This window comes from Silene latifolia, chromosome 11 (assembly GCF_048544455.1).
Source record: "Silene latifolia isolate original U9 population chromosome 11, ASM4854445v1, whole genome shotgun sequence".
Classification (NCBI taxonomy): Eukaryota; Viridiplantae; Streptophyta; class Magnoliopsida; order Caryophyllales; family Caryophyllaceae; genus Silene; species Silene latifolia.
The window spans coordinates 166,360,923-166,433,011 of NC_133536.1; the positions used below are offsets into that span (position 1 = coordinate 166,360,923).

The 72,089-nt window shown below is 36.7% G+C and overlaps 2 protein-coding genes and 1 non-coding gene across 3 annotated transcripts; 2 read left to right on the forward strand and 1 right to left on the reverse strand.

Moving 5' to 3' along the window:
- The first annotated feature begins 16,626 nt into the window (after window positions 1–16,626).
- On the forward strand, window positions 16,627–29,622 carry LOC141612051 (uncharacterized). The gene is made up of 13 exons (XM_074430752.1): window positions 16,627–16,949; window positions 17,058–17,142; window positions 19,707–19,803; window positions 21,007–21,131; window positions 21,231–21,358; window positions 21,831–22,001; window positions 22,129–22,329; window positions 22,526–22,573; window positions 22,672–22,712; window positions 24,499–24,589; window positions 24,712–24,904; window positions 27,472–27,600; window positions 28,299–29,622. The coding sequence occupies exons 1-13, from the start codon at window positions 16,781–16,783 to the stop codon at window positions 28,909–28,911; spliced, it is 2,091 nt and encodes a 696-aa protein (XP_074286853.1). The 5' UTR covers window positions 16,627–16,780; the 3' UTR covers window positions 28,912–29,622.
- A 5,711-nt stretch (window positions 29,623–35,333) lies between these two features.
- LOC141612052 (NAD(P)H-quinone oxidoreductase subunit U, chloroplastic) lies at window positions 35,334–39,217 on the reverse strand. Its single transcript, XM_074430754.1, has 5 exons — window positions 38,792–39,217; window positions 37,884–37,945; window positions 37,354–37,443; window positions 36,052–36,195; window positions 35,334–35,668 (listed from the first exon to the last, which is right to left on the reverse strand). Exons 1-5 carry the CDS (start codon window positions 39,075–39,077, stop codon window positions 35,570–35,572), a joined length of 681 nt encoding a protein of 226 aa, XP_074286855.1. The 5' UTR covers window positions 39,078–39,217; the 3' UTR covers window positions 35,334–35,569.
- An 8,533-nt stretch (window positions 39,218–47,750) lies between these two features.
- LOC141615606 (small nucleolar RNA R71) lies at window positions 47,751–47,856 on the forward strand. Its single transcript, XR_012530018.1, has one exon. It is a non-coding gene; the product is annotated as a small nucleolar RNA R71 (small nucleolar RNA).
- The last annotated feature ends 24,233 nt before the right edge of the window (window positions 47,857–72,089 follow it).

Sequence of the window (72,089 nt, forward strand, 5' to 3'; positions counted from 1 at the left end):
TAATCTGCTCGTATTTTCTAACCTAATTATTTTCCTTTCTTTTCTCAAATTATCCGTCTTAAATATATTTTTGACGTAAATCATTAAATCATTGTAATTATTGTAATTTGTTTATTTATTGTACCTTATTATTTTGTATCGTTTATTTGCTTGTTTTTCACATGTAATTAATCTTAAACCCTACTTCGACCTAATTGTTTGCTAATTATATGTTCACCGACTTAGTTAATTCTCACATGCTAGGATCAAAACATTGTTTGTTACATTGCATGTATATAATCGACAACATATCGAGTACAAATGACTTCCCTAATCATTAGTAGAGGCCGCTATCGAGGCGGGCGGGATTAGGTGTTCGATCAAAAGAGCTTCCTAATACGTACCCTCACTCCTTACTCCAGATCTCTGTGAACATCCGTGTTCATTGGCATCCACGAGAGTCATTCTAGACATAGAATGCTAAGGGTAACGAGTTCTTAGTGTCTATGTCATTACTTTGTGTCTTGACATGACGCGAAGTATTCGAACGGTTTCCAATTTTCCACAATAAATTGGTGGCGACTCCACAAATGCAAACGCTTGTTTCCCAAGCGCCCTTGTGGGCCCCCCGTGTCCACAGATCGTCTTATTAGTAAGACTAACACAATAATAATAATGATAAGCAAAAACATATATACTCGTGTATTACTAATACTAAATTTCGTTTTTGACAACTTAACATTTTACAACGATGACTAACATGTTTAAATAGGTGGGTCATCATTATAAAATTGTGAGTTGTCAAAATAAAGTTGAATTGTGTTAAATACCATTGCCAAATTACTTACTGCCCTGGACTTCTCCCTGACTTTTACAATTCATAAAAAATATAACAAATTAATTCACCATATTACAACTTTATAAAATTAATAACAAAAACCAAACAAAAAATATTAACATTATCAACAATAAAAAAAATAGAAAGCTAAATATGGAGTATAATTTTTTTACTAATTCTAGTTATGAAAAAGTACACGAATCAAAGTAAAATGTCGACGATTTGACAATTGGGATAATAAAGTTAAACCAGTTTTGTGACCCGTGAAATTCACGGGATGTTTTGTTTTTAGTGTGATGTTTTTAGTGTTTCTAAAAATTGTAATTTTGTAAAATATCTAACCACATAGTAAAATCGCCTCATGAATAATTGATGATAGATCGTGTACTTAAATAACGGGCATTGACATGTTAACGTAAAGATCAAAATCGATAAATTAAATAAGTCAAGTAGGTGAAGAGTGCTATTTTTCAAAGGTAAAATGAAAAAAAAAACCAACAAATAACAAAATAAATCATACATTTGAAAAAAAAATTATTAGTCATTCACGTTGATGTAGTCAATCTTGTAGTTAGTCTCCAATATATATTTGTTTAATCAATCCTATTATTTCACTTCTACATATCGTCTTCGTTCTCAAATGAATCGTCCCTATGAAAAAAAATAACTCGGTAATTAGTACGAATTACGCAACAAAATAATTATGTTTTATTAGTATTTTGATGTTTAATTTTAAACGTAAAATTGAACACCAATGTTTAACTTTGAGTATATATATGTGTAACAAATTCTTGAACAAATTACGATATATAGTATAATACAATTACGTCTTTTTTAAAAAAATATAAATAATTTGAATTACGAAGACAAATATTTAAATTGTTTGTATCAATTACGAAAACAAATATGAGACTATGAAATAAATTATCATTATTTGAACAAAATTGATATCCAAAATTTATTCCATAAACTTTCGAACCCATTGACATTTGACATAAAATATGTGCTCTTTTATTTGAAATTATCTACTAATAAACAATACATTCATAACTTATGAGTTTATACCTTACATTTTCTTTACCTTTGATTTTACCTCATTTTTGTGCCTTTTGTATTTCTTCCCTCTTCAAATTACTCACATGATGTTTTGCTTATCTTCAGTCACATACATTTCATGATACTTTAAAGTTTATATAATAAAAATAAATGACATTGACCAAAGGGTAAAACAGTAACATGGCCACAACTTGGCAAACGAATAATAACATTGTCACAAGTAAATCATGTAAAAACCAAATGAAAAACATGAATTCAGATATAAAGTAAATAATTCACAAAAACCAAAAACATAAAAATTAAAATATACTTTGTAGGACTACACCACCACCACCACTACAACAACAACAACAACAACAACAACAACAACAACAACAACAACAACAACAACAACAACAACAACAACAACAATATACAAATATATGTTCTCATCATAATCAAATAAATAAATTAAACCATAAAATATATAGCCCACAACTTAGAAATTGATGGGTAAATGGAAAATAGGTATTAAATAAATAAATAAAGTGAATATAAACTATTATAGGTATTATTATTATTACTTTTATAGCCATTACACAACCATAGATTCCAATATTTAAATTTTATTTTAAATTTATTTTGTGTTATTGTTGAATTATATAATTGAATGCCGAGAAACTCAAGAAGTGAATTAAATAAGAAAAATGTTAATGAAAATGGTGGGGTTAAGCAATATGAAGAGTTTTAATCAATTTATTAACATATTTTATTATAAATATTAATTAAATAGGAAAAAGTATTAATTAATTTGGTGGGTATTAAGTATTGGGAAGAGTTTTAATCAATTTATTAACATGTTTTATTAAAAAAAATTAAATAGGAAAAAACACTTAATAAAAATGACGGATGTTAAATAATATGAAAAGTTTTAATTAGTCTATTAATATGTTTTATTACAAAATTCAATTTTAATTATAAATTATGAAACATTGATGTAAATTTGTAAGGGCTACATAAATTTTGGAAAATAATATATTTAAATTAATGTCAAGTAATAAAAACTTGATAATTCATGTCATATTTATTCGCCATGTCACATTAAAATTTGTCATGTCATGTGCAGTAAGTGACGTGACTTTTTGTTAATGCTAGGTGACATTGTATATGTGGCATTTTAAATTCTCCTCTCAATAATATTGTATAGATGTTCTACAGGGGCGGATCTAGAGGTCCGCTATATGGGCTATAGCCCGAGTTGTTCCGTCAAATAAAAATTAGTACGCAAATATTTTAGGTATAGGCATGGAGTCCAGTGGTTAAGAAGCTACCTATTTATTGATAGGTCTTGGGTTCAATTCTCAATAGGTCTTCTTTTTTAATCACTTATTACTATGTCTGCACTTCTGTTAGAGTATCGGGCCTTTACCTTCTCCCTTATTTTTTCGTTGGCCCATTTGATTTAGATAACTATGTAAACTACCAAAGCCACAAGAAGTCTAGAACTTTGTACTTATTAGTTTACCTGTCAAAATTTGTTACAAATTATATGACTCATCTAATAAAGTTAATACAAATTCTTATTTGTGGGCCGATATCCGTCACAAGCTTGTGACGGGTCAAGTAAAATTCACATGGTAATAAGACAAATCAGAAGTGATTTTCTAGGCATATTAATTTTTGTTTTATCTAGCCATGTGGGTGATACTTAACTCGTCACAAGCTTGTGACGGATATACCCGTTACAAAAGAGACTCATTGTAAAGTTAATACCTAAAATTGAAAGAAATTTGATTTTTGCGTTTGTTTTATAAATGTAAGAATTGAATCATAAATAATTTAATCAAATAAGTAAAATGAAGTAAGAAATTATAATTGCATTTTTGTTAGAGTACATCATTTACATATGTACATTTTGATGGTGTTATAATGGTCAAATGTTTGAATATAAAAAAGGTATTGCGGCTCAAAATGATTTTTAGTCAATGTCGCTAAAATTACCTTTAAATAATTTAGCCCTAGATACTTTTGATTTCTGGTTCCGCCCCTGATGTTCTATCTACAAGTATTATGATTATGATTTATTGCTTCAGCTTTTATTAGATTGGTGTACTATAAAATAGCAGCTACTCTCCTATAAGACCGTCTTATAGCATAGGATAGGCCCAATAGGAGTATTAGCCCATTTAAATGGTTTTTTGGGAAAACAATCGCATAGTTTATTTAATTAAAAAAAATTGCTGAAATTAAAACATTTACCTTCCCCACTTTTTGAGCAGTAAACATGGGAGAGGGATGAAGAAACGTTTTTCCCCAAAATTTGTTCAACAAATGAATTATTCCACAATCCAATTTCTAGATCAAAAATCTTTAAAAGAAAGAGTAATCATATGTGTATATAAACTATCAAGATGGATGAGAGGATTGGTGTGATTGAGGAACAACAAGTATAAATGTTGATCAAGCAATAGCGATGAAGGATGTTGAAAACGAATATGAGGATGATGCATGGGGGTCTCAAACAATAGGTGAAGGTAACAATATTCTTTTTCGTCCATGTTGTTTATTTTGGTTTTTTTATAACAACACTAGTTCTAAACCCCGTGAAATTCACGGGTCTGTGCAAAATATTTCGTACCCAAATACACTCATAATATTTTCACTAGGGCAAAAGATGGGAAAAAAAAGATGGTTTATTCATTCATCTTCTAATTTACAGTACTCTTAAAATATTTTTTAATTACATTTCATATTCTTTTTTAAAGCATAATTATGATTTTTTTTATGGTGATTATGCTAACAATGTCTATTTCGCACTACAACATCATTTGCGTAGATCACCCGCACATTCACAACACCTCTATTCAACTTGACCACAATGTTTCATCTCAATTTGGGAACGTTTCATCTCAATTTAATTAGATACTTGTGTGATTGTGTCCATAAAATAACAATGTTAGTGTGAATGAAGCTTTGCTCAATAGTAAGTAATTGATGTTGAATACATTGCAAACATAAACTACAATACTCCATATTAATTAGTAATTGACTTGCCCTTTATAAAGTACAGTAAATGAGAGACCTTATATTTTCTCCTAGTTTCTTTTTTTCACTGGTATGTAAAAATCTCATTTGACGGAAATGAAGGCTAATTGGAGGCTCTGACGCTAAGTTGTTGCTCTTGATGTTGGTTATAAAAATGCCTAGATTAAGGGCATATGTAACATCACAATAACCCATTGCAAGCTACTGTTCAGGGTGTATATTAGGGATCACCTTAGTGGACCTGTAGGTTGTTTTTAATTCTAGACATATCCCAACCCTCCTTCAAAAAGCAAATGAATGAAGACATGCGGAAAGTTTTATTACATCGGGTGTGCAACACTTAAATCCAATAAGAGCAATAGCAATAGAAGAACTTTATATTAAGTTCTTCTACTTATGGCATATAATATTTTATTAGTTCCAATCTTTAAGAACTTTTGTCCACAATAGATGACATTTGTATAAAGTTCTTAAATAAAAAATATAAAATAAGTAATTGGTCTTCCACATTTTTTAAAGTATGTTTATTGGTTCTTAAATTCTCATGTATGCCAGAATTTTATTTTCGAACTCAATTCTTAAAATTAAAAACAACCTTTTACTTATTGATGGGGCATATTCTGCACCCGCTGACCGAGTCAACATATTGAGCAAGGTCAAAGATATCCACAAGCAAGTCAACGACTTAGACAAATTTAACCGACGCAAATTGTCGGCTTGTCGGCTGTCTCTTGGGTCCCGGCCGGGCAACTAGCTGCCCGGGCACACATCCGCGAACTCATATCCAAGACCCCTCGGCGGCGAGTCAACAGGGCCCGCCGGCCTGCCATGGGTCCCTCGGCCGAGGGTAGATCAGTCTTTCCACTTGGCCACTACGTGACAAAAGGTGAAAGTCTACAAATACTCCTCAACTCTCATTGAGGAAAGGATCCACAATTTAACCTAAGAATCACTATTCATCTGGTAATATCTTCCTTATCTCTCTACAAAATATACTTCGCCAAGTAACAACAACTTATCTCTTTAAGTCCACTAACTTGAGCGTCGGAGTGAGTACGCTCGGCCAAAGCCGAGCCCTCAGTTTGTTCATTGTTTCAGGAGACCAAAAGGAGGGTTCAATCAAGGACGTCATTCTACAAGCACGGGTGGTAACAAGTAACTGCTCTGGAATTACACCCGGAACACTTATAATAGAAGAACTTTTTATTTTGGGTTCTTAGTGATCACCCATTGACTAAGAACCACTATTGTTATTGCTCTAAGTATTATGTAGTATTAGTGGTAATTAAGAGCCAAACTACAAAATTACTCATTAACTCTTAAACCATGAGGGAAACATTTATTTACTTGGCACAAAATTAGAGCATTCTTCAATGAATTTCATATCATCAAAAGTATGTGGAAAAATTTACATGGTCATTAACCCAAAGTGAAGAAGTGCAAATAATCAACTTTCCAAAAATGAATTTTTATCCCGAGTAAGCGACTATTGCACTTATAATTAATTGTGATTGTAAAGCAAAGGTTTAGTTACCCCTCAATACAAAACATTATCAAGGTTGAAGAGTGGGTTGTTATCCACCAAGTTCCTGTAGAGATGAAAGTGTGAAACATAAGCAGACGACAATTAAAGACGAAACAATACCTACTTTTGCTGCCAAGTAAATACTACTCGGTATATTTAGGGAGTTTGTAGTATCTTACGATTTTACGCGACGATTCTGCCGATTCGACCCTACCCATCTCGTCGATCCAAAGTAGAATTACGATCCTAACCAAACATTGGTTCTTACCGTAAATCGGTATCAATAAGTATAAGACTTATATGTCCTTGTTCATTACTCTGTACAAATGTATACTAACGAAATGCTTAGTATGAACGAAATTGTCCACATCAAATTACGACCAAAAAATAAAAATTACAAACCTTGTAGTTTTGTACCTATACTCACTTCGATACTTGTAGTATAACTCATTGAGGCCCATAATATCAGTGTATCTCCATTTGTTTGAAGAATTACTTTAACCACATAGCATTGTCACGTACATAGTTGATGAATATAGTATTCTTAAGCTTCACTTAAGAAATCCCCAATCAAAGCATTATTGAGTACACATTTTATCACAGCGTTGTTCAAAAATAAGAAGGCATACATAAGTAAGGCGTCAAATTAAGTGAAAATCCCAAAGCTAATGATCCACCGAGAATTAATTTTAAAAAAAAAATACCAATGTAAAATAAAAACCTTTAGCTGCTTGAGTTCCTGGATAGAGAAGCCAAGTTAATCAAAATGAGATCCTTCACTGCAATTTGCAACTGTTAAGTAACTTGGTACGTATAAATTTCAAGAAGAAATTGAAAAATGAACTCCATAATGTTAGGATTTGGGGCTGGTAAGTTTTAGTAGGGAAAATTGTAGGCTTAGGTGCTTACGATGATTATACGGGAACAATTTCTATACTGCGAAACGTACTATTGAAGCAATCAAACCCGAACCTGCCAAAATCGGATTAAATCATAACTCAGAATATACAGCAACAAATTGGAGATATTATTAGCCTCGTCCAAACACAAACAAACTGCAGAGTATATACTAACTTAAAATGTATACATTCCGGCAACCTAGAGGCCATAAGCAACAAAAAAGTACATAAAAACGCAGGTTTGAAGGTACAAGATGAAGATACCGGCAAAGTAGATCAGTGAAGCAGCAATCCGAGTTAAATACGGAAATTGTAACAAAGGATTCATAAACATTGATTGCCATTGATGGTATTTCGGGGAGAAACGTATGAAGATCAAGAGGCAAGTAATAATGAGCTAGTCAATAAATTGATATACTTATTGAGGTGCATTGATTTGCGTCATTGAATTATAATTTGTCATTGAATTTCGTGAAGAAATGTTTTTTTGCTTGGGGAAGATGGGGAGACAATGAATAAGTTAGGCCAAAAATTGATGGTTTGTCTTTTTAATCCATTTTTGGCGAATACTCTACAAAGAGTGTTTTTTTTTTATTGTTTAAAGGACATTTAGCTATGCCACGTGAGCATGTTTAATCACCCCTCAACTAACCTTTTTATATTATTGTATAGATCACCCCTCAACTAACCTTTTTATATTATTGTATAGATATGTTGAAAACAACTTTATTTAGTTTAGAAACTTGACATTCTATCTAGCCTCTAAATTGTAGGTTAAATACATAACAATTAAAGTTGACAACTTGGTTATGTGAGAAGCCAACGTTTTAGGTAAAAAAAACTCGACATTATACATTAAATCAATTGTACAGTTGGTGAAATATTTTTAGTTTAAAAACTTCAACTTTTATTTACGAAACTTGACATTCTATGTATCTGTTTGATTTAATGGTGTCCGCGTAATATCTGTTAGTTTTATGTACAAAACGGATGTTTGTAAGTCCTTATGTCCAAGTCAATTCACTTGTTATGATACTATTAATTATAGGGTGAATACAGAATAATTAAAGTTGAGAACATTGTCATTTTTTATAGACTAGTTTTAAATTGTGAGAACTAGAAACCTGGTGTTTTATGTTTAAAACATGATAATATTTGTAAATTTTGTATTTTCTGGTTTGTTTTGGAAAAGGAACCTTTTAGTTATAAAACTTCAACTTTTACTTTTGAAACTAACAGTTTTAAGTATGTTCTTAATTTAATGCTGGACTCTTAACATAGCTTATTATTTGTTAGTTTTATCTACAAAACTGACATTTGTAAGTTCTTAGCTGAATAATATATTACGTCATTTATAGAGTATGAGGAATAGTGATACTTTGAAAACCTACACATTTAATTTAAAAACATGTTATAATTATTCTCTAAATGTTATTTTTGACAGCGAACATAGCGGTTTTTACTAGTTTTAAGTAGAAAACTAACCTTTTTAAGTTATATTCTCTAAGTCAACTTATGTGTTATGATACTCGTAAATATAGGGAAAATACAGAACAATTAGAGTTGAGAACATTGTCAATTTTTTTACGGAAAATTCACGTGGTACCCTCGAATTTTTTCATTTTTCACGTGGTACCCAACTTATTAAGTTTATGCACATGGTACCCCCGAGGTAATATTTTTTGGAGTTCCGTAACCAAATCTGTAACATCCGCTAAATGATGCTGACGTGTAAAGCTTTGTTGGTAATTAAGTTTGGGAGGGAAAGTGGTGTGCATATGGTACCCCTAAAAATTTATGGTTTTCACATGGTACCCTATTTTGTACAAAAACAACAACACAATAACAAGACAACAATTATAATGTTGACTTATAATGCAACATATCACTTCTTCATAATCACTTTAATTTACACTATTCTTGTCCAAAATGTAATAGTCTTAGGCATTTTCTTTTGTAATTGAATTGTTCTTTAAACAAAAAAAAAGGGTTTGGCATTATGTGTGTGTTTAGCCTATTTTTTCAAATTGTTTTTTTGACTAAAAACACAAATTGGCCAAACAAGCCACTATTTAAAGCTTAGAAGTAGTTTCTTAAAAACTCAAAAACCATCTTTTTACCTTTAAAAATGGAAGCAATAATTTGGTAATTTTAGCTTTTGAAAATAACTTTAGAAAATTAAGCTTTAGAAATAAAAGCTCATTTTTAACAAATTACGTCAATATTCTCTATTATATATTCACAAAATTGTCGGGAACTAATGACAGATTTAATTCACAACTATCCCATGAATATATAATGCCAAACCTTTTCGAAAAATAATTTAATCGCAAAAGAAAATGCTTAAGGCTATTACATTTTGGACAAGAATAATGTAAATTAAAATGATTATGAAGAAGAAATATGTTGCTATATAATCGAACATTAAATTTGTTTAGTACAAAATATGCTACCATGTGCAAAACACAAAATTTTAGGGGTACCGTGTACAAACCATTTTCCTCCCAAAGTTAAACACCAAATAAACTTTCCACGTCAGCATAATTTAACGAATGTTACATATTTGGTTATGGAACTCCAAAAAAATATTACTTTAGGGGTACCATGTGCATAAACTTAAAAAGTTGGGTACCACGTGAAAAATGAAATAGTTCGAGGGTACCACGTGAATTTTCCGATTTTTTTAAGCCTAGATTTTAATGTTGAGAGCAAGAAACCGGTGTTTTATGTTTAAAACATGGTAATGTGTCTTAGTTTTGTATTTTGTAGTTATTTTGTGAAAAAGGAACCTTTTAGGTAAAAAACTGAATGTTTTATGGTAAACAAATTTTGCAGTTTGTGAAGCTATTTGTGGAGTGAAAACTTTAACTTTTACTTGTGAAACTTAACGTTCTAGTATTCTTATTGACTTATTGCTGGCCTCTTAACTAAGCTTATTATTTGTTAGTTTTATGTACAAAACCGACCTTTTTAAGTTCTTAGCGGAATAGTATATTGAGTCATTTTTAGAGTAGGGGAATAGTTATACTTTGAAAACTTAGACATCTACTTTAAAAACTTGTCGCTGTAATAATTTTCTAAATGTGATTTTTGGCAGCTGACATAGCATTCTATTGACTAGTTTAATGTACAAAACTGAACCTTTTAAGTTATATTCTCCAAGTCAATTTACGTTTTATGATACTCTTAATTATAGGGTGAATACAGAACAAATAAAGTTGAGAACATTGTCATTTTGTTAGCCTAGTTTTGATTTGTGAGATCTAGAAACCTGGTGTTTTATGTATAAACCTGATGTTTTATGTATAAACCTGGTGTTTTATGTATAAAACATTGTAATGTTTGTAAATTTTGTATTTTCTAGTTGTTTTGTGAAAAAGGAACCTTTTAAGTTTAAAACTGAATGTGATGTGGTAAACAAATTTTCCAGTTAATTAAGATATGTTAAATGGTTAAAACTTCAACTTTTAATTTTGAAACATAACGTCCTTGGATGTTATTAATTTAAGGTTTGCCTCTCAACTTACCTTATTATTTGTTAGTTTTATGTACGAAACTGACCTTTTTATGTTCTTAGCGGAATAATATATTGCGTCATTTTAGAGTCTGCGGAATAGTTATAATTTGAAAACTTATACTTCTACTTTCAAAACTTAACGTATGAATAATTTTGAAAATGTAATATTTTCCACCAAACATAGCATTTTAGTTATTATTTTTATGTACAAAACTCGCGTTTTAAGTTCTAATGTCCAAATTAATGTATTTGTTATGATATTGGGTGAATACAATAATATTTGAAGTTGAGAACATTGCCATAAAATTTTAGCCTTGTTTAAATAATGACAGATAGAAACCTAGCGTTTTATGTTTAGAACATGGTAATGGACGTAAATTTTTTATTATCTGGTTTTATTAATAGAAGGAACCATTGAGGGATAAAATGCAACATCTAAGTTCTGTTCTTGATCAATTCTGGCCTCCTAACATAGCAAATTGTTGGCTAGTTTTATTTACAAAACTGATTGTTTATGTTCTACGCCGAGCGACATATTATGTCATTTTTACTATATGGGGAATAATTTTACTTTGACAACTAAAATATCTAGGTTAAAAACTAAAACTGAACTGGTAGCATACTCCGTATTAACTTGGACCTTGTTCTCATCATCTTGTTCCGTAAGTTGCCGACCAGTGCAAACTTTTGTATGTTTTTTTAAAGCTTGGGTACCAAAATAATAAAACTTGGTCTTTCACTTGTAAACGTGACTATTTATGTTGGAAACATGCAATAATATGTCAATGTTATTGACAATTACATATTCTATAATGAGTTTACATAATTTAGCAGTTGCGATTGCCGGTGGCTGGATCTCTTGAAAGTCTTCGAAGTGAAACATTGGAGGATCATATAAACTTAGTGAACATGTTATGAATAAAGCTATTCGTAAAAGGGGGTGCAGAAGCAGTTATTAAAAAATTGTATAGGGATGCTGCTATTGATCCAAATTTGTTTGTTAGTGTAAGAAGAGATGATAGTCGTAGTGTGGTTGGTCTTTTTTGGTGCGATTCTACAATGCGGGATGACTACAAAAGCCATGGGCATGTCCTTATATTTGGCACGTCATATAGCAGTAACAGATATAGCTTAAGCTGTGCACATTTTGTTGGGGTGATTAATCCTTCCACAAACGTCATGTTTGGGTGTGCATTCATTGTCAATGAAAAACAGATTCATTTGTGTGGCTCTTGGAAACATTGAGGGCGACGATGAGTGATAAATCCCTTGTCATTATTTTTACAGTGCATGACTGTGCAATTGCCAATGCAATACGACAAGTACGTCATTTGTTTATAATATCATGGTAAATAAGTTTGATATCAATTGTTGCATATAACCTCTTATTTATATTATAGTACTTGTCATCGTGTTTATATTCAGGTATTTCCTCAATCAAAGCATCAAGCTTTTGTCCGGCGCATGGAGCAGAACTCAGAAAATTGAAGAGGAGTCTCGGTTTGGTAGAGCTGTTAAACAGGAAAGCTGTAAGCGTCTCAAATATCAATTTAACAGGAGAAAGAGAAGTTCCAGTTAGCAAGCATCACAAATGAAGTTTGGAAGGCTCTAACAGCCAGCAAGATATCAATTCAATAATAGAATTTTTTCAATTCAATATTGATTGTATCTTCATTTTAATTGTTCTCAGACTTGTTTTATTTCGGATTATTTTATTTCAGATTATTTACGACAATTCATATGCAGTGTATTTCTATTGTGGAAAATGTCCAATTGAATGCTGACCGTTTAAATATACATGTCGTCATCTTCAAATAAGGATAACCAAGTATTGGATACGTTCAAGATTTGATTTAGTACATCATCCATTAAGGCTTGCCAATCATGATTTTCCATTATACCCTGAGTTTGTGATATGATTTCCTCTTGAGAAAGACAAACAACCTTCTCGACAGAATGCTTCTTTTCTACTAACTCTTTTGAGGCCAGCCTCCACATGTTCGGCAAGCACCACCTCCATGTTCCTCTTCAACATCTGACACGACTCTTCCGAATGCTGTATTCACATCATAATTTATCAGGAGACTAATAATGGGAACAACATATTGTCGAATTAATAACTTATAGTTATCATTTTTCATCTAAAATATTCTATAGCGAGACTGAAGTAAAACGAAAAAATTATGTAACATGATTACATGTAACATTATGTACTCACATGTGTAGATCGCAACTTGATTTCGTGATTAAAAGGCAGATTGTCAGGTATACTATAGTAGATAAACTATGATGATGTATCGCCAACTTCAACACCTGGTATGTTAACATTATTTTGTAGAGAGACATCTTGTTATAGACCCTCTGTTTCCTGCCCATCAGTATCGACTATATCCAAGGGTTGAGGCGTAACCACCCATTGCCTATACACTACAAATGAGAAAGGTTGTTGTGTCTATGATTATTCCCTGACCATACTCGACTTGGAACTCAATTTTAACTCTTTTCTTCAGCTCGTCATCAACCCAATTCTGAACAAGAGGAATCTTCAATGGTGCTAGTATGCCTTGAAATGGCATTCAGTGAAGATAGGCTAGTAACAATACCAAGACACAACCATTGACAGAAGTTTGAGATGTATTCTCAAAATACCTCCTTAGTAATGTACATAGTCTATCCAACACAAAGGAGCACCAAGCTAATCGAGGCAAATGGAAAACGTTTTCTAAGACTTTAAAAAGTGACTTATCAACTTTTCGTTCAGAGTTCGGTGATAAGAAGCTTGAAATAGAAAACAAGATAAACAAACCCTTAAAGACGTCACCACCATTTTTGTGCTCACTAAAGGCGTTAACATCCTTGTCCAGCGTCAGGTCTTCCTCTTTTGACACCTTAAGTACATCCATCCATTTTTTTAACTAAAGAAGCATCTTTAGTCTACCCTTTTCCATAGTGTGTCAGCGCCTATTTTTTGGTTAAGATATATTGGAATGCCCAAGATGTCATAAACATCATCGGGCGTAATATAGTACATGTGATCATTTTCCAAACTTTGAAGTCTTTTATGCGGGTTAAAGTTCTTGTCTAACCAAGGAATGAAGCCTAAAATAAGTGTCTTCAATTTCATCATCAACAACCCACCAAAACCCAGATCTTTTACATCCTCAATTTGACGACTAGTTAGATCCTTCACTCCCATTTTGAAAAAATTTGGATTACACTTGGTGGAAAAGTTTTTCTGTATAATGAAAAGAGAAAATAAAAATTAACATCTTATAATAAATCAGTATATTAAAAGTTAATACAATGTGTAATCAAGTTAGACTACCTACACATTTAATTTCAAAACTGATTGTTTAACTGTCTATACCTGAGCTTTACAGAAGTAAATAACTCCTAATGCTTGAAACCCAATTATTCTAAATTCGGAACACATACACACACTTACATAAATGATCATACACAAACAAACACATAAATAAGCGGTCCAAATTAATGAAGGCACTTACACTGCATCTGGTGTTGTTGATGACGGTATAAGACAAAATTGTTGCTAAATCCTATTGCGAGGTACATGTGTATACCCTTTACCACTGATCATTTCATTGTTATCCTTTGTCGAACATTCTTCAAGTTCTTTGTCAGTGTGTGTGCTAATAAGTGAACTTAGACATTGCAATATCTTATACACTTATTAAATCAAAACAAGTACATTAAAAATAGAAATTGTTGATGAATCAATACACCAACAACGTAACGTTATTTGTTTAGACGTAATCGTTTTCTTGAAATTCGAAAACCCCACATTCAAACAATTTCTAACATGTTTCAAGTGAATACGAGTCAAAATACTTCATAGAGGCTCGGTAAGAAAAAAGACGTTTATAAGACGTGATATAATAATTGAGAATGAACAGAAATTATTGTGGGAATTAAAGTTGAACTACAATTGAGTTTAAACTTCACTGAATCGTTCTTCGAAGACGAATACCAAAATCTTGTCAAACACTTCCTACAAATCAATTTTACCAGAACTGAATATTCACTTTATAAACTTAACCTTAGAATCAAGTTTTATCCCCCATCAATTTCAATCCCCCTCAGCAATCGTCGAATCCCCAACCTTAAGCCCCTCTACATACTCCTTGTAAAAACCATTCACAACACGCTTAAGAAAAACCATTCTTACACAAGTGCATTGCCAAAGACGGTACCTTTGTACCAAATCAACTTCATGCATGTAAAAAATAGAAGAGAAAATATATGTAAAACAATTAAAAAAAATTAAACAAACCTTGCTTGATGGATTTCTCCTTTCCGAACATTGTTGTGATTGGTAAGAGGCTATGAAGTTGCAGAGATGAAGAACACCAAAAAGTTGCCGTGAAAGTGATGAACAATTGTGCTGATGACAAAAAGAAAGTTGCCGTGAAAGTGATGAACAATTGTGCTGATGACAAAAAGAAATTTTCAATTTGGGTGATAAACGGTTAGGCAACTAGTGGGGTTTAGTCGTTGGTTTTCTTAGGAAGAACAGTTACTTCTACCTTTGAAATATGCATTAGGTTTATTTAAAAAAAAAAAATCTATTTTTTTGGGCTTTCATAAATTGGGCTGGTCTTATGCTATAAGACCGCCCTATACAATAAGAGTACTCAACTTGGTAGGCCGGGCCATAATTAGAGTCCATTGTAAAAAATAGAGCCCCTTAATGACATCACAAATTGTTGTATAAGGCGGTCTCTTACCATGAGACCAGCCTATTAAACTAAAAGCTCAAAAAATAAAATAATTTAAAAGAAAGAAACAAAGCCCAAACTACTTCCACCCCTCTCGTTTCCTCAGTTCCTCACTGGTCTTTCATCTCCCTTTTGCTAAGAAAGAGTGAACGACAACTCGACAAGGCACCTCCAATTTATCCACCGTAAAGCCACCAAGTCTTGTTCATAAACAACGACCTTCCCACCATCTGCCTCATTAATCTGCTACAACGACTATCTTATTCCACGCATCCTCGGCACCCCATAGATATTCATCTCAAAGTCGTGAGTTTTTAACTTAAAAAACTAAATTAGAAAACTAATTTCCATTAAATTAAAAATCCTAACTTACATGAACAAAGCAAAACCCTCAAAACAATAAGTTATCAAATTAAAGTTATAGGTTATTAAACTAAAAGTCTTGCTTTAAAAAAATAAAGGGAGAAAAACATTATAAACTTTTTATAGCGTATAAATTTATCAAATTAAATTTGTCGGCTTTGAAGTTAAAACCATCAATTATCAAACTAAATAATCTTTTTACAAAACTACTGGTAGATGGGATAAAATGAAGGCTTACTTTTCAATTTATAATTCAAAGTTATCAACTTAAAAACATAGAAATTCAAGTTAAAACAATTAGTAGTTGATTTCTGAATTTTTATCATAAAATCTGGCGTTTGTAAGATAAAATCAAAACCTGAATATTTGCGATCGTCGACGTCACCGAGGCTGTCGATCGACGAAGGAAGGAGATAGAAAACGGCCGGTGAGGTGGTTGGGAATCGCTGGATGGAGATAGAGTGACGAACTAACGAGCGACGATGTAGGAGACGGAGTTACCACTGGCGTTGTGGACTTATCGCTGGGTCTCAAGGAGAATTATGAGCTTTTATGTTTGGTTTAACTCTATTTACTGGGCTAATTTCTTCTATTAGGCCCGTCCTATGCTATAGGACGGTCCTATAGGAGAGTTGCTGTAATGACATTATCCCACTATTATTATTGCAACTATTAAAAGCTCCGTCTTTGATCTTTCCTTGTATGCACAACATATAAAAGCAACAAAAAAGCTCAACCCCTAAATACTACTCCGCTCGTACGTTTCTTACACTTCATTCTACTTTGTCAGCAAACTTCATCAATCATCCCTAACCTCTTTACAAAAATCTTAGGGTTTCCGCCATGGCAGTTCGCTTCAAGTTTAGGAGTTCACCAAATTTCGACACCATTGATATCGGACAACAACCTTCTATCTCAATTCGCGATCTTAAATCCAAAATCGTATTGAAAAACCATCTCAATCTCTCTCACGGTTTCGATCTTGTCTTCTGCGATTCTATCTCCGGCACAGGTCTAATCAATTTTTTATTGATTATTCAATTTGTCGAGTTTTTTTTTTTTTCATCATAAATTTTGTGTATGATGAATTTTGATTGTTTTGTTGTTGTAATTCATGCAGAGTATACCGACGAGAACACTCGAATTGCTAGCGGTTCGAGTGTCATCGTCAAGCGAGTTCCAGCCAAGTCGTGTCCGTCTCCTAGGTGATTCGAACGGATTTGATATTGTTAATTTCATTGTGTTTATGCTGACAGTTTAATTCTTCCACATGAAATTTCGATTTCTATTATATGATTTTTGTTTGCATTGCTGTTTGTCTCAGTTTTGGCTGTTTTATAAACTTCTTGTCAGTTTTTTAATTATGTTTGATGATGCTATATGTGAATTGTGGTTTATGTTACATTGAATGCTGTATTTTGTTCATAACAACGGCTTGATCGTTTTTGTTAATATGTTGAGAAGCTGCAGTGTACAATCTTTCCGTCTGTTGATTGTTTATGTGATTACGTGTTTGTTTTGTAATTTCAGCTTGTTTTGTTGTTTGGCTAACCTTTGATTATGTTATTTGGTGGATTTATTAGAAGTAGAATAGTACATATAAATATATTGTCGGTAATCATGTTGTGAATAGTAGCGCGGGAAATTTTGTCTGTTTATTTTCTGTTGAGTTAGGATATAAATAGAGCTGAACTTGACGTTCCACATTGGAGATTGCATGCGAAAACTGGAATTTTAGTTACATGAATCCGTTAAGGGTAATCCAAGTCATTTTGTTGGATGTTTCAATTTCTGTCTTTTTGTGGCAGTTTACATGTTTGTTGATGTTATCTGTGAAATGTGGTTTATGTTTAATAGAACGCTGTGTGGCTTGCCAATGGTTTCTTAATAGCAACCGGTAGTTGTTATGTAAACATGTTCAGAAGCAGCAGCATGCAATCTTTTCGTCTATTGATCGCCTATGCGTATGTTTTTTAATAACACGCAATGCTTTTTTGTTTGAGTAAGTTTAGGTTATGTTAATTGGTGGATTTATTAGAAGCTGAATATAGCAGACTATTAATTTACTTTAGGGTGTCTGATAGTCATGTTATGACTTCTTGTTTGTGAGATTTTACCTATTTATACTTTGTTGAGTTAGGATATAAATAAAGCTGGACTTGATGTTCGACATCGGAAATTGCATGCCATGATTGGAATGTTAGTTGCATTAACTTGATAAGGAGACTGTTAGAACGCGCCAAAAAATAAAATAAGGAGACTGTTAGTTAGGGTCTACTATCAGAGGTTCTCAATTAGTTAAACCTAAAAATTGTTATAAATCTGAACCACTATAATAATACTGACCATGATGACTTCAGTCAGAGTATCTCATATTTTGTTAAAAATATATCTTCATCTTTGCATATCATTGTCGTCTGTGTCCTTAATTCCCCATAAATGAATATGGTCAAAACTCAAATCTTATCTGAATGTTTCGTTAACTTGCTTGTGCATGATTCTTGTCTCTTCATATTAGATAACGAATGAATACTCGTTTATCAGAGTAAAATTTCCTAAAGGGTCCAAGATTCTATAATATCGTGGAATTTAATGAGCCTAGCAATCACGTGTTTCAAATTTGACACGTATCGTATCTTCCAGCTCCCTATCAAAAGCATGGTCAGCTGTATATGATGACTTACCACCAGTTCAACATGCTTTAGAATTTGATGCTCATTTAGCACATTAATCCCACACGCGTTCTTGTCAATAAATAACATGGTTGATTATTGGTAATAATGATCATGTGGATGTGACCTGGGATTATGACATGGCAACATTTCTTCAATTCCGTTTCTTTTTTGTAAACCCCTTCTGGTGTGGTAATGATACTTAACAATAGTAATGGCGATCAATATATTTTGATCCTTATCCGAGGGCATTTTCTTTTGATTTTAGACTTTTAGTTGTCTACTGACAAAGCTTTAGTGTACACCGAGTTTCTGAGCACCCCTAAAATTTCATTTCAATGGCGAAGAGTGTTGACGTGTTTCCAGTTCCAAGCGAAACCACGTTGTATTTTTATTTTTTTTTTATTTTGAGTGGGGTCATTCATTTTTTTGGTAGTGTGATGGGATGAATAGGCCACTGAACTTTCCTATGCTCCATGTACTTTGGAATAGCAGTCCATCGACATAATTAATATGTTATCCAATAAACAATATCTATATGTTGCTTGAATTTGGTCGTGTACTTCCGACCTGTTTATCTCGCCATATGCGGGAGCGTTTCGAGCCTTGGAACATGGAAGTAATGTTCTGGCTGAAAGATTAACGCACTTTGGCACTTTAGATTGTCATTCTTTATATGCAGCATACTATACCTAAGTTTGGTAAGAAAGGGGCAGTTTATGCAGCTGTTTCCCCTTTTTGAGGAGTAGCAACTCTGGCATGCAGATGATCTGTATATTACTTTACTTTCGATGTTGTAGTCAGGAGGTTAGATATCTTTCGATTTTCTCAACACCTCCTTCTTGTTGTTAAATCTATGTTGCGATTCAGAATGGTATTGTAGCCGTGTCTAATTTGGACTTTATCTGCCTCGGGATATAAGTTCATTTAACAATATTCTTTATTGGGTCTATGGGTACCTTACCTTGCTCTGTTTACAAATAAAAAACTGATTGTCATTAAATGTGCCTAGATTAGTAGATTGTATAATCTCATAAATACTTCAGTTTATTATTCATTATATTTGTCTGTATCTCACATGAAAGAAGTTATTGCAGGGAATTTGATATTCCGGCTGCCCATGTTGATAGTGGGGATGCTTATCTTGTAAATGCTGATGCACATTATGTAAATGCTGATGAGCCCCCTGTTCTGGTATGTGAAGGATACCTGATACCAATGTCAATTTGCAACATATTTTTCCATCACACTATAAAAATTTCCTGTTTTGCCACATCACTGTGCTCATTCCTAAACCTAGTCGGCAAACGGGGTAGTAGAGTTGATATATCTCAAGGACAAATGACTGTTTGCCGATGTGCATATGATAATTTGAGATGCTCTCTTCTTTGTCTTATTCATCGGTGGTTGGTATAGAGATAGTCTTGCAAAATTTTCTCTGAATTTTTAGAGAGAAAAATCACGGCTTAAAGACCAAAAATGGTGTACGAATTATCTTTGTAAAAGAAAGTAAATTTCTCAAATTTTCCTTATTAACAAATTGCAAAATCTTATAATAATAATGTTAATAATATTAGAAACTAAAATATCAAACCTGGTCATCTAATGGCAAGGATAAGTGGATAACGAGGCTTCTGTTCAGCCCTGTTATCTTTCGTAAGATTTATAAGCTATTACAGCTGAAGGGTTCCTGAAATTGTGGAAGAGGTGCTTCCGTTGAAATTAGCCAATTTTTGTCCCTTCTCTTGAGAGAGGGAGGGTTATGAAGAGAGAGCTATTACTATAAGTCTATAAGTACAAGAACCTAACATCTATTTCTCCTCCTTGCTTCTGGTATAAATCTAGCATCAGTCACTGAGTGGAAATCTTGGTTGTTAATTTCATCCAAGTTAATTGGGCAATATGGTAATTGTTTGTTATTGAGCATCATCTTGTTTCTGGTCCAGGCATCATTATAATCTATTGTCATTGGCAAAATTAAGTATTGTGACGCATTTTAATAGCTCATAGTACTTTTTTTGTTTTGTTTTTTAATTGATATGTTGTTCTTCTGTATCCCTTGTATAAGTTCAATGTATTACTAACGAACACTCTTGGCTTGATTTTCATAAAAAATATTATCCGTGCTCAACGAACACATCTAAATTAAACCCGTAGTTATTAGAGGTGAGAATGTGAGATAGTTATGAGAGCAATAAATTACACATTTTTAGTATGATGGCATGCGCTATCATACCGTCTATAGTTTTTTTGGCGAGTGTTTGAGTATAATATTTTATTTATGTGTTTGTTTCCCATTTTCAGACGTTTCACATTATGAATTTGGGAACTTTTGTGGGGTAAATTTGTACTGATGCCAAATGTGTGGATTTTTTTAATTATGTGGCCGTTTTGCAGGATTTTGGAGTAAACGAGTGTGATGATTTCGGTGTTGACTTGTGTCCGCCTCCTGTCGCAAATTTATCTGATTATTATAACCTTGCATATAATTTCAATGACAAGAGAGACTCTCTCTCTAGAAGGTACAATATTCCCAAATTAACATAAAAGGCAGTGTGTTGAACATATCATTTCTTGAGCTTCTGGATGCTGATAGTTATATTTGCTTTTGACTGATACAGAGCCGTAGCTGCAAAAAATGCTGAGGAGAGCTTTGAAATGCCGCTTGAGCTGAAGTGTCCCCTATGTACAACCGCTTTTAAAGAGGCTGTCATGATACCATGCTGTCAGCATAGCTTTTGTGAAAGTTGTAAGATTTTCTGTCGATGTTGTCCTTTGGATTTATTTGCTCCTGGATTTATCCCATCAAACTGTTTCTTTGCCTAACTCTTTAAAATGAACATCAAGTTGTGAAGTTCTTTTACAAAAAAATTTAGATTCTTGTAATTTGGAATGTTTTCAATGGAATCTAGGGAGACAGCTTTATAAAAATAAAGCTGTGTTTGCTTTGCATGATGATTATAAAATCCCTCAATTAAATTATCGAAGATCTGGCTTGTAAATGTATAACCCTTTCCCCCGTCCGGGACATGCAAATTCTTGTACCTCAACCCTGCTATCTTTCAGAGTATGAAGGATAATAAAAAAATCTTCATTCCTTGCTGCCTAAGCAGAAGTGCACAATTGTATCACATTAAATCTCGGTCAATTTATGCTTGTTATTTGCTTTCGGCTTTCTTTTGATGGGGTTGTTCTCTTAGCGTTGTAATTATCATTGACAGGTATTCATCTAGCATTGGTTCAAAACTCCAGATGTCCTATGTGTTCTTCCACCAAATGCAAACCTGAAGATTTACTGCCAAATCTTTCACTTAGGCAAACGATCAAACGGTTTCTGGAATCTCAAGACTTGAACAATGGCTTGGAAAAGGATCTTGATAGATATGCACCAGGTCTTATGCCAAATCCGATATCTATAGTCGAGGAAATTCGCATTTAACATATGACATTTCTGCCTCAAGTTTGATAGAGCTCGTTGGATGCAACCGTACGTAACCATTTACTTGATTTTTTGTATAGATGGTGAATCTGGAATTCAAACAAGGCAGCTGTCTTATGCTCCGACTGTTCAACCAAGAGATTTGCGGCTAAACCGGTGTGCAACTAGAGTATCAGACAAGTTACAGAGTAATACAAAACGTTACCCTGTTGCATTGGACGATTGCACAGAGTTTCAAGGGGAAAATGAGCCCTTAAGAACATCTGGAGCAAATGAGGAAGGTGATTGCATAAATCTTTCTTCTGCCGTATAACTATGACAGTTAACAAACTGATCAGGTGTCAAGATTTGCGGACTTAGTTAAATTGCGATACTAGAAATAAAAATGGTTTTCTGTAAGAGTAAGGCATTATGTTTTGGTATCCTTTTCTGCTGATATATTTTATGTTCTAACACTCAAAAAAATTCTTTCTGCAGCAAATTCTTCCACCAAGAAGGGGCAGACTTTTTGTGATGTTACTGAAGGTATGATCTGTCTTTAGAAGTTTTTTTTTACTGTATTTATAATGATGTTTCTAGATTGAGCTCCAAATCTTAATACTGCAATCATGCCATTCCTCCAGGTGGTGAAAGGAATTTCATAACTCCTGGCAGACTAAACAAGGTAGTTACTAGTATCTTCCAATTAATGCATAATCTTGTTCAAGCATAACTGAAAGTGCTATCTGCTTTTCCAGAACCTCAGGGATTGTCTTCATTTCTCTCGCTTACTCTTTTAACATGTTGTCTCAGAGAATGCTGAGCTATATAATTTCCTTGGATATGGCTAGTCACAATTTTAAGAGGCTTCCTCATTATATACGTTGTAGTTAGCTTGCTGCACTACTTATTGGTGAAGCATTTAGGCGCCCTTGAGCATGAGTCTATTTAGATTTCTTTCTGGAGATTCCCCTGTTGAACATGTATGTCTTGCTCTTCAACTGTGAAAATTAAGTTAGATAATGCTATCATGTCTGTTCTCGCTGTACTGGCTGGCAATGTGTTCATATATACTTTTGACACACGTGATGGAACCCACTTAGACCCAGCTTCTGTAAGAGGCCATTTCTTCGGATTATATGATTTATAAAGAAAATTTTCATCTTTGTCAAAAGTTCCCCAATTCTGGTTCTTTAAACAATGGTGTTAATACACTGATACCATAATAGTAATCCCGTTAGGGTGCAGTGTTAGGGTTATAGGCTTCTTCTTGGGGGTCCTTATAGGTCAATTATCAATTTACTATGTCGCTTTTAGGAAGTGCATGAGTGTTTACCTATGCGGTTATATGTTTTTGACCTCTCATTTAGTGCCTTGAGTTTAACTTCAGAGGATTTAGTCAATCATACAAAAGCAAGAACTCTAAGCAATACATTGAGTTGTGTTTTGATGCTCGTGGACAACAATATAGATAAAGCAACCCCATCGCTTGCTATTTCTTGGTGCATTTTGAGCTTTTTTTTTTGTTTTTCCTTTTTCCCCCCTTGTAAATTTAGTACGTTATGTAAGAATGTGCATAGCTTATTAAATTGAATTTTTATCTAAATTCAATTGATTCCTCGTTATCAAGAACAGTAGTCTCAATACTAGTATGACACTCTTCACGCCTCTCCTAGTATCCGCACATACAGGCAGGAGCAAAATTTTCTGACTATAGGGTTAAAATTGATATTTCAGTCTTCATATTAGTATGACGATTAATGTAGAGGTTTAACTTTAACCTTGCTAAGCTTTGTGAATTGGGCCTCAATTTCTATTACGCCAATAAACAACTTACAAAATGCGGCTGTTTACTCTCCCTGTATGTTCACTTGCTGATAGTCATAGGTCTAAGCTGCTTAAACCCACAAGTCACCATATTTTAGTGAAAGTTCAAGTCCTCACATAATCATTAGTCACTAGTTTGATTTCATTAATAATTTGTTTGTAACACCGACTATTATCAGTAGGTAATAGGGGAGTTTGGCTATCAGAAATTAATAGTGTAAATGTGAGTTTATTTTGAGGATTGGTACTGGTTACACTATCCAGATTCCAGTCTTAATAACGTGAGCCGAGATTTCTGGATCTGTCATTTTTTCTAAAACTCCACTACTATCACCCTTCCTCTCAAGTCTGCTGTAGTAACTTAGGATGCTGGTCGGTGATTAAATGATATGGCTAAATGCTTTCCTTGTATGTTGTTAACACATATCTTTCTCTAACTGAGACAATGTTCAGAATACATCCCTGTGTTCTCATTCCCTTCTCATCATCTGTTATCCAATTGACCAATTGCAATTATGAGTCTGGTGACTAAATTTTCAGTTCCAATCATGTACTTTCATGAGTGAAACTGCCACTTAATTTAGATTTTAGTTATTTTTTAGAAACTCAGTGTATGTTTAAAAATTTAATATATTGTCATCCAGGGCTTGCGAACATGCTACAGGTGCGGGTCTCCGGATCATTTGATTAGAGACTGCCCTGCTGCTGCAAGTTCTCACACTAGCGATTGGTGCGGTATGGCTCCTGTAATAAGTATCTAGTTTATGTTTTTCCTTGCCCCGCCGTTAAATAGAATAATAACATATTTTGCTGGCAAACTTACTTGTCTGATGTTCCTACCTCTTCTTGAAACCCAGGGAATGTTCCTTTTCAAGGGGGTTTTCCAGGTTATGCACCACAGTACTGGCCCGGTAATTCTCAACATGGAAGGCCCCTTTATGACATGTACTGTGGCCCTGAAATGATGTACAATACCAACATGGCTGCTACTACACCATATGCATTTTCTCCCTACACCTCATCAATGTTCACGGGGTATCAAGTTACTAGGTAACTGCTTGCTGTTCTTTTTTCATTTCATTTGATTTTAAATTTTGACATATTCGTGCTTGTTCTCCTCGACTTGAGCTAATTTTTTCTCCTTCTTTTTGGAATATTAGAGACAAAATACCAACATACCCTAAATGCCCTTTTATATAGATGTCGCCTTTCCGGTGATCCCTCAATATTTGCTCTTTTGATTTTGATAGTGTTTGAGAACTAGCATCGCTTTGGAATCCATCATTTGATTTCTGGATAGAGATTTGAAATTCAAATCTCTTGTTTGGGAGATGTGAGATTCAAATTCAGAATTTACTAGTGGAGTTATATATACATTTTCAAAGTGAAATCTAAAGAAGTAAAAATATGATGATCATGGTTATTTTACTTCTTGAATCACTACATCTTCTATAGTTCAATTGGTCACATCATGATTATTTTACATCTTGGATCACTATTCACTTCATCTTCTATAGTTCTATTGGTCACATACTCACATTATCTTTCCTATGTTCTACTCATATGGTCACTATTGTCAGCAAACATTGATGACAGTGAACAGAACTGGTGGCGAGTCTTAGCAAACACTAACTGATTCTTATAGAACACGTGAAAAGGATGATGAAGAGAATTTTGTAGGCAATTCTATTGACAAGAGTGAGAAGAAATCGTTGGTGATGGATCTGTGGAAAGGGTGGATAGGGGAACTGTGGAGAGAGAAACAACTGACGAGGGGAGAGTTAGTTGAATTTCCGAACGAGAGGAGATAGTGTTATTTGTTGTGGACTCCTAAATTCTTTTAAATTCTAAAATTTTTGGCTCAGTTCCAAATTTTAGAATAATTCGATAAGAGTTGAATTTGGCATATTCCCAATATGGTATTTATGCCAAATTCAGAATTGAGAATTATATAAGAGTTTCTAAGCGGAATCCTAGAATAATGTAAGACTACTACCATTTTCTTTTGTTAGATTTCGAAACTGATCGTTTAATTTGGACAAACAAAGATGGAAGTGCGTTAATTATTTGGGATGAGAGGGCTTGGGTCATGGGAGAGATGGTTGTTAGATCATGTACTTACGAGACAAACACGAATTTATTAAACAGTCAAGATGTATGATTTTGCCAGGTTGCTTCAAAACAACCATTAGGTAGTTGTGCACTTGTGCATTGTTGACTCCATTCCGGATGCAGTGCGAAAAGCACTATCCTTTGGCTTTTGAAGATTTTGATATTAAGCAAATTGGATTAGTACGCTATATGCGCTTTTTTTTATATTTTTTTTATCGTGAGAGTGCCATAGGTGATTCTTGATTTAATCATTGTGAAAAGGACATTCAAAAATCAATTCCTTTGAGATGAGTCAACATCCAACACCGGGATAATGTTGCTTATGTAGGACCCCCTTACCCTAGAATAGGCAGAAGCATTTGAAGCATCAGGGTAAAGTTCTCGTAGTTTTACCATAATGTAATACTGTATTTATATTTGAAAAATCTGAACCTGTTTCTTCTGAGTTAGTTTCATAACAAACCCACTTCTATACAGCCTTTGTAACTTGTCATGTAAAATAGTTTTTTTCAAGAAATACTTGAATCATTTAATAACAGAAACATGTCTTTTCATGGGCAGTGCTAGGAATACTAATAATATTGGACTTTTTCTACATGGAAAATCAAAATCTGTATGATACAAATGGGATTTGGTTAGGAATTCTTAACAGTATCTAGACAACCTGTTTTTCCCGAATAACTTTATTCAGGTCAATTTCCTGTGGATATAATATATACAGTATTTATTACTGCTTCGTTAATAAAAAAGCATATATACCCTTGTTGATCTCTCAGAAATTTGATAAAAGCGACTTGTTAATTAGGCAAATCACAGTGATTGAGGTGGATATACTACCTCTGATTTTGTATATGCCATTCTTGCTTTTTGAGACACACACACTTCTATCTTCTATATCTTTCAAAGTATATGGGTAAATATCATGAAATGTATATTCATATGAAACCTCTTTTTGTGAGGAATTTTGTGGTATAATTTTTACGATTTTTTAACTGATGTATTTTTGTAAAAATTAAAGTCAAAGGTTCATCTTGAAAACAAAACGTCATATAAAAAAATGGAGGGAGTATCTCGTATCCGAGAGCTAACTGTTCGGTGTTCGCCCTGTCAATCCTCTAGTTACCCAAACTCAATTTTGTCCATGAACTATTTGTGTCTGAATTGGCTGATTTTGAAGACTCAGAGGATGAGTTGTGATTCGGTGTGAAATATGACCTCGAACCCAGAGCTAGCTGGTTCTTCCTTAAATGCGTTGAGGGGCAGCAGTTGACTGGATTTCTAGGAGTTAAGTTAAGCACTCTCTAGGTGTGGGCTGCGAGAGCGATTCAAATAGAGGCAAACTCTGAATGCTGGATTGACCTCCAGATAATAGGGGTTGACTTAATAAATTTCTTGGTGTTGGTAGGCTTTGTTTCTACAGAGTATTCCTCTGAATAAGTGGTTGGCTTGAAAGCACTTAATTAATATCTCAAAGGACAAATTTTGATGTTTTGCTAATGACACAGTGGATCCTTGCAACCGGGAGGTATGGGATTAGTCTCTGGGATCATTGCTCCTCAAATGAATCAATCAAATCTCCCGGGGCTCATGGGATGTGCAAGACAGCAACGGATTCATAGTGAAGCATTTGAAAGGTATTCTGATAGTGCTATTAATCTATTTTTAGTTTTTTTAATCATTGCATATTGCAGGATAAAAACTATTTCCTCCATCCGAGTAGGTTTACATTTTTTTCAAATCTTCGATGAAGATTTGGAGAAACGTAAACAACCTAATGCAATGGAGGGAGTATTACTCTGTTGGTTTTTGAGCCATCTTCACTCAAATGAGTGTCATATGTGCAATGTGCTGAATCGTTATTATATGGTTTGTCTCATGTGCTCCTTTTCTAGTGATATTTATGCTATTAAATATCATGGGGAGACTTGATCTCATAATTGGTTGTGTGACATAAACACACCACATACCTCCTTTGGGTGAGGTAACCTTTTAAACCCTTAGCTGCTATATTGTGTCATAGCACAGAGTAATAGCATGGTCATTATAACAATTGACTTGCATCATGTCACCCATTCTAGTGGAGCTCTAAGGTTTACGATCCATATTTCCCTTGCTTTCTATTTGTCAATGCTTGGAGTTGTTGAGAACTAATATTCTATGAATATAAGGAAGCGATAGAATACAGTCTGCATGTTATACACAATATTCTTGCTATATATAGACAGGCAGGAGGGTTTCATTCTAGGCCCTAGCATAAACTTTATTTCTAGTGGCCGAAGTTAGAGTGGGTAGGTTTAGAAAATTCTGTAACGGCTTCATTTTATTTTTTCAGAGAAGCGTTTGATCAGGACCACAATGCCAATGGGCAGCTTGATAATGCAGAAAGAGGCCTAAATCACTCTGGTGACAGCTTTACCAGAAGATCAGAAAGAAATCATAGAAGTCACGAGCGTTCAGATGATGATAAATACTCGAATGGAAAGAGACAAGAGAGGGTATCGCGCTCCTCAGAGGGTGGGCGAAATCTCAGAAATGCTCAGCTTGATGAGTCAACTTCTGAAAAACATGTGCCTGATAGCAGGAGTCGACCTCCAGTGGAGAGACATAAGAATTTCTTTAGAAGCTCCAAAAGACAGGAGGATATGAGAGAACAACGTGAGAGCGATTCTAATCAAAACCATCATCACTCAAACAGAAAGAGCACTCAATTGAGGAGGGACCATGAAAGAAGATCTCGTCGAGAATTCGACAGCCACCTTCAGTCTGGCTTAGAGCCTACTTCCAGCAGTGATGGAAGGCATAGACGGGACGAACCGGGTCCTAAATCTAAACATTCGAAGCCCAATGGTAAGGACTTGTATCATGAGCATGGGAAGGTGAAAAAATATTCTTATGATGATTATGGAGAGGATTCCCATCCTCATAAGCGAAAAAGATATTATTAGAGCTGCTAATACATGTTTGTTGAGGTAATAGTGTATATTAAAAGACCACATTTAGAAAAGACCACATTTCTTTCTTGATCATCTTTGAATATTGGTGAGATTACTGTATCAGCATAGTTTATAGGGGGGGTATATTTTCATGTGATTTGTTGGAGTTGCATTAACCTCGGACCACACAAACTTTGAGCATGCATTTGTTTGTTCAGCTCTAATTTCTTTTTTCTTTTTTTCCCTATTTTTTTTTGACACAGATCTGGTAGAGTGCTCGGCATTGGACTACTCAATCATGATTAACTTTTTTTATGACTCTAACCCACTTTGTTTTCTTAGCTTGAAGTTTGATGCCAGCAATTGGGTTACCAAGATGAGTTCTGTTTTTCCACAGTTTAGATTTGGAGGCTTGTTAATGACGGCCTGGCTTGTTTTCTCCACAAGAACCTTCAAACTGATTCAGGTATGTTCAGGTAAAGTTCCATTTAAGCTATGAATGTTCCTTTTTAAGACATTCCTATCGGGTATGCATGTGGGACATGATACATTTTAGTTCCGTCAACTTTGGGACTGCACATGCTTTGTGCTTTGGTAAAGGGCAGTTGCAATTTTGACCATTAACAATTACCCTCTCCATCCCATTTTTATTGTCCCCTTTTGACTTTGATAGTCAATTTTGACCGTTATTTTCAAAAGTTAGAATTTAAAAAAAAAAGAAAATGAAAATAGTAGTGTCAGATTAATTAAATATGAGAACTATAATATTTTACCTTCACACGTTTCCAACAAAATTACTGGTCATGAAAATTAAAAGGGACCATATTAATGTGATGGAGTACTATGATTGCGCTGGTTGAGGGTCTTTTGTATGTTATAATGCTTTTCGAGCCCTTTTGTTGAGGGTAAATATGAAGGGTGACGACTGAGGACTATTAAATTAGAATTTTTAGTATCCTTTTTTTTTTTTGGAGCGGTGAGACAGGGTGCAGTGTCAAGAAGAGAGGGAGTTAGTTTGTGGTCTTTTTGCAGAGACTCTGGCAGGAAGTCTTATATTGTTTCTCTTTTAATAAATTAGATTGAGGCTGTACTAGCCCTACTGGGCTATATGAACTTTTATGAGAAGAAGATAAATAGGCTAAAGGGTAATAACAGTGTAAAGAGGTGTTAACTCTTTCATATGGATATGCGAGGAAAATTTGAATCGGGAGAGGGGGAGAGAGATGAAGGTAAGAGGAGGAAGCTGAATACAATGGTCTGTTAAAAAGAGGTTACGAGTTAATTTATGTATGTATGCGGTATGCCAGTGCGTAGTATAAACCTGACTTTGGTAGAAGGACAAGGCCCTGAGGGAGCGGCAGTGTACTGTAGGTCTTCTTTATATGTTGAGCTTTTAGGACGTTTCATACCATAACTCCATAAATGGTGAAAGTTTTCAATTTCTTTTTTAGCATAGTTCTTGCATAGTCTATTAATCATTCAGTTGTAGGAGGCCTAAACCAAATTACTGGGTGAGAAATGGCTACGTTAGCTATGTTCGGTTGGCTACTTTAGCTATGTTCGGTTGGCTACTTGATTACTCCCTCCGGTTTTTTTAGAAAGTCTTAAGAGTCTCTGTGTAGAAGGGATCGAACTACATGTTTTTAACTCTCGTTATTGCTCATTGCTAACCTGATGTGTGAGTGGTTTTGAATCAGCTTCACACATCCAGTGATGCTGTAGTCTTAAATGAAAATTTGTATTTCCCGTTTAGCCTCTAGGGTTTGGCAGCAAGTTATTGGATAAAAGTGAAGTAGGGGCAAAGGAAGTCGTCTTATAAATGCATTAGACATTTTGAATATAAAAAAATTGCTGGATTTGGAAATGGGGCCAAATAAATGAAATTCCAATGAATGTGTGATAGGGCTAATTTAGAAAATAGAGGGAGTATTCATAGTTGTTTTTCTGATTTAGACATCATTACATACTCCATAGCAGACATGTTTCTGAAACTAGGAAGATAGACGCAGTCTTTAGTTTTGTCAAGGACCTTCCCGTTTTGTTTTTTTCTTCATCCTCTAATAAGTCAGTAAAATAGAATATAATATATATTTTGCCATCAACTATCGGTAGGCAAGTGGATAATTTATACTTGTTTATTAGCCGGTTAGAGAAAGTTGGAGAATGTCAAAAAGAGAATGTCAGTAACACCCTTCGGCATAAAAAATGGAGGGTCTGAACGGCTGCTTTAACCATCAACCTCATAAGCTGAGAATTTGTTGTTAGACGTCCTAGTATTGGAGATCTACACCCTTCTTTAGCATGAAATGAAGGGGTTTTAGTTTGACCGGTGGGTGCTATTCCCACATCAACCCTTCCCTCCGTGTTATAAGATGTCCTCCGTCACATTTCTTTTGTCCCCATTTCTATTTTGATGAGATTATGGAGAAGTGATGAAGTACCTATTCTACCCATTTATTTAAAGAATGTTGAGTTAATATTATTGTGGTGGGGGCTGAGGATGGTAGTAGTTAATTACTTGGGGTTCGCTTGAAATGAGAGTAATTATTAAGAGAGTAATGATATGGGGGTTGGAGATAGAAATGGATAGAAATGGGAAAATATAGTGTTATAGTGCCTCCATTAAGACCATCCCCAAGTAAGGTTACCACTTTGTTGGGTCACCTTAATAACACTTTAAATTAAGATTAAGGGGATGATTTTGGTGACCTTGAAATACTCAGGGTCAATTGGTGACCTTTAGTTGAGTTGGTGACCTTGTTGGTGACTCGGTAGGTAGTACTCTCCCATTGGTTGGAAACAAAAAAAAGGACAACCGTCAAAACAAAGGGAAGATGACCTTTGCTTGAGTATGGTGACCCTGTAGGTGGCACTCTCTCATTGGCTGGAAAGTGGAAAATGATTGGATTGCTGGCCTAGGTCGTGACCTTCTGCTTGGGAGGATGAAAGTGGGTTAAGATAATTAAGATGTGATTAAGAGGTAAAATATTGGTGACCCGATTAACTCGACTTTCTGCTTGTGGATGGTCTAAGGGAGTAATTGTTCCCTACCTCTCCCTTCACTCCATATGGAGGTAATAATTCCTACCTCACCTTCTCTTTCCACCCTCCGCAACCACCACAAAGCACCAATCTTTTCCTATTTCGTCTTATTTTAGCTCCATTACTCCCTTAATAATTACTCTCATTGCAAGCAAGCCTTTAGGGGTAACATTAGATAATCAAACTTTTTCCTTGCTAAATTTAGAAATGGATTTAGGATAAATTTTGAGTGTAGAGGGTACAATAAAAATGGGATTCAAAGAGTAGTTTTTCCCCATAAACCACCCTTATTATGGTGTTTGCAAAACATCTAAGTTAATGAGATAGGTATGTGAGATTAATCGGTAATAAAAGATCGAGGGATGTGAGTTGCTCTCGCATTTGAGAATTGAGACGTCACATAATATTGTAAGTAAAAAGTGTATTAGATACGTATAATTCAGTATTGTATTAAAGTTGTAGTATGTAGTTAGAGGGTAGGATTTATCTAGGTCTATGAATGTCCGAAATTAAAGTCGGGGAGAGACATACATACCTAGCAATGTCAATGTGGCGGGTGCAAGTCGGTTCCGCATTGCACCTGCCTCAGTTCAGTCGACTGTCGACAGAGCTTTTGTGGGTGATGGGGCGGGTATGGTACGAAAATTCTACCCACCATGGGTGGTGGGGTGGGGTTGGATTTTGCGTCATATCCACCTCATATCCGCGTGCCTACACGTTATTATAAAAATTTAATATTATTATTATTATTATTATGATTATTTTTTTTAAGTTTTTGCTTAACTTTTGTTTTAAAATCTTAAATTATAAAGATAAAAGTGATTTTTTTGGATATTGGTAATAGTTAAACTACTACATTTTATTGAAATAATATCAACGAAATTATGTTATAGCGGGTCAATGAGACGGGTATAGGTCTAAATTTCTACTCATTAAGGCGGGTATGGGTTTGGAAACTTGTAGAGTTGTTCTCGCCATGGTGGTAGTGGGGCAATCGGGTTAGCCGGGTCGGGTCGAGTCGAGTCGAGTCGTGCATATTTGGTCAACCTTTCAGGTCGAGTCGGTTTGGCTCGGTTCCTCAGGTCGATGATGCATTAGATCGAGTTTTGGGTCGGTTCATTGTCGGGTCTAGTTATTTTGTCGCGATACTTCAATTTTTGGCCATTAAGATTAGTTTTTGACCATTATTTGGTAATAGTTACTTCATTATTAAGTCAAACATATCAAATCAAATACTAAATTGCTTCATTTTTATCAATATTAAGCTTAATAATTGTCGGATCATCAATTTAATCAGGTTAATGTTGAGCCTGGTTACGGATCGTCTAGTCGGGTAGGTTTCAGTTTAGAGTATTCTCAAGTTAGTTTTGTCGAGTCGGGTTTGCTCGGGTTCAGCTTTGGTCTGGTCAAACGGGTCGGATCGGACATGCCAACTCTAGTGCGGGGTGGTGGGGCGAGTAAGGGTAATGAGTATTGTTTGATGGGCAAGGGTGCTGGGATATTTACCTTTAATTAAAATACCTTGCACAAATAATAAAAGAGGAATATTAATGACTGACGGAGGGAGTAGAAGTTAAAATATAAACATATATATTTACATTTGTTTTAGGGATATTTTATGTGGTAACCCTATGTTTTTTCGATTTCCACATGGTAACCTTATTTTCGCCAAAACCGCCTTTGACTAGCCATAACTTACAACCACGAGTTCTGAAAGCGGCGATTTCCGATTTCTCTTGTCAAAGTGACCGGCTTTACAAAATCTTTGCTCTAGAAAAAAATTGTTAGTTTTTGAACTCGTGGCAAGAATTACGGTAAGTCAAAGTTTAATATCTTTGTAGCGAGTTTCGAATGCGATATTTTTTTTTTTCAAATTGACCGCTTTTATAATATCTTTGATTTTAAAAAAAAAGCGTCGCTTTCGGAACTCATGGTTGTGGGTTATGGCCAGTCAAAGACGTTTTTGGTGGAGATGTGGTTACTATGTAGAAAACGAAAAAAACATAGAGTTACTATGTAGAATATCCTTTTTCTTAAAATGGTCTCTTATAAAAAATAACATATTTAACAAAACAATAGTGTTTTGCGATAGCACAAAAGTAATTAGGGCCAATTGTTTTTTTGCATGGAGCAAGTGCTTATTAGCGACTCCTTCTATCCTGTCATTTGTTTATCTTTGGTTTTGGCATAAAACCAAGGAAAGAAGAGAGAGTCAATTATTAGATGGCAAGTAGATCAAATTGAGTGTGGTAGATCAAATTGCCCATCAAACACATTACTAAAATAGAAAATTAAACAATTGATGAAACACTCAAAAATATAATAGGTAAACTAATGAACGTGATGAAGGGAATATTATAGATTTTTTTAATTAGTAATTTTCCCTCGTTTTAGTTGGTTTACCGTTATATTACGGAGTAGTAGTTTGTGCTTTTATCAGCTCATGAAATGGACGTAATGTGCAACATATGACGGACCATTCTCTATACTACGGACCAATAACCCTTCTCATTCTAATTATATGTTTATTTTCAATTAATTTTTTTTTTGTTTTTTTGTTTAAAGGGAGTTAGAAGAGCAATTTTAATGCTGATGAGATTTTAATCCATGTTATAAATACCACTTTTTATAACTTTATTAATTAAATTAATTGACATTTGTTAATTAAAGTATTTTTTTTACAGTGTCAAATTGTAAACAATGTACTGAGGGATTATATAGTTTAATTAGACCAATTATGTAGTTAAGTGGACATCTCAAAATTGACCAATAACCACAAATAACATATGAGGCATTTTTCCTTTGGCCAGCACTGCTCATCCTTTTGAGAATGTGGTAGATATTATTTTCGAAGAGCGTGTTCAGACTTACGTCATACGCCATCAACACGATGTTGTTAACCGATGCAACCCGTACCTTGTTTTAGCTTATGTTCGTACTAGTTCATTAGTGTTTTATGTTGTAGTTTATAGGTATGGTTTAGTGAACCGTACCACTAGAATGTAAAACTCTTTCTTTACCGCTGTTAAAAAAAAAAAACATAGGAGGCATTTTGCAACGGCCAATAAACTGATAATACATATCTTGGAATCTGCGTATATTGACTTTCACTTGACTATTTTGTAACGGTAATGTAATTTCAATGATCACCGTTTCAAGTGAACAGACTTAGCATCTTATAAAACAACTAATACGGAGTACAAGTTTGCTTGGAATGTTGATAATAATAATAATAATAATAATAGTAATAGTAATAATAATAATAATAAATTATAAGGGTAATATCAAAGGATAAAGAAAAGGTCCTAAAGGAATAAATTAAAGAAATGGGAAAGATAGTAGTAGTAAATAGTAATGCAGGAAGGGGGGTGAAAAGAAGGTGCACCATTTACTTTATTTTGGCTTATTTACAACTCTCTATTCCGACTGCACCTTAATGAATAAATCACATCTAGGAATATATGATCAAAATGCTATGCGCATAGAAGTATCTTGATTCTTGAGAAATTAATAAGAGAATAGAAAATGTGACCGAGTAATGTTACGCTATACAAATTTGTACACGAGATGTAAAAAGGGTGCTTCTAAAATTCTCACACACAGTGGCTTTGGTCGACATCATAGCATATCACACTTGATTGAGAATGATGGATAGAGTAAAGGCCAGAACCAACCAGCCCAATAAGAAGTAGCCTACCACGATAGTCGGCCCAACGTTTTCAGGCTCCTGTGAGAAAACATGGTAAGTTTTTTCAAAGCTTGCCTTCTCTCTTGAGTGATTAATGATGATTATATACGTGTTAAGTCATTTAATTCATTTCATGAGATAAATAGAATGGTTGGATGGTTTCATATAATGCTTAAAATAAAACTGTATAAGAATAATTCAAAATTTACAAAATTTCACTTTAGACGGACACTATTCGTCAAAAGTTGTAGACGGGTCAAATATGTGACAAGTTATATAATAAGACAAATAACAACTGAGATGGTGGTGGTTACTATTCATGCAAAAATGAGATTATTTGACCTGTTTACATCTTTAGACGGATATATATGTCTACAACAAGACTAATTTTACAAAAATATAGAGCGAAACGGGATACTGACCTGAGCAGGTGGGGTGCCTTTAATAGCAGTTTGTGTTAAATCAACCTCGAAAGGCCACACATATCTTTCTGGACCTTCGCTTCTGGATAGGCTCCAATCATACAGTCTCCTCTCTTCTTCCGTTGATAATATTCTGTAGGACTCCTATTCAATCTTAAAACTATTAAAAACCCGAAAAGGCAGCTGAGTCGGTTTTATGTTTTCTTACAACATTTACAAGGTTAATTACTTCTTACTCGTAATATGTAAAACCGTCTCATATAAAGTTTGTTTTTGGTAAAATTATAATTTAATCGAGGGTGGAAATAGATTGAGAATTGTTAATTATTCAAATTTTGTGTGAAATATGAGGAACAAGGCTCTCAAATAGCAAGACTCCCATTCAATTTTTTGCGGTTTTAAGAAAAAATAACATAACGATATTATTACGTAGTTGCTCATTCATGTACGAGTTTTACTCATTCATGAACTTTTTTTAATTATTTTTCCATTGTATACCCCTTGCCTAGAAAGGGACAAAAAAACTCTCTAATTCTCTCTTTCACAAAATTAATCAAATCCACAAAATTATTTGAAAAATCCGTCAAACTACAATTATGGATGTTAATTCTCGTATCGATCAAGTAATAATTCTAATTCTTAATTTTATTAATTATATTGTATAAAATTAAGGAATTATTTTACACTAATTAAATTAGGATTTGTTTAAACAGAAATGATAAACAAATACAGTTGTGACTAGACAAAACACAACATCCAGTTCATGAATCATGACTTGCAATTACAATTTCGATTATATTGTATAACTTATGTTCTAATGTTCTATACAATAATCACAAGGAACTCAACTGAAGATTCGACGGAGCGAGAAACAATTGAATGAATTCCAAAGAAAGATGCATTAAATGTTGAAAAAATTGATGTGAATTAGTTCACCGCCCTTTTCACTACCTATTGTACATATAATTCATATGATTCTTAGTTTGGATGAGGGTTGTTAGAGAGAGAAAATTGGAGAAAATAATTGAATTGGAAAAAAAAGGAAAATGAAAAAAAAGAGTATAATGATTATTTTTGTCCATTAAAGAATAAAATCCGTCCATGAATGAGAATTACCCATTTTATTATTTGCTAAAATGTGATATGATCTGCCTAAGACATGTAAGGCAATTGTTGTATGGTTTTCTAGGAATAAGATGTTAATTTGCTTCTTAATTCTTACTCGTATATCGAAACTCTGTTATTAGTCGTAGTAATTAAGATACAGATTAGACGAGGTGTTGACATTATGAGAGAAAGTACCTTTAGAAGATCAAGCTCTTTGTTAAGTTTCTCGTCATCCAACCCTTGGCTTTCGAGCTCCTTTACCCTATTCTGGTATGTTACTCTCACCTATGCACAAATGACCAAAGTTATGCGGTATCAAGATGGGGGCTTCACATAATTTAAAATGAAAGTATTGACAATAAAACTTGTTCATTCATCTTCAACTATGAATTCAAACTTTAATTTGAAGAATAATATCACTGGGACGGAGGGAACTTATTACGTACCAACTGGTTATTCTATTACACATCTTAGGAAAAAAAACATAATTCACGGTACTGAAATAGGAAGACGATACAAATACGAAACTTCTGTGATTGCTTAGCATAGTGATCACAGAAGAGGATATAATTTGATTAAATATGGACAACATCGTTATGTCTATATATCCGAATTTCTGCCGAAAAATATTGCAGAACCTGAAATGATTATAAAACTTTTTTTTTTTTTTTTGACAGCATAAAATGATTATAAAACTAATGTAGGTTGCAAGATGATGTACTAACCAAGTCATAAGTGCATCCTCTTTGAAGTCCCAGCCTACCATAATGATCCACATCTGTGATTGCTGCACCCTTAATACAAATTCTAATCAGGGATATAAGTCGTAGCACATCGATCTTATATTCAACTATTCGGTGTTCAAGATTCAAGTATTACGGAGTATGACATTATGCATAACCCGTTAACCCTGATCGTAATCATTAAATAAGTTTACAGAACACATATTATCTTCATACAGTTTCATGACCCCTCCTTCGGATTACATCGTCATGACTATTATCACATACTTCCTCCATTCAACTCCACTATACCACTTTACTTTATCACGTTTGTCAACGCGTGTTTTACGCGGTAAATATCGTTTGCTACGTATTTGCAAAAATTATAAAAGTTATATATTTTTAATGTACTCGTAAAGACGAATCAAACAAGATGCCACATGAAAATATTTTCACTAATGTATTGAGAGAAAATTGAAATTAAATGTTTATTTATGAATAGCGTAGAAAAGTGAAAGTGATAGAGTGGAGTTGAATGGAGGAAGTATGTTACAGTGGCAAAATATGTTTGGTTTGCTTTTCAGCTGATAACACACGTCTTTTCTAATTATAAGAAGACTATCACAACCAAAATCTTAAGTTGAGTCTGAAGCCTAATCAATGGGGGGATTCTGTACCTTAATACTAAGACGATGGTTGAGGCCCGATCAACATACAGTTCCATACCTTCTTAGTTAATACTTTACTTGCTTCACATTGATTAAAGTCAAAAACAGTTTAATAATGTTGATCTTTGATTTTTTTTTTTTGTAGAGGAAATGTTGATCTTTGATAAGTCATGGGGAAACAGTATATAACAGCATATATATATATATATATTCACTAAACTGAAGAAAGTAGATTATAATTACCAATGCCACGCAAAGCTTTCTCAACATTAAGGGCAGAGATAATGGAGGGAGGTCCTTTGGCAACTTCTACGGAACTGCCGCTGCTTTCACCTTCCCAAGTCTCGGTAGTCGACGATGATGATGCCGCCTCATCTGAGCTCCTTGCAACAAACCTCAAAAGAGTAGGGGCCTTCCTAAATGAAATGCTGCCAAAGTAATGACTAAGAGGAATTTGTGTGGGTTTTAAGAAGGATGGCATTGTATCTCTGTAATGAGGTATACATGCTGTTGTTGATGACATTGCCATCTGCTGATTAATTTTAAAGATGATTTAGGTGATAGTTTTCTTCTGGCTGAAATGTTCGTAAGACGGAGGAGAAAAGTGGTCTGAGTTCATTGCCCTATCTTTAAATTAGTCGACGCTGTCCATTCAGTCATATCTCATCTGTGTAGATAGAATTAGAGTTTGGTTATTATATCAACCCAGCCGTTGTAGTATAGTGGTAAGTATTTCTGCCTGTCATGCGGGTGATCCGGGTTCGATCTTGGCAACAGTGTTTTTCTATAAGATAAGAAAAGTAATCTTTAATGTTCGTTTACATTAATAATTCTTTCAAATTTATCATTTTATATTTTTATGTTATCATTTTATCTTATTACTAGCTGTGGTAAATGGTAATCATCTAATCTAATGGTCAAGTGTTTGCATTTTCATACCTTTTTTTTTGATTATATGCTTTATTGGTGTGAAAATATTTTTACTTAATGTAATTGTAAAGACGAACCACATAAATATATTTTTACAAACATGTTTTCTACTAGATGCAAGCAATTATTGTTGTGATGGGATCGAGTTAGTGTATATCTTACAATCCCTAGGAAAGTTTGGGTCCCGGAGCCAAATCGATTAGATTGTACAACACCTACAAGTCGACTTAATCCTCCTATCCAACTATAAGCATGGTCTAATGAGACTCGAGTTGGTTTATGTGTTACAAGTCTCATTGAAAAGATAAGTGATGAGTAAAAAATGCAAGGATTCATAGACTCGCATTTCATCAAACATAACATGTGCATAAGTTGAAATCACAACAAGCAAGCAAATTAATTATGAAAGCATATTAGATTAAGCATGAATCAATCCCCATGTTGGTTTCCCCTAATTCCCCATTAATCCTAGTTAAGATGACTACTCACTCATTATCAAGTTTAACATGCTAACAAGGTTGTCAATCATACTAGCAAGACAAAACATGATGAATAAATGAAGATGATTAACAATAATTAAAAAGGGATTAAGAGAATTATACCTAATGATGATTCCAAAATAATAAGCAAAGAATAATAGAAGTACTTGATTATTGATGGAAGGTTGTCAATCCTCCAAAATAAACCCAAAATAATCTTCAATTGCCCAAAATAAAAGATGAACAATAGAGAAATTAAGAAAATGAGATTTGTATTAATGCTTAATTAAGAGTTGATTACAAGATTAAGATGAGATTAAAATTGGATTAGAATAACATATAAAGAGCCTGATAATCTAATTAGTACAATGAGGTATTTATACTAAGGATTAGGTACATAAATTAGGGTTACTAAGGGCTTAAATGACGATTAAGACCCTTAAGAAGAGTTGAGGAAGTGCTCCTCTCGAAGGAGATGCTCATCTTCGCTTTACTAGTCTTCTTGGAATATGCTCATCCCGAGCGGCTTGAGGGAGGGACGGCCTGCACTGGAGAGGAATCCGAGCGGCTAGGGGAGGGCGACGCTCGGATTGAGAGGGGCCAGGACGAGCGTCTTGACCACGGGACGCTCGGATTGCGGCAGGCCAGGACGCTCGTCCTGTGCACTGTGACGCCCGGATCAACAGCCAGTCAGCTTCTCTTCTTTTCTTTCTCCAACAATCCTCAAGGATCTTGTTGGAGATGCAAGGATCTTCCCATCATTGCCCATTTACTTCATTATTTACATAGGCCTTCTAGTCTTGTCTTCCCTTTGATGCTCGGTCATTAGATTCGATCAATTTAGCTCCATTTTGGCATGAAAATGCCAAGTTCTTACTCCTTTCCTACCAAGGGATCAAAACCTCAAAGAATATGCAAAACGAAAGACTAAAGATAGTAAATGACCCAATTATGCACTAAAAAGCATAGGAACGAGGCTAATTCGGGGACTAAATATGTTCTAATATTGGTCACATCAAATATCTCCAAACCGAACCTTTGCTCGTCCCGAGTAAAGAGGTGACAAAACTAGGACCCTTATTTAAACTAACCTACTAATATTGCCGATATAAGAGAATTAGCGGGTCTCACTCCACCCCTTCAACTCACAACAAGACAACCATGAGGTAAGATGCCTTCTTGCAAGGCAAGGTGGGTCTTGCCAAAATGGCGACACATCCAAGCATTAAAGCACACAAAATCAAGTAATGGATGCATATACAAAAGAATAGCCAGTTTCCTCGTCTAAGTGGCGGAAATTATCTAAAGGGGAAGCAATTCAAGGGTACACATTCCATTATAGATACAGTTTCTTCAAACTACTAAGCCTAGAAGGATACCAATAAATCACCTCCAAGTTGTGTCAAGCTAAGGTACCTTTGTCCTCAATCGTTAAATGCTTTTGTCAAGAGTAAACTTCCTATGGTGTTAGAAACACTGGAGGATCGCGGAATTTCCATTCTTGCCTAGACAAGAAGAAGGGTCGTCCCCTCTCTACCATGGACAAAAGTGGATACGATGGAAAAGGGATCAATAGTATTTGAGTTTCATTTTGGGAGTTTGCTTTGTTGTTGTTTTTCCCCCCAATTTCTTATGGCATTTGTCATTTGAGAACACTTTCTTTTTGCCATTTCTTTGATGTTTGGCATTTTCAACACTTGACAATTTTCAACTTTTCTTTGCATTTTCTTTTTGAACATTTTCAAAGTCACCCATTTGTAGTGAGGGTGCTTATATTTGAAGCATTATGAGTCTATTTTTGCTCCTCTTTTCATTTGATGCAATTTGTGCAAACTTCTTCAACTTTTCATTTCAATTCTTGAACTCAAATTTTTGAACAATTTTTGTGCCCATTCCCTTTGATGACAAAAATGTGGTAGAACATGGATGATGGTTGCATGGTTTCAAGGATGACCTTGGAATAAACGGTAGCCAAGGAGTTATTACACCACAAGGTACTCTTGACTAGGCCTTAATCCATGGGTCAAAAGATACTAGTATGACACATCCTAGGGTGTTTTACAAGTATTCTAACAAGCAAAGTCTTAAGAAGAAAAAGCATCTACAAGGACCTTATATACACTTGTCAAGCTTTCCAAATAGACGGTTTTCACAAAATTTTTCCTAAATGCAACTATATGCCATGATGCAACTAACATTTATACAACATAATGCATATGATTCTACCAACTAGTATGCCAAATAATCTAAATGCAAGTCCTAAATTCACATTGTTTATACCGCATCAATCAAAATAAAGCCACATAGTCATTAACATAAAGAAGAAAAAGGAGATTGGAAAGATTATACCATGCGGTCTTCAATATCCTCATGTTTCGGATGTGGCATAGTCGATCAATGTGAAAAAGGATGAACAAACACAATATATACAAACAATATATACAAGACTACAGTACAACGGAAATGAACATGTTTTTGGATTTTTCAATTTTTCAATTTTTTATGTATTTTTCGAAATTTTTCAATTTTTGTTTAAAAAGTCAAGTTAGAATTTCCCATCCCCACACTAGTATGGGCATTGTCCTCAATGGCCAATACGATAGGAAATTATGCAATTTATGTGAAAGTGCATGATTTCTAAGCTAAATGCAAACTAGACTAAACTATACTACATGATGCATGGTTTTTTGTTATGGTGGAGAGTTTAATTTAGATTAGCTCCCAATGCATATGCATAAACTTCCCCAAACCAAAATAGACATTATTTCTAATGTCAAAAATTTTGGGGGAGTTCATGCACTAAAATGCAATGCATGAAACTAAAATTTGTCATTTTGGATTTTGAAAATGGGAACAATAAAATGAACACCTCAATGGAACCAAGGTGTTAGTCCTCTAGATGGTGCTAGGACTCCACAAATCATGATCAAAATAAAATAATTATAAGAAAAACAAGAGAATTAGACAAACCATAAAGGAGGTGTAGGAATGTAGGATCCTCCCAAGAGTTTGCTAGTCCTCAATCCTCGCCCATGGCGTCCTCATCATCATCATCATCATCAACCTCCTCACTTGAGGCATCATCAACCTCCATGGATGTGGAGTCATTACCACTCTCACTTTCACTTCCATCTTCTTCCTCTTCTTCATTCTCTTCTTCTTCTTCTTCTTCTTCTTCTTCTTCTTCTTCTTCTTCTTCTTCTTCTTCTTCTTCTTCTTCTTCACCACTCTCATCAACAACCATCTCCTCTTCACCCGATCTACCACCTCTAGAAGTGATAGGAAAGAAGACATCATTATCCGCCTAACTAGGCAAAGGACAAGATGGATCGAGAAGTCCTTGCCTAGCAAGATGTAGGAGGGGCGGATATTGTGCTTTGTAAGCATCAACTCTATCTTCATAAGCTTGCTTATGCATTTCCTTCATCAATAAAGTCAAGTAGTCGTTTTCCGCCTTAGCATTTTCAGGTTTAAATTCTTGGTAGGTGAATGGGTAAGGTGGGGTGATAATGGAGGAGGAGGGCTCGGCAACTTCTTCCCCTTAGTGTTGAATAATGTATTCGGCTTCCTCAGAGAGTGGGAGAAGGTAATTCGGCTTATGAACATTCAAACGACAAATCTTGCTAGGCAATGTGAAGGATTTAGCATCATTTGTCAACCAACCAAATTTGTTGTCAAGTGTATCATTCTTGACCCATTTAAAATTTTGAACCATGGTGTGCAAATCAATAATATGGCCTCCCTTTACCGATGTATATGTGTCATTCTTTTTGAAATCCCGGTTAAAGTGCTTAGCCAAATAAGTCACTAATCCTCCGTTGACAATAAAGGCCATGCCTTCTTTGCCACAATCAACATTGAGCCACCTTTCAATCAAGAGTCGTAAAGCGTTGTATGGCTTTGTGAACTCTCTTCCAATGTTCAAAGTCGACTCGAGAAAAATAAAGTCAAGTTTGGTGAGATGATTTGTACCTTTCCTAACTATCAAGATATGCCCAACAACCTTATGCCATACTCTTATGCCCGGATGATGGACTAAGAGAGCACGACAATCATGGTAAGATGTGAATTCTTTTCCGAAAATGGCCTTCCATAAAGGAGCGGGGTCATACTTGGTAGGCTTCTTTGTAAAAGTCGGGTCATCACTAAGGCCAAATATTTTACCAAACTCTCCATAAGACAAACATCTATCAACATTCTTGAAACGAAACACAATATTGGTTCGGGTCTCCACCTTGGTGACTTTCAAAGAGCTTAAAAACTCTAAGGTGAGGGAAGAGTAAGTCAATTCTTGCATTTCAAACAATGTACTCAATCCCATAGACTCGAAAAAGGTCTTTGTTTGCTCTAGGACACCCAATTTCGACAAAGTGTCTTGACAAATGAACTTGGTGGGCAAGATAGTTTTCTTAGCAAAGGAAATAAATTTCTTCCTATGAGAGTCGGAAGTGAAAATTACCTCCGGATAATCGGCTAGTTGTTCAACAACCGGAGTAGTAGAAGTAGTAGCTTCCATAGGAGAATTTTGTTCTTGAATTTCCAACCTTGCATTATGAACTAACAATGCCTTTGATGCTTGAAGAGCTTGTTGTCTCTTAGAAAGGGTCTTCTTTTGGGGTGCCTTGCTTCCACCTTTTGTTCTTGCCATGCTCCTTTATGTAGTAACACCAAAAATAAGCTTGATTTCTTCAATTTCAATTAAGACCCAAATCGATTTAGGATAGTTGAATGTTGCCTTGTATCCCAAAAATTGACTTAAACTTTGAAGATTTTGGTGTTTTGATTGCTTGTTGTTGCTAAAGGAGTGATTTAATTTTGTTTTGAGGAAGTTTGGATTTGATTTGGTTGATTTTGGTTGAGAAATTTGATGTTGGTTGATGGAGAGAATGAAGGTTTTGAGGTTTTGGGTAGTGTTTATGTTTGAATGAATGAAAAGAATTGGGAAAAGGGGGTTTTTAAGACCCGTTGGATTTGAAAACCAGAGGGGAGACGAGCGGATAGGCGTCGGGACGAGCGGATTGTGCTGCTTTTGGCTTCAGGAAAAGACGCGCTGGAGACGAGCGTCTTATAGGGAAGACGAGCGTCTTCTTGTATTGAGACGAGCGTCCTAAGCTGTAGACGCTCGGATTTCTTTCCAGGGAGAAATCCCAAAATTTGCCAGTGAGAAGACGAGCGGATTTCCTATGGAATGACCGTCCTGGCTGAGACGAGCGGATTCTCTGGTGGGACGCTCGGATTCTCAGTCAGACCTAAAAGTTGTTTTTCCCAGCTTCTCAAGACGAGCGTCTTTGACCCTGGACGCTCGGGTCTTCATCAAGGAAATCCTCGTCGGGTCGCTCGGATTGTCCCTCTGCCACACGGATTCAGGTCCATCCGTGGGTGCTTCGTAACCCGTGTCATTTTTTTCTTCATTTCTTGTGGTCTTTATTGTGAGGGCACTACAAAGGCATGAATAGCCTAGGCAATTGCTATCCCCACATTAAGGCAAAACACTACACATCAATAAAATCATAAGTCCCTCCCTCACTTCTCTCAAAAATGATGAAAATCTTGATCAAGGCATAGAAATGTAAATCCAAAATTGACAAAAATGCAATACAATAATTAAAATGCAAGTTAGGGAGTTCGAATATTTACAAGTGGTGGTTTAGGGAGGACTCCACCAAACTCTCATCCAATAATGAGATGTCAAGGGGGCATATTCAAGGTGTTGTTGATGTTGCTCAACACCTTGAAGAAGTAGTTGAAAGCTTGTTCATTGTCATGATAAAGATCTTCAATAGACCTTTGCACTTGTTGTTCTTCATGGTGGTTTTGGGTCATAGCATTACCAATATAGGGATTGAATATCCCTTCAAACTCATCATCCCAAAGACCGCATACTTCGTCTACTTGATTACTAAAAATGTCATGAGTTGATGAAGATAACTCTCCTTTGTTGTCTTGGCCAATGAGGCCTTCTTCTTCACTTGTCATGGGTGAGCTTTTCAAGCTCTCTTTGTTGCAATTTTCTTGCTCTTTTGATGGAGCATCATCCACTTTCTTCTTCCATTGGAATGTCAACTTCTTCCTATCATCTTGCCGGCTATAGTGATCAACCATAAAACATGGTTCATGTAATCGGGGAGCTCTCATTGTCTTGTCAAGATTGAAAGTGATGGTTTCATCTCCCACTTCAAGGGTGAGCTCTCCATATTTCACATCGATCACCGCTCCCGCGGTGTGCAAGAAAGGTCTTTCTAAGATAATAGGAATGTTGAAATCTTCCTCCATGTCAACAATAACGAAATCCACCGGGGGATGAAGAATTTGCCAATTCTTATGGGCACATCTTCCCATACCCCTAAAGGTGTCTTTGTTGATCTATCCGCCATTTGAAGCGTGATATAAGTGCACTCCCATTTCTAGCCTCTTGATTAGCGAATATGGCATGACACTAACACTTGCCCCAAGGTCAAACAAAGCTTTGTTGATTGTAGTGTCACCAATAGTGCATGGAATGGAGAAACTTCCCGGATCCTTGAGCTTTAGAGGTGAACTTCCTTGAAAAATAGCACTAATCACTTTGGTGAAAGCAATAGTCTCAAGCTTCCGGATGGATTTCTTCTTTGTAAGAATATCTTTCATATACTTTGCATAGGCCGGAACATGATTGATCAATTCCGTGAATGGAATCGAGACTTCTAAATTCTTCACAATTTCCATGAATTTTCCAAGTTGGTCATCAAACTTAGGCTTAGCTTGACGACTCGGGAATGGAAGTCTAATCACAATAGGCTCCTTCTCTTTGGCCTTTTCTTCATTCTTCTTTGAAACTTCTTGAATGCTGGGTTCTTCTTCTCTAGAGTTTTGCACAACTCTTTCCTTGTCACTAGTCTCCACAATGTCATCCTCAACTTGCTTCCTTGGCCCTTCATAGCTTCTACCACTCCTCAAGTGGATGGCACTCACCGATTCATGTCTTGGGGGATTACTTTGAGGTGGTAATTACCCCTTTTGTCTTTGAGAGCTAGATGATGCTAATTGAGTCATTTGGGTTTCCAACATTTTTGTGTGGACTAAGATGTTGTTGATGGTGATGTCTTTTGCATGGCTATTTTTTTGCATTTGAGTGAAAAATTCTTGTTGGTTCTTTTGCATTTGGAGGACCGCTTTTTGGACATCAAAACCTTGGTCATTTGATTGAGTGTATGGATTTTGATTTTGGTAACCTTGGTTTTGGTTGTAAAAGGGTCTTTGATTTTGGTTTCTCATTGGAGGTGGGGGGTATGTTGGTTGAGGGTTCTGAACATTTTGGCTTTTGTATGAGATATTTGGATGAAATTTGGTGTTTTCATTGTAATAATTGGAATAAAAGGTACCACTCTTGTATGCTTGGAAAACATTCACTTGTTCTCCTACATTCACTTTGGTCATGTCCCAAAGTTCCACAATTCTCACATACTCCACTTGGAATTGATGAAGATGCCACCATGGCATTAACATGTTGCTTAGGTGATTTGGAGGCTTCTTCAATCTTAGCCACAGCCTTATCAAACTTCAAGTTAATGGTATCAATATGAGCACTAAGTTGAGCACCCAATTGAGTAATAAAGTCCACTTCATGCTTTCCTCCTCTAGTAGCCTTCCGAGGTCTACTATATTGTGAGTTATGGACCGCCATTTCCTCAATCTTGTTCCATGTTTGATTATCGTCAACTTCGGTGAACATACCATTTGATCCCATGTTGAGAATGTTTCGGGAGTCTTCATAAAGACCATTCCAAAATTGTTGTACCTGGAACCACTCGCTAAGTCCATGATGAGGACATGAGCGACAAGTTCCTTGAATCGCTCCCAAGCTTCATACAAATATTCTTCGTCCCTTTGTTTGAATCCCGTGATTTGGGCTCTTAGCATGTTTGTCTTTTCCGGAGGGTAGAACTTTTTGTAGAAAGCAAGTGCCAATTTTTCCAAGAGTCAATACCAATAGTAGCCTTATCAAGGCTCTTTATCCATTGTTTCGCGGTACCAATCAAAGAAAAAGGAAATAAGACTGACGTGGGCGTGTCGTTGTACACCCAATCAAAACACATTTATAATACTCAACAAACTACTAGTTAGCGGTAAGTCGAGGTCGATCCATGGGACGGTGTGCTTTGGGTTTTAAGTCTATCTATCTCAATTTATGCTAGTGTCACAATCGAATTGGGTTTGTAGTTGTATTCTAAACTAGTGGAAGCAATATAGTAAAACAAACAATAAAAGGAAGGATGTAAACAAATGATTAAAAGTGCTAGGATATCATGGGGTCATAGGGGATTCATGGTGTTGATCATACAAACATGTTTACAAGGTTGCAAACAATTAATGTTGTGGGGGAACCGAGTTGGTTTATGTCTTACGGTTCTTAGGAAGAGTTGGGTCCCGGAGCCGAATCGATTAGATTGTACAACACCTACAAGTCGACTTACTTTCCTCCTAATCAACTTCTATGCATGGTCTAACAAGACTCGAGTTGGTTTATATCTTACAAGTCAAGTTGAAAAGATAAGAGATGGTTGTAAATGCAAGGATTCATAGGCTTGGCATTTCATCAAACATAACATGTGCATAAAGTTGACATCACAACAAGCAAGCAATTTAATCATGGGAACATATTAGATTAAGCATGAATCAATCCCATGTTGGTTTCCCTTAATTACCCACTAATCCTAGCTAAGAGACTACTCACTTATTATCAAGTTTAGCATGTTTACAAGGTTGTCAATCATATTAAAAGGTAAAACATGATGAACAAGTAAGAAAGATTAACAATAATTAAAACAAGGATTAAGAGGATTATACCTATGGAAATTCCAAAACAATAATGCAAAAAATAATAGAAGAAACTTGATGATTGATGGAAGGTTGTCAATCTCCCAATAAACCCAATAATCTTCAATTACCCAATAATAAACTTGAATAATAAACTTGAACAATAATTAAGGAAAGATTAATGTGTATTTTGTGGAAAGATTAAAGAGCAATCTATTCTAATCTACTCCTAATCTAAGAAAGCTTGATTTAATCTAAGGAAACTTTCTACTCTAAAAACTTCATGGTTTGATTATTACAAATGGGGTATTTATAGTAGGGATTCATTAGGTTAACTAAGGCTAAATTGGTAACTACACTTTTTAGATTTGAGCAGGGAAACGCCGGTATTTTTCGAAGGATGGGCATCTTTCATTGAGGCTTGAAGAAGACGAAATTGTGCTGCCTTGGAATCCGGGCGTCTTAGGCACGGGACGGGCGGATTCGGTGGTCTGGGCCCGGGCGTCTTTGACAGAAGACGGACAGATTCTGGAGTTTCTGCCCGGGCGTCTTTGGGGGAAGACGGGCGGATTCCTGAGAAGACAGGCGGATTCTCTTCCAGTGAATTTTCTTGTTTTTCCCAGCCAAAAGACGGGCGTCTTGTGGGGAAGACGGGCGTCTTGAGGAAAAGCTTCTTTGTTTAAGCTCGGATTGTAAAACGGACGTCATTTTCTCATCCGGACTCCTATTGGAGGGATTCAAAAGCCTAGATCACTTGTTTTTTCGACACCGTTCCATCTAGCATATCTTCAGAGCCAAAGGAGCAACCCTTGGTTCGGTTTTCGAGCAATTTCTTCTTGTAATGTCTTCCCTCTCGTCATTCTTACTTTTAACCCTTTGATCCTTCTATATACACTTTATTCCTACATCTTTGGTCATCATTCTTGTCTCCTCTTCATACTAGTCCATCTAATATCATCAATAAGCTTCCAAATATGCACGAAAGACGGGAATTTCCGCCTTATTATCACCTTTTCTACAAAACATATGAAATGCGATAGAAAAGCAAATAGAAAGGTTTTGACGGATAAAATGGCCATAGAATGTTATAATAGTGTGCAAAATAGGCTCAATTAGGGGACTAAATGTGCTCAAATAATGGTCACATAAAATATCCCCAAACCGAACCTTTACTCGTCCCGAGTAAAGAGGTGACTAAAACTAGACCTTTATTTAAACTAACCTAATAATATAACCGATATGAGACAATTAGCGGGTCTCACTCCGCCCCTTCAACTCACAACAAGACAACCATGAGGTAGGATGACTTCTCGCAAGGCAAGGTGGGGCTTGCCAAAATGGCGACACATCCAAGCATTAAAGCACACAAAACAAGTAATGGATGCATCTACAAAAGGAATAGCCACTTTCCTCATCTAAGTGGCGGAAATTATCTACAAGGGAAGCAATTCAAGGGTACACACTCCATCATAGATGCAATTTCTTCAAACTACTAAGCCTAGAAGGATACCAATAAATCACCTCCAAGTTGTGTCAAGCTAGGGTACCTTTGTCCTCAATCGTTAAATGCTTTTGTCAAGAGTAGACTCCCTATGGTGTTAGAAACACTGGAGGATCACGGAATTCCCCCTCTTGCCTAGACAAGAATAAGGGTCGTCCCCTCTCTACCATGCACAAAAATGGATACGATGGATAAAGGGATCAATAGATATTTGAGTTTCACTTTGGGATTTTGCTTTGTTGTTGTTTTTCCCCCCAATTTCTTGTGGCATTTGACATTTTGAGAACACTTTCTTTTGCCATTTCTTTTTGATTTTTGGCATTTCAACACTTGACAACTTTCAACTTTTCTTTGCATTTCTTTTGAACATTTTCAAAGTCACCCCATATGTAGTGATGGTGGCTTATATTTGAAGCTTTAGGAGTTTTATTTTTGCTCCTCTTTTAATTTGCTGCATTTTGCAAACTTTCTTTCACTTTTCATTTCATTGAACTCAAATTGATTTCTTTTTGTGCCCATTCCCTTTGATGACAAAAATGTGGTAGAACATGGATGATGGATGGATGGATGCATGGTTTCAAGGGTCACCTTGGAATAAACGGCAGCCAAGGAGTTATCACACCACAAGGTACTCTTGACTAGGCCTTAATCCATGGGTCAAAGGATACTAGCATGACACATCCTAGGGTGTTTTACAAGTATTCTAACAAGCAAAGTCTTAAGAAGAAAAAGCATCTACTAGGGCCTACATACACTTGTCAAGTTTCCCAAGTAGACGGTTTTACAAAATTTTCTAACATGCAAACTACATGCTATGATGCAACTACCATATAAACATCCTAATGCAAATGATTCTACCAACTAGTATGATATATAAACTAAATGCAAGTCCTAAGTTCACATTGTTATACCGCATCAATCAAAATAAAGCCACATAGTCATTAACATAAAGAGGAAAAAGGAGATTGGAAAGATCATACCATGCGGTCTTCTTGATCCTCATGTCTCGGATGTGGGGTAGTCAATCAATGTGAATAAGGATAAACACAATATATACAAAATAATATATACAAGACTACACTACAAAGGAAATGAACATGTTTTTGTATTTTTTAATTTTTCAAAATTTTTATGGGCTTTGTTTTTATGAAATTAAAAGACATATTTTTGTGATTTTTGGAAATTTTTCAATTTTTATGCATTTTTGGAATATAAATTCCCATCCCCCACTTTATTTTTGACATTGTCCTCAATGTACATGTAGGAGTAGGAATGAAAAAGAAATACATGTTTTTGGGTTTTTGATTTTTTTTGAAATAAAGTACAAATGCAATGATATGATATGAATGAATGCATGCTCTAACTAAATGCAATTCTATATGACATATATAACAAATGAATGCAATCTAAGCTATACTATATGATGCATGACTTCTAGTAAACTATGGTCACCTATGATCAAACCTCCCCAAACCGATTTAAACACTATTTCTAGTGTAGAAATGAATAGGTTTGGCCATTAGTGACTATGCATGAATTCTAATCTATATGCAACTATCTACATGAATCATGTGAGATATATTACAATGCAAACTATACTATATGAACTAACTAATATAAATGTAATATGAAATATAATAAAAATGCAAGCTAAATGTATATGTATATAACTAAATGCAAGTGTAAATGTAATGCAATGTCAAGGGAAAGGATATCTTACAAATGGTGGTTTGAGGGAGGACTCCACCAAACTCATTCCTTGTTGAGGTCCTTTGTTTTGTCCATAGAGCTCAAGGCTCTCAATAGAAGATCAAAAGCTTGTGAACAAGCTCCAAATAAGCATAAGTATGGTTTGCTTAACTTCAAGACGAAGCTTGGCCAAAGGAATTTGTCATTCATTGTTGTTTTCTTCCTCTTCTTGGCACTTGGATATTCACGATGTTTCAAACCAATTAGCCCATGATTCCTTTCATCTCTAGGTATGAAGTATGGTTTATTTTCGTCCGGAGACTTCCACTTACCACCTTCTCTTTCACTTTCGGTGATGATGATAGCATTTGAATTTATCAATCCTTCATGAGTAGTAGGAGAATCCTTATGACCTTGATGACCGAGTTCCTTGGAAGTGGACATTGTGGGTGCCAAATTTCCACAAGTAGCTTCACGTGCAAGTTTCTCTTTGAGCTTTGCCACCAAGTAGCTTTTGTATGATGCCTCGACCTTTTGAAGAAGGTCCACCATATCCTCTCCAACAATCATTGGCTCCATGGTAGGGGCCAAGTAGTCTTCATGGGAAATGGGGAAAAGTAATTCATCTTCTTCATGTAAGCATACCTCAAACTTCTCAAGGATGGGTTCCTCAAGTAAGGAAATCTCACAACTCCATTCCTCTTCTTCATTGCAAGACACATATTCCGCATAAGCTTCTTCCATAGGCTTGTCATCATCGCTATCTCCATATGAATCATAGATGGGGGCTTCACTCCTCTTCATTAATTCTTCCTCCACCATCTCAACATTCATATCAAATGATACACCCTCATACTCACAAAGGTTAAGAGTATTTGGCTTACTCAACTTCATATCTTCCTCATCAAACACCACACTTTCATACTCACAAGAGCTCAATGAGGTTGGCTCTTCCCACTTCTCATCAAAGGTAACTCCTTCAAACTCACATTCATGGTCAATGTCTAAAGAGTGGTGAGGGGTAGTTAGTTGGGTTTCTTTTATTTGGGCAATTTGAATTTCCAACTCCTCACCTTGAGTAACAATGCCTTGAAGAACAATGTCCCTTCTTTGGCTCTCTTCTAGCATTTGTTTGAAGAAGTTTTGTTGATCTCCCATCATTTGGAGAATCACATTTTGAATGAGTTCATCTTCTTGTTGTGGGTAGGTGTGAAAGTGGTTGTATTGTGGCATTTGGAATTGGTTGTAAAGTGAGTTTTGGGTGGTTGGTTGTTGTGGGTATTGGATGTGGTGATTTTGGTGGGGAAAGTTGGGGTAGTAGTTAGGATTTTCATTGTATGAGGTGTAAGGTAGGTTTGTGTTGACTTGCTCCTCAAACTCCCCATACCCATAGTCATACTCAAAAGATCCACCACATACTCCATATGTCAAGTATTGAGTCATCATTATAGCCAAGATAAAGAAACAACTACAAGCATGGAAACTACACAAAAACGGTAAAAACAATCCTTGAGGAACAAGTTCCTCAAGGTGAAAACAAAATCAAAATAGACAAACAAGTAAGAACTTAATCACATAGCACCATCCCCGGCAACGGCGCCATTTTTGACGCGGGCGTGTCGTTGTACACCCAATCAAAACACATTTATAATACTCAACAAACTACTAGTTAGCGGTAAGTCGAGGTCGATCTATGGGACGGTGTGCTTTGGGTTCTAAGTCTATCTATCTCAATTTATGCTAGTGTCACAATCGAATTGGGTTTGTAGTTGTATTCTAAACTAGTGGAAGCAATATAGTAAAACAAACAATAAAAGGAAAGATGTAAACAAATGATTAAAAGTGCTAGGATATCATGGGGTCATAGGGGATTCATGGTGTTGGATCATACAAACATGTTTACAAGGTTGCAAGCAATTAATGTTGTGGGGGAACCGAGTTGGTTTATGTCTTACGGTTCTTAGGAAGAGTTGGGTCCCGGAGCCGAATCTATTAGATTGTACAACACCTACAAGTCGACTTACTTTCCTCCTAATCAACTTCTATGCATGGTCTAACAAGACTCGAGTTGGTTTATATCTTACAAGTCAAGTTGAATAGATAAGAGATGGTTGTAAATGCAAGGATTCATAGGCTTGGCATTTCATCAAACATAACATGTGCATAAAGTTGACATCACAACAAGCAAGCAATTTAATCATGTGAACATATTAGATTAAGCATGAATCAATCCCATGTTGGTTTCCCTTAATTACCCACTAATCCTAGCTAAGAGACTACTCACTTATTATCAAGTTTAGCATGTTAACAAGGTTGTCAATCATATTAACAAGGTAAAACATGATGAACAAGTAAGAAAGATTAACAATAATTAAAACAAGGATTAGGAGGATTATACCTATGGAAATTCCAAAACAATAATGCAAAGAATAATAGAAGAAACTTGATGATTGATGGAAGGTTGTCAATCTCCCAATAAACCCAATAATCTTCAATTACCCAATAATAAACTTGAATAATAAACTTGAACAATAATTAAGGAAAGATTAATGTGTATTTTGTGGAAAGATTAAAGAGCAATCTATTCTAATCTACTCCTAATCTAAGAAAGCTTGATTTAATCTAAGGAAATTTTCTACTCTAAAAACTTCATGGTTTGATTATTACAAATGGGGTATTTATAGTAGGGATTCATTAGGTTAACTAAGGCTAAATTGGTAATTACACTTTTTAGATTTGAGCAGGGAAACGCCGGTATTTTTTTCGAAGGATGGACATCTTTCATTGAGGCTTGAAGAAGACGAAATTGTGCTGCCTTGGAATCCGGGCGTCTTAGGCACGGGACAGGCGGATTCGGTGGTCTGGGCCCGGGCGTCTTTGACAGAAGACGGGCGGATTCTGGAGATTCTGCCCGGGCCTCTTTGGGGGAAGACGGGCGGATTCCTGAGAAGACGGGCGGATTCTCTTCCAGTGAATTTTCTTGTTTTTCCCAGCCAAAAGACGGCCGTCTTGTGGGGAAGACGGGCGTCTTGAGGAACAGCTTCTTTGTTTGAGCTCGGATTGTAAAACGGACGTCATTTTCTCATCCGGACTCCTATTGGAGGGATTCAAAAGCCTAGATCACTTGTTTTTTCGACGCCGTTCCATATAGCATATCTTCAGAGCCAAAGGAGCAACCCTTGGTTTGGTTTTCGAGTGATTTCTTCCTGTAATGCCTTCCCTCTCGTCATTCTTACTTTTAACCCTTGATCCTTCTATATACACTTTATTCCTACATCTTTGGTCATCATTCTTGCCTCCTCTTCATACTAGTCCATCTAATATCATCAATAAGCTTCCAAATATGCACGAAAAACGGGAATTTCCGCCTTATTATCTCCTTTTCTACAAAACATATGAAATGCGATAGAAAAGCAAATAGGAAGGTTTTGACGGATAAAATGGCCATAGAATGTTATAATAGTGTGCAAAATAGGCTCAATTAGGGGACTAAATGTGCTCAAATAATGGTCACATCAAAGACCCATCGAATTTAGTCTTGAGTAACTCCGGTTTGTGAAATCGCATCACAATAGTCACAAAAAGTCTCCATGTGAGAATGAGGGTCTTCACTAGGCATCTCCCCAAATTGGCTTCTTTCGACTAATTGGATAAATGCGAATTTTGCAATGAAATTACCGGTCAAATGTTGTAGTGTGGGAGTACCATTGGGTAGGTTCTCCTCGGTTGGTATGGAATGTGATGAAAATTTAGGCATTGTGAGTTGATTTTGTGTTGGGTTCTCCTCTCATTCTCTTGCAAAAGAGTTGATGAACTCAATAGTATTTGGTTGAATATCCACAACCTCACCAACACCTCTCAAATTATTTCTAGCAAGTCTTCTATTGTTTGCCAAAGTTCTTTCAATTTCGTGATCAATGGGTAACAAGTTACCTTGTGATCTTCTAGACATGCAAAATATCAAACAACTCGAAAACAATTAGAACAAACCCTGAGGAGTTTTACTTCCCCAAGGCAAAGAATGACACAACTAATAACAATCAAAGAAAATCAAATCAAGTTAACACCGTCCCCGACAACGACGCCATTTTTGGTCGGACTATTGTTTTCGGTTACTTGTCGTTAGGAGTTACCTAGACCAAAACAATATTTGTAACTTCACAAACTAGTCTACTGTTAGTAAAGAGGGAAGTAAAGGTCGGATCCCAAGAAACGGGTATTGATGTAGGATTTTCGAGTGCAAATGGTCGTGTCTTAGGGTGTCACAATTTGGTTTGAGATAGAAGATCACTAAACTAAATAACAATGTAAATAAACAAGCAAGATGATTAAATTGAGATGTAAACAATTGATTAAAAGCACTAGGGTGTCATGGGTTCATAGGGGATTCATGGGATTTGATCATACAAACATGTTTTCTACTAGATGCAATCAATTATTGTTGTGATGGGATCGAGTTAGTGTATATCTTACAATCCCTAGGAAAGTTTGGGTCCCGAATCGATTAGATTTTACAACACCTACAAGTCGACTTAATCCTCCCTATCCAACTATATGCATGGTCTAATGAGACTCGAGTTGGTTTATGTGTTACAAGTCTCATTGAAAAGATAAGTGATGGGTAAAAAATGCAAGGATTCATAGGCTCGCATTTCATCAAACATAACATGTGCATAAGTTGAAATCACAACAACCAAGCAAATTAATTATGAAAGCATATTAGATTAAGCATGAATCAATCACCATATTGGTTTCCCCTAATTCCCCATTAACCCTAGTTAAGATGACTACTCACTCATTATCAAGTTTAACATGCTAACAAGGTTGTCAATCATACTAGCAAGACAAAACATGATGAATAAATGAAGACGATTAACAATAATTAAAAAGGGATTAAGAGAATTATACCTAATTATGATTCCAAAATAATAAGTAAAGAATAATAGAAGTACTTGATGATTGATGGAAGGTTGTCAATCCTCCAAAATAAACCCCAAATAATTTTCAATTACCCAAAATAAATGATGAACAATAGAGAAATTAAGGAAATGAGATTTGTATTAATGCTTAATTAAGAGTTGATTACAAGATTAAGATGAGATTAAAATTGGATTCGGATAACATAAAAAGAGCCTGATAATCTAATTAGTACAATGAGGTATTTATACTAAGAATTAGGTACATAAATTAGGGTTACTAAGGGCTTAAATGACGATTAAGACCCTTAAGAAGAGTTGAGGAAGTGCTCCTCTCGAAGGAGATGCTCATCTCCGCTTTGCTAGTCTTCTTGGAATATGCTCATCCCGAGCGGCTTGAGGGTGGGACGGCCTGCACTGGAGAGGAATCCGAGCGGCTTGGGGAGGGCGACGCTCGGATTGAGAGGGGCCAGGACGAGCGTCTTGACCATAGGACGCTCGGATTGTGGCAGGCCAGGACGCTCGTCCCGTGCACTGTGACGCCTTGGATCGTGTGCGATCGGCTTCTCTTCTTTTCTTTCTCCAACAATCCTCAAGGATCTTGTTGGAGATGCAAGGATCTTCCTATCATTGCCCATTTATTTCATTATTTACATAGGCCTTCTAGTCTTGTCTTCCCTTTGATGCTTGGTCATTAGATTCGATCAATTTAGCTCCATTTTGCCATGAAAATGCAAGGTTCTTACTCCTTTCCTACCAAGGGATCAAAACCTCAAAAAATATGCAAAACGAAAGACTAAAGATAGTAAATGACCCAATTATGCACTAAAAAGCATAGGAACGAGGCTAATTCGGGGACTAAATATGCTCTAATATTAGTCACATCAAGCATATTGGTGGTGGATGGTTATGGAGGATTGGAGGAAGTAAGGGAGTGAAGAGATATGATTGATAAATGAAGAAGATGAAGATAGAGAAGGGCATTTTCGTCATAAAATTAGGCTGTAAATCAGAAAATTCAAATATTGATGGAATATGTCACCAGATTGTCCAAATGAGTGCAATTTTTAACCCGAGAACATTTTATGGGAGTAAATTATTAAAAAGTTTTCAAAAGGGAGTAATTTTAGAAAAGTGGTATAGTAATTATTAATTTACTCTAACTTTAAATACCTATCATTTTCTTTTCTAATAAAAATCAATTTTCGTTTATTATTATTATTATTATTATTATTATTATTATTATTATTATTATTATTATTATTATTATTATTACTATTTTTTTTTTTTTTTTTTTTTTTTTAATTATAAAATGGGCGCAGCTTTCATTATAATAAAAGTAAAAGGTTTACATGAAATTGGTGGGGAGCCGAGAAACAATCTGGGCTCCCACACCTGATGCGGTCGAGGTCGTCACTCATCCAATCAAACACATTTATAATACTCAACAAACTACTAGTTAGCGGTAAGTCGAGGTCGATCCATGGGACGGTGTGCTTTGGGTTCTAAGTCTATCTATATCAATTTATGCTAGTGTCACAATTTGGTTGGGTTTGTAGTTGTGTCTAAACTAATGCAAGCAATATAGTAAAGCAAACAATAAAAGGAAAGATGTAAAAAGTGCTAGGATATCATGGGGTCATAGGGGATTCATGGTGTTGATCATACAAACATGTTTACAAAGTTGCAAGCAATTAATGTTGTAAAGGAACCGAGTTGGGTTATATCTTACGGTTCTTAGGAAGAGTTGGGTCCCGGAGCCGAATCGATTAGATTGTACAACACCTACAAGTCGACTTACTTTCCTCCTAATCAACTTCTATGCATGGTCTAACAAGACTCGAGTTGGTTTATATCTTACAAGTCAAGTTGAGTAGATAAGAGATGGTAAAAATGCAAGGATTCATAGGCTTAGCATTTCATCAAACATAACATGTGCATAAAGTTGACATCACAACAAGCAAGCAATTTAATCATGAAAACACATTAGATTAAGCATGAATCAATCCCATGTTGGTTTCCCCTAATTACCCATTAATCCTAGCTAAGTAACTACTCACTAATGATCAAGTTTAACATGTTAATAAGGTTGTCAATCATACTAACAAAGCCAAACATGATGAACAAGTAAGAAAGATTAACAATAATTAAAACAAGGATTAAGAGAATTATACCTATGGAGATTCCAAAATAATAATGCAAAGAATAATAGAAGAAATTGATGATTGATGGAAGGTTGTCAATCTCCCAATAATAACCCAATAATCTTCAATTACCCAATAATAAACTTGAATAATAAACTTGAACAATAATTAAGGAGAGATTAATGTGTAATTTGTGGAAAGATTGAAGAGTAATTTATTCTAATCTACTCCTAATCTAATCTAAGAGGAATTTCTAATCTAATAAAACTTGATTTAATCTAAGGAAACTTGATAAAGAGCCCCCCCTTGATTATTTACAAATGGGGTATTTATAGTGGAAATTAGGGAGGATGCATTAGGGTTAACTAAGGGCTAAACTAGTAATTACACTTTTTAAGTTTGAGCAAGGAGCCTCCGGGATTATCCGAGAGAAGGGTTTCTCCATTTCGTAGCTTGAAGAACGAAACTGTGCTGTGCTGTGATCCGTGCGGCTGGGAGTCGGGACGGCCGGATTGGGGTGGACGATCCGAGCGGATTGTAGGGAATCCGGACGGATTCTAGCGGGGCAATCCGAGCGGATTGAGGAGTAGGACGCTCGGATTGTGGTGATGAGACGGGCGGATTTTAGACAATCCGCTCGGATTGTTCTTCAGGAAAGGTTCTTCTTCGTTTCTTCCCCTTTTTGCTCAATTCCATTTTATTCTTTCGAGATTGGTCTTTAGTCCTTGCTTCCTCTTCATACTAGTCCATCTATTATCGTCAAGTAGCTTCCAAATGCGCGCGAAAGACGGGAATTTCCGCCTTATTATCTCCTTTTCTACAAAACATTTGAAATGCGATAGAAAAGCAAATAGGAAGGTTTTGACGGATAAAATGGCCATGAAGTGCTATAATAGTATGCAAAATAGGCTCAATTAGGGGACTAAATATGCGCTAATTATGGTCACATCAAATATCCCCAAACCGAACCTTTACTCGTCCCGAGTAAAGAGGTGACTAAAACTAGACCTTTATTTAAACTAACCTAATAACATAGCCGATATGAGACAATTAGCGGGTCTCACTCCGCCCCTTCAACTCACAACAAGACAACCATGAGGTAGGATGCCTTCTTGCAAGGCAAGGTGGGTCTTGCCAAAATGGCGACACATCCAAACATTAAGCACACAAAATCAAGTAATGGATGCATCTACAAAAGAATAGCTACTTTCCTCATCTAAGTGGCGGAAATTATCTACAAGGGAAGCAATTCAAGGGTACACAATCCTTCATAGATGCAATTTGTTCAAACTACTAAGCCTAGAAGGATACCAATAAATCACCTCCAAAATGTGTCAAGCTAGGGTACCTTTGTCCTCAATCGTTAAATGCTTTTGTCAAGAATAGACTCCCTATGGTGTTAGAAACACTGGAGGATCGCGGAATTCCCCCTCTTGCCTAGACAAGAAGAAGGGTCGTCCCCTCTCTACCATGCACAAAAATGGATACGATGGATAAAGGGATCGATAGATATTTGAGTTTCACTTTGGGAGTTTGCTTTCATTTTTGTTTTTGTTTTTCCCCCCAATTTCTTTGGCATTTGACTTTTTGAGAACACTTTCTTTGCCATTTCTTTTGATTTTTGGCATTTCAATACTTGACAACTTTTTGCATTTCTTTTTTTGAATATTTTCAAAGTCACCCCAATTAGTAACGAGGGTGCCTTGTATTTGAAGCATAGGAGTCTATTTTTGCTCCTCTTTTCTTTTGATGCATTTTGCAAACTTTTTCTTTTCTTTTCATTTCATTGAACTCAAATTGATTTCTTTTTGTTTTTGTGCCCATTCCCTTTGATGACAAAAATGTGGTAGAATATGGATGAATGATAGAAGTATGCATGGTTTCAAGGGTCACCTTGGAATAAACGGTAGCCAAGGAGTTATCACACCACAAGGTACTCTTGACTCGGCTTTAATCCATGGGTCAAAGGATACTAGCATGACACATCCTAGGGTGTTTTACAAGCATTCTAACAAGCAAAGTCTTAAGAATAAAAAGCATCTACTAGGGCCTATATACACTTGTCAAGCTTCCCAAATAGACGGTTTCACAAAATTTTTCTAACATGCAACTACATGCCATGATGCAACTAACATATAAACATCCTAATGCATATGATTCTACCAACTAATATGCCAAATAAACTAAATGCAATCCTAGATTCACATTGTTTATACCGCATCAATCAAAATAAAGCCACATAGTCATTAACATAAAGAGGAAAAAGGAGATTGGAAAGATCATACCATGCGGTCTTCAATATCCTCATGTCTCGGATGTGGCGTAGTCAATCAATGTGAAAAAGGATGAACAAACACAATATATACAAAACAATATATACAAGGGAAATGAACATGTTTTTGGGTTTTTTGAATTTTTCAAATTTTTATGGTTTTTGATTTTATGAAATTAAAGAACATATTTTTGGGATTTTTCAAAAATTTTCAATTTTTATGCGTTTTGGAATATAAATTCCCATCCCCCACTTTATTTTGGACATTGTCCTCAATGTACATGTAGGAGTAGGAATAAAAAGGGAATACATGTTTTTGAATTTTTGATTTTATGGAAATTGAAGTACAAATGCAATGATATGGTATGAATGAATGCATGCTCTAACTAGATGCAATTCTATGTGACATATATAACAAATGAATGCAAACTAAACTATATTATATGATGCATGATTTCTAGTAAACTATGGTCACCTATGATCAAACCTCCCCAAACCGATTTAAACACTATTTCTAGTGTAGAAATGAATAGGTTTGGCCATTAGTAACTATGCATGAATTCTAGTTTATATGCAACTATCTTATATGAATCATATGAAGTATATTACAATGCAAACTAATGTAAATGAACTAACTAATGCCAATGCAATATGAAATATAATACATATGCAAGCTAAATGCTAGACTAAATGCAATGTAAATATGAGAGAGAGAGGGAGAGATGGGTATTATACATGTGGAGGTGGTGAAGTAGGCCTCTTTCACTCGTCATCCTCATCTTGGTCGTAGCCATAACCGTGAGAGCTTCCGGCTTGATCATATCCCGGTGCTTGGCCCCAATATCCTCCTTGGTCAAAACTTCCTCCTTGACCCGAGTACCCTCCATCTCGGCTTGAATGCCCTCCATCGCCGCGACTCCTAGCTTGGTCCCCATAGTTTGGGAACAAGAGCTCCGGTTGTGCCCAAGAGGGCAAAGGACCATTAGGGTCAACATACCCTTGTTGAGCCATGGTATAGTATTGAGGGTAGAGGGCTAAGTAGTTGTCTTCCCTCCCTTTATGCACCCCAAGATCTACTCTATTCATGAGTGCCATCAAATCATTTATACCCGGGGTGTTGGGGATTGCCGGTTGGAAAGGGGTATGCGGGATAGGGTAAGGTGGGACAGGGACATAGGAAGGTGGGCGCATTTGTATCCCCGGCCCTCCACGAGGTGGTTGACGGCGTGGCTCTTCCCTTTGAGGGGGATTATCAAGAATTTGGATATCAAGGAGGTAGCTTGGTGGAGGAGAGTATGGACTCAATCGTGGTTCGATGCCCGGTATCTTCCATCCTTCAAGGATCATCGAAGTGCAACCCTTGGTGTACCATTCCACACTCCCATCGTCAGTGTAGTTACACCATCGGTGACTATAGAAAATGGTGTGCTCATCAATCAAAGTCCTCCCTTCAAGAGGAATATAGGTTCCTCGGGTATTAAACCCGGGGCAAAGGTGTTTTGCCAACATTGTAATTAGACCTCCCATCACAAAGGTTTTAAGTTGAGATGTTCCTTGAGCAAAGTCATTGAACCTATTGAGTATCTCAAGTGGCGTATTGAAGTTATAACGCCTCACCGCTCGAACATTCAAATGAGACTCAAGAAAAGTTAAGTCGATGAGGGTACACCGATCTTGCTCATACCTCCCATTGATGCATCCGGCTACAAAGCGTTCGGTGAATCGAATCACCGGGTGTTGAATAGCAAATGTGTAGCAACGCTTTATATTGGTAAAGTTCTTGCCGGAGATAGCTTTCCAAAGAAAATCCATACTAAAATCATCGGGCTTGTCGGTATAGGCGGTGGGTATTTGAAGACCGAAAACATAGGCAAATTCCTCAAGAGAAAGAACATGGTCTCGGTTACATAACCTAAACTCCATGCCTAAATTGTTGCGGGCATCCGCTACAATGCGAAGGCTACTCAAGAATTCAAGGGTGAGACTAAGGTAAGTCTCTTCATGAGCATGGAAAAGGTCCCCAATGCCAAGGCCATTGAAGAACGCCTCGGTAGGGTACCTTATCTTAAGGATTTCCAACACCCTAGGGTCAACAAATTGAGTAGGTTCGTATTTCTTACCTAGCAGCTCGACGAAATTTTCGCGTTGGTCGTCGGATATGAAGATCACCTCTTGGAAGTTGTTGAGTTGTTCAATACCTCCCCTTATTATCACATTTCGTGGTGTTGAAGAGGATGACCCCTTTCGCTTCTTTCCGATCGAATCAAACAATTTCTTGGCCTTTCCCTTGGAACTCATGTTGGTGATGGGGGTGATGTGGGTGTTTTTGAGGATATGGAGGGGATTTTGAGGATTGAAGAGAGTGTTAGGGTTTGGTAGGATGAGGAAATGAGGGAGAAGGGGGGGTGTTTATATAGAAAAAGAGGGGAATCCGAACGGATAGGGTTGGACTTGACCCGATTTTTCTCGCGTGAATAGTACAATCCGAGCGGATCGTAGTCGGGACGGACGGATTCTTTATGGGCGAGGCGGGCGTCTTCTGTAGAATCCGCACGGATTCAAGAACAGAGAAATCTGTCGGCTGAGAAGCAGGAACAAGACGGGCGGATTTTTCATGGGACGGACGTCTTGTACAGGACGGACGGATTCCTTATAATCCGCACGGATTTTGGCGCAGATTAAAATCTTGCTTTTGGACGCCATACGGGACGGGCGTCCCGTGGATAGGACGGACGGATTGTAAAAGACGGGCGGATTTCTTTGAATCCGCTCGGATTCCTCCTCAGTTTCAGCTTTTCCTTTTTCGCGGGCCCTGGACGGGCGGATTCTCTTGGATCCGAGCGTCTCTGCCTCTTCCTCTTTCTTTCTTCTTCTTTCGTAAAATGATAAACCCCTTTTTCACTGATTTTCTCCATTTTCCTTATCTTTTTCTGAAATTTGCTCATAAATCATGTAAGATGACTCTCTCTCTCTCTTCTCTCTCATGCAAGAAATTAAATGTAAAAATAAAATGTACAATATTATACTGAATGAAAAGGTTCAAGAAATATCTTACAAATGGTGGTTTGAGGTAGGACTCCACCAAACTAGTTCAATTTGTAGCAATTCTTATCCATAGAGCTCAAGGCTCTCAATAGAAGATCAAAAGCTTGTGAACAAGCTCCAAATAAACATAAGTATGGGTTGCTCCATTTGAAGATGAAATTTGGCCAAGGAAGTTTGTCATACATCCTTTCTTTCACCTTGTCCTTGGCACTAGAGCTTTCCCGATGTTTCAAGTAAATATATCCATGATTCTTGTTAAGATTAAGCATGAAGTGTGGTTCATTTTCATCCGTGGACTTCCACTTACCAACTTCTTCTTCAATTTTGGTGATGATAGCATTTTGATTCTTCAATCCTTCCAAGGTGGAAGGAGAGTTTTCATGACTTTGATGATTGGATACCATGGGAGTTGAGATTATGGGTGCCAAATCTTCACAAGTAGCCTCACGAGCAATTTTCTCTTTGAGCTTTTTCACCAAATAATTCTTGTAAGACACTTTAGCTTTTTGGAGAAGATCTAACATATCCTCTTCAATGATCATTGGCTCCATGATAGGTGTCAAGTGGTCTTTGTGAAGGATATAGGAAGGACGTTCTTCTTCATGATAAGGTATCTCAAATGTCTCAAGGATAGGCTCCTCAAGCAAGGTGATATTGTGGATCCCTCCTCTAGGTCCATCATCATTGTTGCTATCTTCACGTAAATCATGAATGGGGGCTTTGTCTAACTCTTTTTCCAACACCTCAATGTTCATATCAAAGGACACACCCTCATACTCACAAAGGTTAAGAACATTTGGTTTGCTCAACCTCATGTCTTCATCATCAAATACCACACTTTCATACTCACAAGAGCTCAAGGAATTTGGCTCCTCCCACTTCTCATCTTCCATGTCAAAGGTTACCACTTCAAACTCGCATTCATGCTCAATCTCCAAAGAATCGTGGTGGGTGATTGCTTGGAATTCTTTTAATTGGGCAATTTGAATTCCCAATTCCTTTCTTTGGATAGCGATGTTTTTAAGAACATCTTCTTCCTTTCGGCTCTCTTCTAGCATTTGTTTGAAGAAGTCTTGTTGGTCTCCCATCATTTGGAGGATCATGTTTTGAATGGGTTCATTTCTTTGTTGTGGGTGGGTGTGAAAGTGGTTATATTGTGGCAATTGAAGTTCATTGTGAAATGGGTATTGGGTGGGTGGTTGTTGTTGATATTGGGTGTGGTGATTTTGGTGGGAAGAATTGGGGTAGTGGTTAGGATTCTCGTTGTACAAATAATAAGGTAGGTTTGTGTTGACTTGCTCCTCAAACTCCCCATACCCATAGTCATACTCAAAAGATCCACCACATACTCCATGTACCAAGTCTTGGGTCATCATAGCTAAGACAAGGAAACAACTACAAGCATGGAGACTACACAAAAACGGTAAGAACAATCCTTGAGGAACAAGTTCCTCAAGGTGAAAGCACAATTAAAATAGACAAACAAGTAAGAACTTAATCACATAGCACCATCCCCGGCAACGTCGCCATTTTGATGCGGTCGAGGTCGTCACTCATCCAATCAAACACATTTATAATACTCAACAAACTACTAGTTCGCGGTAAGTCGAGGTCGATCCATGGGACGGTGTGCTTTGGGTTCTAAGTCTATCTATATCAATTTATGCTAGTGTCACAATTTGGTTGGGTTTGTAGTTGTGTCTAAACTAATGCAAGCAATATAGTAAAGCAAACAATAAAAGGAAAGATGTAAAAAGTGCTAGGATATCATGGGGTCATAGGGGATTCATGGTGTTGATCATACAAACATGTTTACAAAGTTGCAAGCAATTAATGTTGTAAAGGAACCGAGTTGGGTTATATCTTACGGTTCTTAGGAAGAGTTGGGTCCCGGAGCCGAATCGATTAGATTGTACAACACCTACAAGTCGACTTACTTTCCTCCTAATCAACTTCTATGCATGGTCTAACAAGACTCGAGTTGGTTTATATCTTACAAGTCAAGTTGAGTAGATAAGAGATGGTAAAAATGCAAGGATTCATAGGCTTAGCATTTCATCAAACATAACATGTGCATAAAGTTGACATCACAACAAGCAAGCAATTTAATCATGAAAACACATTAGATTAAGCATGAATCAATCCCATGTTGGTTTCCCCTAATTACCCATTAATCCTAGCTAAGTAACTACTCACTAATGATCAAGTTTAACATGTTAATAAGGTTGTCAATCATACTAACAAAGCCAAACATGATGAACAAGTAAGAAAGATTAACAATAATTAAAACAAGGATTAAGAGAATTATACCTATGGAGATTCCAAAATAATAATGCAAAGAATAATAGAAGAAATTGATGATTGATGGAAGGTTGTCAATCTCCCAATAATAACCCAATAATCTTCAATTACCCAATAATAAACTTGAATAATAAACTTGAACAATAATTAAGGAGAGATTAATGTGTAATTTGTGGAAAGATTGAAGAGTAATTTATTCTAATCTACTCCTAATCTAATCTAAGAGGAATTTCTAATCTAATAAAACTTGATTTAATCTAAGGAAACTTGATAAAGAGCCCCCCTGATTATTTAAAATGGGGTATTTATAGTGGAAATTAGGGAGGATGCATTAGGGTTAACTAAGGGCTAAACTAGTAATTACACTTTTTAAGTTTGAGCAAGGAGCCTCCGGGATTATCCGAGAGAAGGGTTTCTCCATTTCGTAGCTTGAAGAACGAAACCGTGTCTTTGTCTTTGTGATCCGTGCGGCTGGGAGTCGGGACGGCCGGATTGGGGTGGACGATCCGAGCGGATTGTAGGGAATCCGGACGGATTCTAGCGGGGCAATCCGAGCGGATTGAGGAGTAGGACGCTCGGATTGTGGTGATGAGACGGGCGGATTTCAGACAATCCGCTCGGATTGTTCTTCAGGAAAGGTTCTTCTTCGTTTCTTCCCCTTTTTGCTCAATTCCATTTTATTCTTTCGAGATTGGTCTTTAGTCCTTGCTTCCTCTTCATACTAGTCCATCTATTATCGTCAAGTAGCTTCCAAATGCGCGCGAAAGACGGGAATTTCCGCCTTATTATCTCCTTTTCTACAAAACATTTGAAATGCGATAGAAAAGCAAATAGGAAGGTTTTGACGGATAAAATGGCCATGAAGTGCTATAATAGTATGCAAAATAGGCTCAATTAGGGGACTAAATATGCGCTAATTATGGTCACATCAACACCCTTAGCAATAGTAAAGCTAATACGAGTAAAAATGTAAGCGGCTACCCGAGCCCCAGCATCCTGAGATACCGAGAATTTCTGGATCCGCTTGAGCAAGGCAACAACATCCGAACTCAACTCCCCAAGTGAAGAGAAAGAGAAAGGTAGGAAACCATAACCCGCTACCGCGCACAAATCCCCATACTTAGCACACTTTCGCTGAGCAGCATCAGCGACAACCCGGCCCGGCACAAAATCCGCCAACCCAGTCTGAGTCAAAGGTGAAGAACCTGTCAGGTCGACGCACACATCACGTCCTCTGTCCCAAGAATAAAGCAATAGATCCGCAGGACGAAGAGAGCCACCATGCCCATCAACCAAACCGATATCAACCTCCTTCCCCGCAGAAATACCAGATCTATAGCAGATGTCGAAGAGAGTGTCCCGGACAAGGTTATGCCGATGTTTAACGCCCACAGTACCAGTACAAGAAACCGCGTGGTCCCCAAAAACATCCCCAAAGAAAAACCCGAGAGCAAGCGGACGGGGCCTAGATACCGAGAATAACGGAACACCCGGACGATACCCCAAAGACACTACGGTAAGTCCTCCCGTTCATAGTCTGACCCAACCCCGAGATAGGAACCGCACGTAACCAATCGGAGGAGTGAGAACCTGTTGCCGAGACCGCCATAGAGCGATCTGGCGAGGTGTCAAAGAAAAAACAGACTCTGAGGCAGTAGCAACCGTCGTGAAATAAATATCTGCCAATTTCTTCATAAGTTTGGGGGCAGCAATTTCACTAGGGCGACCTAATATATCGAACCTCGTAGTCGCAGAAACACCGTGCGGCATCATCAAAAGCGGGGCAGGCGGCACAACACGAGAAGGGCCGAGGAGCTTAGCCTCGCAAACCAAATAGACGCAAGCGGGACGCAATAAAAGCATAGAACAAAACATCTCCGGCCGCATAAACACCAAGGCCACCAAGATGAAAAGGGAATGTAGCAAGGCGCCACCGCCAATCCCAAAACCCGGCCCTGATGCGGTGACAATACGTTCCAAGCTAGAACGCAGAGCGACATCAAAAGGAAGATGAACTGACCCAAAAACACTAGGGGAGCAAGTGCGAAGAGAGAAGTAGAGCTTAGATATACCAGTACAAGCTCGAAGAAGAAGCAACTCACACTGCGGGTCCTCAATCCTCGCAACCAAATCCATCAGCTCAATGGTCTTAGTTACTCTCGTCGCCACAATCTCGCCGCTAAAACCAGGACAAATCTTGTGTCCTCCCAAAATCGTAACACCGCGCAATGGCCGAGAAATAGAAGTGGGGAAAACCCCCGGAAGCCGGCTCCGTGGATCCTTAACAGGCCAAAAGACCTCCGTCTTGGAGACATTAAGGTGTAAACCAAAACGAGGGCCATCCAACCTAATCAAGTCCAACACCTTCCCCACCTCCAAAGTATCTCCCACAATGGTGCCATCATCTAAGTACCATGCCTGCAAAGTAAGGTCAAAAGTGTCCCGGATCTTGCAAACCAAAGGATGCAAAACCAACGCGAAAAGCAAAGGCCCCAATGGATCACCCTGCTGAACACCCTGACAAGACCACAAGCAGTGCTCCCCATAAAAAAGGCGGGCCGGGCTGGAATAACAAAACTCCACCCAACGGGAGAGAGCCGGGCACCGACGGCGGACCTCCTGAAGCATGGTCGAACGGTCAACAAGGTTGAACGCATTCGAAATCAACCAAACATAGAAAGCCCCACTGTTCCCCCCGAGCCTCAATGAGTCGGTTCAAGGCATGCAAGATAGCCTCTCCTCCACCGGACACACCCACCCCGAATCAAGCCCATCAAAATAAGAAGATAAGGACGGGCCAACCATAGAAGCACCAACCTTAGAGACAAGCCGTCTCCAGACCGTACCGACAGCAATAGGACGAACTCCACCACCCGGTTTAACGAGTGGTGTGAGAGGGGCGCTGACAATGTACTCACCCAGAGGAAGAGGGCACCGACCCTCAAGAAAAAGATTAACCACCCTAGTAATAGAAGTGATCAAATCATCGGAGATAGCCACAAGCGGCGCCACTCAAACAAATCCATAAGGTGTCAAGGGCACGAAAACCATCCCTCCCACAAGAAGTACCACGAGGGAAGCTCCGAATCATATCCAAGACCACCGCGGAAGAGGCAACCAGAGGATGATGATCCCCGAGACGGAGGAGGCAATGAAGGAGGCGGGGCGACAGGATGCTTCTCACGCAGGGCCACGAGAGTGGCATCGGAGTAGGGGGCGACCCCGAGGAAGAAAGCACTCGTACGGCGAGCGAGATAATGGCCATCGATATCTTCCGCCGGCATTGGCGGAGGTTAAGGTCACTCAAATCGAGATCCTCATCCACGAAAAAGAAGAAGGACCCTCATCAAAGCACTCCTGTAAATAACCGCAAACCCCCCCGGTGTCCCCCAAGCAAGAATAGCCCCGGCAATACTCTCCTCCCGATGCCGACGCCGAATAGCAGTCCGACACTCATGATTACTCCAAGGAGCGAAAGTCCTGAGCAAACAAAGAGGTAAAGCAAGCAAACGAACCCAGCGGGAGAGATCACTAGGGGCATCAAACACCGAATCCAAGGCCCCTTTCAAAGCCCGAGCAAACCCAAGACGGCACTTAGGAGGAATAGATTTCACAGTGCGAAGGCCCAAAGACAGTAAACGATCCAAAGAAGATATAGACCACTGAACGAGCTCCACACTATCATCAGAAGAAACCGAAGTAGAAGGAGCCAAAGGTCTCGGAATACCATAAATATGGAAGGTGTAAATGCCATCAACACACTTCGGATGCTCCACAATATCACCCCGATTATGTCGACATCTAGCACCAAGAGTATGGGTCATAAAACACACCCCACACAACCAGAACCCCATCCGTCTCAAAGAACTCTCGGCATTGGAATAAACAGTCAAACTATCAGAAAGAGTCTGCCGCGTAAGGTCCAACGCCCCGTCATGACAATGTCGGTCCTGCAAATGTTTCTTCCAAGCTGCCTTTGTAAGGCCCTTACCGAAACCATCCCGACACCCATGAAGACCCGAAAAAGGACAATGGTACCGCACAAGCTCGGGCATGGAGAAGAAACCCCTCCAACAACTCACACGGCATACAATATAGCCACCAAGCAAACCACCCGGAGATAACCACAACACCGGTCACACACAAGCAGCCCGGGGCCAAAAAAGAAACTAACCACCGGCCTGGAAAGAAGCCTAGCTGACAACCACCACTCGACCTACACCGTTGGTGATCGACAAAAACGGCAACCACAACAACCACAAAAGCCCGTAACACCCACCACCCCCACAACTTACTGGGAAAGAGCAGCGGCCGGACACCAGCAGAAGTACAACCACAACCACCCCACGGGTAGTAGACCACCGGCAGCAGCAACAGTAAAGGGAAAAGAAACACCAAAAACAAACCCTAAAGCGCAAAAACAGGAAAAGAAAAAAAAAACCTTACCGGTGGAACAAAGCAGGGCATAGGCGGCCGCCACCACAGCTAGGACCGACGACGTGAGGTCTGGAAGCCAAAGGGTGGTGGCGATGGGAAGCAACAACCGCTAACAGGCGGCTATGAACCCAAACAGAAAAACCGCAACCCTAAAAAGATCCCACCAACAAGGTCGCCGCCGTTCAAAAACCACCAACAAACACACCCCTGACCGGCGACGTGAGGTCTGATGGTCGACGTGAGGCGGTGGTTGGCAGCCAACGACAGAAGAGAGAACGCAAGAAAAAGATGCCCTAAAAATGCAAAAATCGCAGGATGCGTCGTCTCTCACTCTCTCTCTCCTCACAAATTTATTATTATTATTATTATTATTATTATTATTATTATTATTATTATTATTATTATTTCACTGATCTCTTCATTCAGCTAGGTTAATTCAAGCCATTTCAAGCCTCATACCTTTACCCCTTGGCTACCAAGCCTTTGGACAAACATAGAGTTTGCTCATGACGTATAATTACATTTGGATGGAACAGAAAATGTGAGTGGAGCAAGTAGCATGGGTTGTGTCACTCTTGTGCATGCGGAGTCTTGCCATCATCGTCGTGTTAGGTTGTGTTCTAACATTACGTCCCAATAATAATTACAATGTGCATTTGCAAAATGGAGTGGAGATACATTACTAAATGCATAGCACAGAATTGAAATAGTAGTGCAAATGAACTTATAGTACACGCGTGATAATATCAAAACCACTTAATTATTTAGGTGTAAAATACCATAATATATCACAAATTCTTGAGTTATGATCCTCATTCCGCTCTCTTGCCTTAAAAGTAATGAATGGTCCATTATTCTTAATAGGTTCATTTTAATATATTATTTTTCCTATAAATCATCATCATTATTTAACTAGTGTAGATCCCACGCAAATGCGCGGTAAATATAGACTTTTTTAATTTTTAGTGTATTATTAACTATAGATTTTAGATTTATATCTCGCGAATTTTTATAAAAAAACAACTAATATT

Coding starts and splice junctions, on each gene's coding strand:
- LOC141612051 (XM_074430752.1), top strand. CDS start 16,781: ATGGCAGTTCGCTTCAAGTTTAGGAGTTCACCAAATTTCGACACCATT. Junction 19,804..21,006: donor CTGATGAGCCCCCTGTTCTG/GTATGTGAAGGA, acceptor GCCGTTTTGCAG/GATTTTGGAGTAAACGAGTG. Junction 24,590..24,711: donor TCACACTAGCGATTGGTGCG/GTATGGCTCCTG, acceptor CTTGAAACCCAG/GGAATGTTCCTTTTCAAGGG.
- LOC141612052 (XM_074430754.1), bottom strand. CDS start 39,077: ATGGCAATGTCATCAACAACAGCATGTATACCTCATTACAGAGATACA. Junction 37,946..38,791: donor GAAAGCTTTGCGTGGCATTG/GTAATTATAATC, acceptor TTAAGGGTGCAG/CAATCACAGATGTGGATCAT. Junction 35,669..36,051: donor AAGGCACCCCACCTGCTCAG/GTCAGTATCCCG, acceptor GTTTTCTCACAG/GAGCCTGAAAACGTTGGGCC.